Raw genomic sequence first — 53391 nt, forward strand, 5'->3', positions numbered from 1 at the left:
GGAGCTCAACTGGCCTGCCTGTAGTTCTGACCTTTCCCCAAATGAGGATGTGTGATACATTTTGAAACACACAAAAACCCTGTACCTTAAGACTTGTTTGCAAGAAGAATGGGAAAAAATGTCACCATAAACAATCAATGAATTGGTGTCTTCAGTACCTAAATGTTTATTAAATGTTGTGAGAAGGAAAGGCAGTGTTACAAAGTGCTAAACTCTTTTTTGGAATACATTGTAAGTATCAAAACCTAAATAAATGTTTATTTTTGAAAATCAATAAAATTAATTTGTTGCAACATTAAATAAAGGGGTGTTAAGAAGTCGGGAGTGGCAGAGAATTATATAAGAGTTGTACAGGATATGTACGAGGGAAGTGTGACAGTGGTGAGGTCTGCATTCAAGGTGGAGGTGGGATTACATCAGGGATCGGTTCTGAGCCCTTTCTTATTTGCAATGGTGATGGACAGGTTGGCAGACGAGATTAGACAGGAGTCCCTGTGGACTATGATGTGTGCTGATGATATTGTGATCTGTAGCGATAGTAGGGAGCAGGTTGAGGAGAACCTGGAGAGGTGGAGATATGCTCTAGAGGGGAGAGGAACAAAGGTCAGTAGGAACAAGACAGAATACATGTGTGTGAATGAGAGGGAGGTCAGTGGAATGGTGAGAATGCAGGGAGTAGAGTTGGTGAAGGTGGATGAGTTTAAATATTTGGGATCAACAGTACAGAGTAATGGAGATTGTGGAAGAGAGGTGGAAAAGAGAGTGCAGGCAGGGTGGAATGGGTGGAGAAGAATGTCAGGAGTGATTTGTGACAGACGGGTATCAGCAAGAGTGAAAGGGAAGGTCTACAGGACGGTAGTGAGACCAGCTATGTTATATGGGTTGGAGACGGTGGCACTGACCAGAAAGCAGGAAGACAGAGCTGGAGGTGGCAGAGTTAAAGATGCTACGATTTGCACTGGGTGTGACAAGGATGGATAGGATTAGAAATGAGGACATTAGAGGGTCAGCTCAAGTTGGACAGATGAGAGACAAAGTCAGAGAGGCGAGATTGCGTTGGTTTGGACATGTGCAGAGGAGAGATGAGAGGTATACTGGGAGAAGGATGCTAAAGATAGAGCTGCCAGGGAAGAGGAAAAGAGGAAGGCCTAAGAGAAAATTTATGGATGTGGTGAGAGAGGACATGCAGGTGATGGGTTTAACAGAACAAGATGCAGAGGACAGAAAGATATGGAAGAAGATGATCCGCTGTAGCAACTCCTAACGGGAGTAGCCGAAAGAAGAAGAAGATATTGTTATCAGGTCAAAGACCATTTCATTAACTAATCACTGCTTTCTGTTGTTATTTTTATTAACTATATCGTTCCTACTGTTTTTTGAGTTGGGGGTTTATTATTATACAATATTGAGTCGCAGTGGATTTAATTTGGCTTTTTTGATGTTGATGAATGGAAAAAGATTCTTTAATATTAGAGAAAATAGCTTTGTACATCTGAACATTATATTTTTCAGCCTTTCTTGTTTGCAAAGGCTGCTCAAGCTCTGTCAAGTCACATGGAGGTTGTGCTATATGCACAGGGTAGTGCTGATATACTTCTAGTGAAATCTCAGCACAGTCAGTCATTTCCGTTATCCATACTGCAGTTGTGATTTTTGTTTAGTGGCAAGAATGTCAGAGAAAAAGACGTTTCAGCATACAGCTAGATCTACAGCTGAACACTGTTGTGTAACTTTCTGCCGAGCTTCCAGGTGCTTAGCTATCATACATTTACCTCCAATGTGAAAACCCAATCTAAATGGTACATCTCTATATGTAGAGAGAGAGCTTTATAGTTAGCCCCCATACCCAAGTCTGCAGCCATAATTTTAAAAAAGAGGATTTTCATGAGCCAGGGTCTGAGATGGGTTGACGATCATTGAAGAAGGGAGCAGTTCCTGCATTGTTTGAGTGGAACAATTTCTCCATTCCACATGCAAGACCTGGGGGTTTGGGTGAGGAGAAAGCAACCAATGCAGGATGACAGACTGGGCAAGGAGGAAGAGGATCCAGCAGTTGTCGACCTAGTGCTTGAAGGAAATGCGTCTCTAAGAAAGGCGATCCTCCAGCTGAGGAAACAAAATCAGATGCTTATGATGAAGCCGCGGTTTGGCATTCACCATTTTGCTGGCTCATACAGAGACATTTGCTTTTTTACAAAGTAAAATGTCCAGAAAACTCATGTTATTATGCATTAAGCTTACATACATATTCACCTGTCCCTGACTAAAGTTTAATGACTATTTATTGAAATTCTGCCTTTTTCAAGAAGCCTAACGTAATTACACATTTGCTCCATGTTAAGTTCATAGTAGACACAAGTTTTTAATACATTCGGATCTTACCTTTGTAATTGTGGATGTAGCTTGAAACATATAGTTTGAAGCCCTTCTCCTTCTTAGCTCTTGACATTTGGCACAATGTTTGAATCATGCAACTTGCAGTTGTTACTGTAAGTCTGGGCACGTCTTGAAGCGATCAGGTGAAAAATGCCATAGCTAGCCCATTTTGATATCAGCCCGGGAGTGAAGGAGCAGGCCAACACAGAATCCAGAAGAGAGTGTGCATATAGCCTAATGGGTGGAGGAGGTATTGCAGGTAGGCCTCAGATGACCCCAGACAAAGATGTGAAGGATGTTACTTCCCATATTAAAGGAATGTAGTCTCCTAAGGTTGGTTTTGCTGATGTTCAGTTACAGACCATTCTTTCTGCACCAATAAACAAATTTCTCCTTCTCCTCGGTCTCATCCCTCTTATCAATACAGCCAGTAAAAGCAGAATCATCTGTAAATTTCTGCAGGTGACATGACCTGGTGTTATATTTGTAGTCGGACGTGTACAGATTGAATAGAAAAAGGAGACAGAACTGTTCCTTACATCATTATCAGAAACACAGTCCTTGAGTCTGACAAACTGCAGTCTGCCTGACAGATAGTCCATCATCATGACACCATATGCTCATCCACCTTTATATCTCCGAGTTTACTTCTTTACAGAGAATTTTGGATGGTACTGAAGCACTGGAAAAATAATCCTCATAGTGCTGCCAGATATGCATGTCCAGGTGAGAATTAATCTTTGTGGAGCAGAAAGAGAAGTGCATTCTCCACTCCAATCTTATTCTGATTGGCAAACCGCAGAGTATCCAGGTGGCCTACCACAAGAGCACTTCTATAGTCTCGGACTGGTTTCTCAATGGTCTCCATGATGTAAGATGTAAGTGCCATCACTCTAAGTATTAGGTGAAGAGACACTGGACTTATTTGGAACATGAACAATGCAGAATGTTTTTCCACAGCAGCATAATTTAGGTTAGCTTAACCTATGTCTGCCACTAAAGTGGCTTCATACCCATCCCTCACCCTTTGTCTTGCAGGTGGTGAGCACACATAATGGCTAATTGTCTAGCAAACAAGGAGCTGGCTGGTAAACACCTCCCCCACCCCCAGGTCTGGCTCCAGAAATGGGTCCTGGTCATCCTATCCTGGGTGAGTTACACCGTTTATAAATTTGTACTGTCATGAGGGTTGAAATGAGGTTTCTTCAAATCATGGCTGGGCGGACCCTCAGTAGTTGGGTGAGACGCTTATGAGATTCAGGAGAAGCCTAGGAGTAGAGTCGCTACTTCTCTAGATCAAGAGAAGCTAGGTGAGGTGGTGACTCTACTTTTAGATCCTAGATTATCTTGAATCACCTAAGCATCTCACCCTACTACTGAGGGTCAGCCCAGCCATGCTGGTGAGACGCTTGGGTGATTCAGGAGAACCCCAGGAGTAGAGTCGCTACTTTTCTAGATCAAGAGGAGTCAGGTGAGGTGGTTTGGGCATGTTCTAAGAATGCCACCCATGGTGACTCCCCACCTACAGCTGCTTCCAGGAATGTCCCAACAGGTGGAGATCTTGCAGAAGATCCAGAATGCACTGGACTGATTACATCTCACAAAAGCTGGAATCTGTAGCAGGGGACAGAGAAATCTGGGCTGGCCTGCTACCACCGCAACCCTCACCAGGACAAGTGGTTTCAGAAAATGAGAATGAGAGTATGTTATGTATATTTGGAACACCCAAGTATGCACGTTTAATTGTACAAATATCTAAACTTACAGTAAAATACTTAATGAGCTGAAGCAAACGGATATCTCATCAGCAGCATACATGGCTGCGAAAGCAACCTGCAAACTGTTGTCATGTACTGTATGTGATATGTAACTCGATGCTTAAAAGATCCTGGGCACAAGAACTCACTTTGTAACCTTCAAGGTGACTTTCAGACTCAAATTAAGAAACACTGCTATAAATAACTGATGAAAGTCACATGATCCACATTTAATTGCGCTTCAAATAATACAACACAACAACATAAATAATTGGAAGTTTATTCATGTACCATGTGTAAAAGAACATTGCCTATTAAAAATAAATCACTCCAAATATTCTTCCTATGGGGTTATACAAAACAGGTAAAATGCAGGAAACTACATTATAAAAAGTATTTTAGGTGTAAAAATAAAACAATACTCAAAACATTACAGACAGGAAGCAAGGCTTTACTGCTACACTTGACTGTTCTGATGTTGATCCCTCGAGCAGGTTAACATCATTAAAAGCCTTAGCATGATATAATCTGTCTGATAGCTGGTACAGAATTCACTTAAAAGGAAATTGATTATATATATATATATATATATATATATAATCTATCAGGGGTGGGCAAAGTCATTCCTGGAGGGCCGCAGTGGCTGCAGGTTTTTGTTCCAACCCAATTGCTTAATAAGAAGCACTTATTGTTCTAGAAACACTTCTGCTTCATTTTAGTTGTCTCCCTCATTAAGATTTTGAACCCTTATTGCTTATTTAAGTCTTAAACAGCTGTATTCTCGGTTTTTAATTGCTCCTTATTAGCAATAAGATGCAAATGACAAAAGAAACCAGCAGTTATCCATTTTGCTTGTTACCCTTTACACCTGTGTGTATTTATCATGCACTATTTGGTTTAATTAAATACTTGGAAGGAAAGAGAAGAGAAAAAAAGTGAAGGATTGAGAATTACCCATCCATTTTACAATTCAAAGTATTTGGATGATATCCTTAGAATGGAAAATAAATCTAGGATATGAGAATGACTTGACATAGCAGAGTTAAAGCACTAATAAGCCATGAAATGTAATTATTGGCAAGGATTATTTTCTAATTAAGCAACTGGGTTGGAACAAAAACCCGCAGCCACTGCAGCCCTCCAGGAATGACACTGCCCACCCCTGATAGATATATATATAGATATCTATATATATATATATATATATATATATATATATATATATATATATATATATATATATATATATATATATATATATATAGATATATATATAGATATAATATCAAGGATCATGAAATAACATTGTACAGGCCTACAACAGCAGTTATAATTAACAAGGCCAAACTGGTGACGAGGACAGAGTTCTGCTCCAGACTTTCAGCATATGCAAGAATCATAATCCTTGGAGGATGAGTCCTAGCAAAGTCCAGTTACCCCTCAGCCAGTCTCAGAGACATGAAACATCTCAGTAAGCAATTACAAAATCTGCAAAGACTTGTATTGAAGCTCAAGCCGATACCACTAGGCTATTCAAAACCACATTATGTATGTCTGCAAGGCTGTTACAATTCCAATTCACTAGAAACACAGCTGAACACAGGGACAGGTCAGAAAAAATCTTGAACACTTAAAAGTATGTATATTTATACATATATACGAATATATATATATATATATCATATAGACAGAGTGAAGGAAAAAGATAAAAGATATCTACTCTGTCTTTCGCTTAAATGCATCAATACATTACATAACTTTTTAAAAACAGAAAAAAATATCAGTGCAGTGCTGGTGCCAACAGCAGTTTGCTTAGGCAAAGAGGAAAGGAAAAGATTAAATATTTTAAAAAAAACAGGGAAAGAAAATGCCACCATGATCATTTAACAGAAGTAGTCTCTAGTTTGCCTTCGTGGAAGACCAAAGAGCCCAACATTTAACACTGCTCTAGTTGCCAGCGGCTGTAGTAGAACATCAGCAGATTAGAAATCAGTTAGTTTTTTTTAATCTGCTCAAAGATGGATATTTGTCATCAGAATGAGCATCATGGAGTGTCAGTGCAAGCTGAGAATGTGTTCAGAAACCAGAATAATCCTCTTTTGAAATATCCAATACGTCAGTGGAATATTTTTACATACATGCACAAATGAATGCTTTTCTCTACATGAAAAGGATCTTTAAATAGGACAAACTGTAAGCCCTCAGTATTTAACTCAACTAATCCAAAAACCACCTAATAGTACTGTCTCTAATATACAAATACAAACACATTTATCTCCTGTCTCATCTGGAGAATTCATGATGCAAGGGGGAAAAAAATGAATAGTCTGAACATGTTTCCCCTCAGCAACAGAGGTACCCAGCACACTGGAGAGGAGAAGCATGGCCTTGCTTCTTTGGTTCGGTGTCTCTCTTCTTCAAGACTACAGCATATGGAGGGTCAAACACCAGCAGTCCCAGTCTGGATGGCCAGCAGAGAAGGACAAAAAAATATATATATATATATATATATCAGAGCAAAAGAAATGCTGTAATAAGAGGACAGGGATCCATATCCAGTTCAAAGCAATTCCAGACTCATTTCCAAAAAGCTGTTTCCACAAATTCATGCAAAACAAAGGAGATCACGAATCACCATATCCTGATAAATCAAAACATTCATAGCGTGTCTGCAAAAGATTCAGCCCAAGGTAAAGCAAGAATGCTATGGAACAGATATGCCTGAGATTCAGAAGAGTGGCAGAAAGAAAAAGAAAAAAAGACATGTTCTGCCCTTGTTGCAAAAAAAAAAAAAATACTCCCCACTGCATTCCCTTCACAGTAGAAGGATGGAGCCATTGAGTTAGACACACACGGCTTGCTGATACCTAGAGGGAAAAAGAATAAGAAATAAAAACTTTCATCAGCATCACTCTACTGCTGCACTATAATTCAAAAGATCAAAAAGGAAACATTAACATAGCAAAAAACTACAGACCTGTCCTCTTCAAAATTGTCCAGATCCTCCTCATCCTCATCCATTGCATCTCCAAGCTCCATATCTAGCTCATTGTCTAGTTCATTACGACCATATCCACTCAGAAAACTGTCAGAAAAGATAAATATGCACCAAAAAGTGTAATAAAGACCTACTGCATTTATTACTACATCACAAAAGCTCATAACTTATTAGAACAATAGAACAATTTACAGGATAACAGGGCACTCAGCCCAATAAAGCTTGCCAGTTCTATCCACTTAACTTTTCTAAAATAACATCAAGTCGAAGTCTGAAAGTCTCTAAAATCTCTAAAGTCCTACCGTCTGCCGCACTACTTGGTAGCTTATTCTATGTATCTATGGTTCTTGGCATAAAGAAAAACTTCCTAATGCTTGTGTGAAACTTACTCTATAACAAGTTTTCAACTGTGTCACTGTGTTCTTGATGAACTCATTTTAAAGTAGTAGTCTCAATCCACTGGACTAATTCCCTTTAAAATTTAAAACAGTTCAATCATGCCTCCTTTTAATCTTCTTTTGCTTAAACTGAAATGGCTCAGATTTTTAAAATTTTCCTCATAATTTATTCCCTGTAGCCTTGGAATCAGACACAGTCGCTATTCTCTGGACTTTTCCTAGTGCAGCTATGTACTTTTGTAGCCTGGAGACCAAAACTGCACACAGTACTCCAGATGAGGTCTCACCAGTGCGTCATAAAGCTTGCGCAGAACCTCCTTGGACTTGTACTCCACACATCAGGGTACTATATATCCTGACATACTGTTAGCCTTCTTAATGCTTCTGAACATTGTCTGGTAGTTGATAGTGTAAAGTCCACTATGACTCCTGTATACTTCTCATAAGGTGTACTTTCAATTTTCAGACCTCGTATTTTTACTTCCTACATGTAATACTTAATATATTTTCTTACATTAAATTTCATCTGCCAAAGCCTATATGCTGTCCAGGTCCCTCTGTAATGATTCAATGGGTCTAGATTATCTGCCATTCATCCTTGCTTGGTATCATTCACAAACTTAACTAGCTTGTTACATATATTCCTATCCAAATCATTTATATAAATTGAAAACAGCAGCAGCCATAGCACTGACCCCTGTGGGGCACCACTCTTAATTTCACCCTGAACTCCTGCTTTTTTTAGTTTGATACCCAACCTCTCATGTGGCACCTTATCAAACACTTCCTGAAAGTCAAGATAAATAATATCATATGCTCTTCTTTCATTATATCCTTTAGACGCTTCCTCATAGAATTCCAGCATGTTGGTAAAACACAACTTCCCTCTTTCTGAACCCATTACTGACTGCTCACTAAAACTCATTTTCTTGCTATGTGTTGCTCAATGTTTCCCTTAATAATTCCTTCCATTAAATATAATAAAAAATATATTATAGAATAATCCTGCCTGAAAGGTACCTCACCTGACAGAACGACACGTAAAGAAGACTATTCTTTTGAGCTTCTTGTTGTAGAAAAAATAGTTAAAAGACCAGAGGCTTCCTTCTTCTCCAAAAGGGTCAGAGTCTAGATCAGGGTTATAACTGCAGGAAGAAAAAAAAAATGACATGAAAAGAATTAAACTACAGATACAGACAAAAATACAATTTTAAGGAATAACTTGATTGTGCATGAAATATTATTACATTAAGGCTTTTATCAAGTCATAGAAGATAAAAAATAAGCAGTTGCGCAATCAAATCAGCTGAAAAAACATTTTCAAATATTCAAACTAAAGATAAGCAAATATTCGAATATATTCAAACTTAGGTTAACAACTCTGGCTGTTACATGTACATTTATATTTGTTTTTGTATACTTTATTCTCATGGTAACAGCAGTGCCAGTAGCAACAAAAGCAAGCCCATTTAAAAAGGAAAACAATCATAACGAAAAGTGTTATGTATAGTGGATTTAAATTCAGTATTCACTCTCTGCACACTTGCTGACACTGAAAGGTCTCCTGGAAGTAAGGGAATAAATCATGGAGTTATTTTCCATTTGCATTATTGAGAAAAGAAAAATAAAGGATCTTAGGTTTAAGACTGAATGGTAGCAGGATCATGTACAGAGCGCTTCTTGAAGGCTTAGTAGTATGGATATTGCCTTAATTTACAAATGCAGACATTAGGCACCATTTTGCCTTTTGTCCAAACTACCCTGCCATTTTTAACCCCCAAAAACAGACTTTTGAAAATGCAATCCAGAGCTTATGAAAACGGAGGCTTTGAATTGCAGAGAGGATGGGTGAAAACATACAGTTTTAAAAAAGTAGACTGTAATTGCGGTCCGATTGGATCATACTTACTATGGCCTTTCCCTGATTGGATCCTGCTCATTACAATGTCTCATTCCCTGACTGGTCTCCCTTCATGGAAGAAAACCGTATTCCAACATAGTGAGCACAGAGGAGTTGCTTCCCATGGTGCTTGTTGTGTTGCTTAGTTGTATACAGTACATCTAAATTGTGTTTTATATAGCTTGAATGCTGCATACAACAGCAAGAGACAGATTTACAGGTTGCTACAATTTTTGATAAATTCCACTGCCAGCAGTGTAAGCACCCCTTTCAAGGAGGACACTTCGTCCTGTTTCCACCAATACACGCATGTCTAATGTTGTATATATTTTCAGTCGTTGTAATGTGTGCAGATACTTGTGTAAATGTGTAAATAATGTGACAGAGACAATTTTTGTTTAAAAATGCTGTTTTTAGATAGAAAAGTGTGTGGGTAGCCTTAATATACTGGAGAAGCGTTTAAAAATGTGCTTATCAAAACAACAGATGTGGGGTAGCAAAATCTGCCCCAACCTACATTATGAATTGATGCAGCTGTAAGTTTTACTACCGGTAATTAAAAGCAAACCATTTATAATTATGGAAAGGTTGATCAAGGAAGAGACATGCAAAAACAGATCTGTAAAATATGGCAATGTTGCATAGTGTGGAGTAACAGGAAGCCAAAGTTTGTGTGAGGTAACAAACAACAGTTGTTTTACAATCAAATGTTGCCAATGTTGGTGTTTTTGCCTTCAAATAACACCTTTTCCAAATAATGACATTCAATGTAACAGCGCCAGTAAGCAGGTAAAATTGACAGTTAAAATTGGTGAAGTGCACTTACCTGTAGATGTCACAATCTTGCAAGCAGATTTCTTGGTCAACAGCTGTCCAGAGCTCTGGTTTCAGGTTGTTAAACTTCTCTCCTATAGCTGAGAATAAACTGCTGTTCACTGCATTTAGGACCTAAAAAGAAACGCTGCAAGTCAGTCAACAAATTCATAATGCTATACCTACAACCTGAAAGGTACATTAAAAGGGCTCATAAAAATGACAGATTGATCTTTTATTCAGCTCTAACCATCATGCCAAAAGAACAGGGAAAACAAAAATATGCTTACTAAAATTGTCTTTATAAAATTATTAAATAAAATTATAAAAAAAAAAAAAAAGCGAAATTTGCAAATGACACTAAAATTGGTCAGAGAACAGATACTAAGAAGGCAGCAAAGACAATTTCAATATGACCTGGAAATTCTTCAGAATTGGACAAATGTTGAAAAATGCAGTTTAACATACAGAAGAGAAAAATGCTACATGCAGGCAAAAAAATATTACTAAATAATACAAGATGTGCAACTTCTGAAAGAAAAAAAAATAAAAGTGTTTACATTGAGTTAACATTCTCATTGTTCAGGCAATGTGCAAAAATGCAAATGAAGTGCTAGACTGGATTGTAAAAATTGTTGTATGTAAATTAAGGGAGGATATGCTCAAGCTTTACAAAGCATTACTGATACCACATCTGGAGTGCTGTGTGATGTTCTGGTCAAATGCTCAACATGGTACAAAAGTTGCTACATCTTTCTTCAATATGTGCAAAGAACAATAACCCAGTGCTTCCCTGGATTAAAAGACATGTCCCATTCTTACAGGCTAAGTGAATTCTACCTCTATAGTCTTGAGTGAACAAGACTGCATCAACATTCTCAGGCACTGATAATGTGGATGGTCAATTTTAAGTTAAATAGTGAATTATGTACGAGGAGACAGGTAGAGTTTAAGAGGTAGTGCATTTAAGATTCAAAGCAGGAAGCACTCCTTCACTCAAAGGGCCATAGGAATCTGGAACAAATTACTAGTTCATATAGCTTAAGGTGAAACCTTGACAACTTTTTAAAAGAACCTAGGTAAGATGAGACAACTGGCTATTAGCTAACCAAGCGGGTTTGATGGATTTAATGGTCTCTTCTCATCTGATGATTTCTTATTCTCTTTTGTGGCTTTGGATACTAGGGCACCATGCGTGTTATGTTTGTCTGAAAGGACAATGTACATACACAGTGTCAAAGTCTTACATGACTTATTTTCTGCGTGATTGTAGCTTTGTGTGTTTATTTTAAAAAAAGTATCTGGATGAGATTTTGGGACATCTTAGATATTAGCCAACTAAATGAGCTTAACAGACTAAACGGTCATGAGTTTTACAAAATATTTAGGTTCTGTACATACTGGGATGCATTTAACCACTGCTGATTATATGGTTTCATATTGCCATTTAAAAGAATGGACTCAAAAATTCCAGGAATCTATCAATAGCATGGAAGTAGGGTGAAGCTATCGACTATGCAGCCAAGCATCGTATGCCTACAGTCTTTGTTAAAAAGTCCACCTAGTGGTATCATGCTGTCATGTCCCGGACTGCCCACAGCTGGCGTACTCCCTTGAACCTGGGACACTAGCTAAGTTTCCATCCAGTTTTTTGCGACGTTTTGTTATCGACAAACAGAATATACGTAAAAAAAATGTGCGAAATTTGCTGTCTCCAGCCTGTTTCCATCAAACTGGCTTTTTATCGATAAAATGGTGTGCGTGATGACGTCATCCCCCCCCAAAACGAACTGTCGCATAACTTTTGTTGTATCGCGAAAAAAATCTGCCCTTGAGCCGTTTCCATACATAATTTTGTGTATGTCGCAAATTATCTACCTTTTGTTTTCCACGTTACGCCCCCTCCACTAAACAAAGAAACAAAGAAATGGAGAGATTATTCAGAGTTTTTTGAAATTTGCCAGCTTACTGTTATTTCAGTTTCACAAATAATTGGAATTGTACATAATATCCGAAGACGACAGCAGAATGAAGCAGTTGCTTGTCTGATAGCCCTAGAGCTCGAAGAAAGTACCCCAGTGCGACAAAACCCACGGGTATGGGAGAGACGACGGAATAAGACCTTCTGGGAGGAGGTGGTGGAGAGACACTTAACAGAAAATCTCTGGCTGCAACATTTTATAATGACACGGCCAACGTTTGAGATGTTTTGTGGATTCATCAGTCCTGATGTTGCGCCCATCACAGGTTGCCACCGACCACCGGTTCCAACCCAAAAGCGGATTGCCATCGCCCTTTACAAGCTGGCAACCTGCGCCGAGTATAGAGTAGTTGGAGAAACTTTCAGGATTAGTAAAACTACCGTCTATCGATGTGTATATGCTGTGTGTACCGCTATTAAACAAAAATTAATGCGCCGTTATATCAGACTTCCGACTGTAGCGGAGGCCAATGAAATTGCATACCGCAATTCCTTGGTGCATCTTGTGCCACAGATTTACGGTGCGCTGGATGGCACGCATGTGCCTATTCTTCCCCCGACGGAAGGCTACCGCGATTACATTAATCGCAAAGGGTGGCCATCTATTGTTCTCCAGGCCCTTGTTGATGACAGGTGCATGATACGAGACATTTGCGTTGGCACTCCTGGAAGTGCCGATGATGCAGCTGTGTTTGCAGCATCGGATCTGTACAGGTGAGCCTACCTTTCAACATCCCTTCTCAGTGCGATAACAACTGAATTAACCTGCTTCCCTTAAGGTTTTTAATTAAAACTGAAATTTGAATTAATACAAAATAACGACGTTTAATCAAAAAAAAAAAACTCTCTTCATCAGACCATGCGAACCGCTCCGCCATTCTCGTTTTGATTGCACGTGATGAAAATGTGACACATTTATTTGCGTTAAAGCCCTTTTTTCCGACAAAAACTGTTTCCAATGTAGTTTTTGCGACATCTGAAGTATCGATATGGAATTTATGCGCTAAAGTTAAACGGAAAAATATTATGTCGACATGTACAACATTTTATCGATAATTAGCATTTCCATCAGCTATATCGGTAAAAAATTTGAAGCGCTAAATATTTTTTCGCAAAAACTCCTTGGATGGAAACCTGGCTACTGATAGTCATGAAATCAAGGGTGCATGGAGGACACATAACAGCAAAGGTAGAGGCAAAATAGTGCTTTGTGCTTTTATTCACAATAGAATAGCATCTCAAAACAAAGTGCAGTGCAAATTCTTTAGTCAATAAATAATCCAGAATTAAAACACATATTCCCAGGGGAGGTTGAAATAAATAAATAATCTAAAATGACTAAAATCAAGGTTAAAACAAAGTCAGGACCTTCCTTTTAAAACAAATCACAAGCCTCAATGCTTCTTCCTAAACCATGTCTCTGCTGCTCACCCCTACAGTCTGCTCTACAGCAGGAGATGCCTTCCGACAAATGCCACCATCCTCCTTTCTCCCAGCACCATACATCAGCCATGTGTCTCGTGCTTCTTGGGTGCTCAGCAGGAGCAACCCTGTGAGCGCTGTCTGGTCTCCTCTCGGGGCCTCTTCCAGGACAAATGCCTCAACACGATCACAGCAGCTCAGCCATGATCCTGTCTCTTCACCTTCCAATTCCTTCCTTTAACCTCTGTCTTTTTCCTTTTTCTTTTCTCCTGATCGCTCCCTACTCTCTGTCCTACTCAGGTGCCTTAATTACAAACCCCAGAGCGCTAATGAGGAAACTGGCCAAACTGTGCGCATCTGCTCATGAACATTGGCACCACCACCACTTTCCAATCAACATCCCATGGCCACTCATCCACGGTATGCTCACCCGGTGCCTAAGCACACTGTTTTTTTATAAAGCTCCAGCACTGCCACGGACCCAAATATGTGTTTTATCAAACATGCCAATTTAATAAAGTGCATATTTCTGACATTTATTCCACAATTATACGTGCAAATTTGGAGAATTTGTTTTTCAACATCAAGGCAATGATGATCACATTTTTCAAGATTAAAGGACTTGTTAATACATTTTTTTGTTCCTCATGAACAGACTGCTAATCAGTAACATTACACTGAACTACAGAGGCATCTGTGGAAAAGCAACACAAAAAAATGTCTGGAGCACTGCTGTACCATGAGTGCATGTGCACATACCTCATTTTCAGTCAAAAAGTTTATGACCGAAAACAATGTGGTTGTTGCTTTGTACCCCTGTATAACATATAAGTGAGAAAGCAGATACACTTTAACAGTAAGCACAGTGTTAAACATTTAAAGATTTGGTCCATGATACTAATGTATTTTAAGAAACCAGCACAGGAATTTCTCTTATGTCTTAGATGATTTTATTTTGCATCATTGCTATCACAATGCTTTTTCAGGACAACATCACAATACTGAAATTAAAATGTCATCTGAATGACATCATAATGAAAGGTAAATGTAAAACCAGAAGTACAAGGAAATAGAACCATTTTAAAGAGACACAAAAAGACTGGAAAATTATCCCATAAATAATAGTGATGTTCAAATTGATCAGATGCAAAATTAAATTGGCTGATTTTAACTGCATAGGTGATCAGTAAATTGTCCATTCTTTAAAATAATCAAAAAGAGCAAGATGGTATGCAGGAGTTCCTTGTAAAAAATAAAATTAAAAAGATAACAAAAAATAATAATAATCTGAATCGAAATAGATCTCTTCCAGTAACATGATACCGTATATGTGGATCTGCATCAGCCCTGAAAAAACCTGGTCAGAGAATCCCAAACAAATAACCCCACTTCTTTTTCTTCTTCTTTCAGCTGCTCCTGTTAAGTGTTGCCACAGCGAATCATCTTTTTCCAGATCTTCCTGTCCTAGGCATCTTGCTCTGTTACACCCATCACCTTCATGTTCTCTCTCACCCATCCACCTTCTCTTAGGCCTTCCTCTTCCCTGGCAGCTCTATCCTTAACATACTTCTCCCAATATACCCAACATCTCTCCTCTACACATGTCCAAACCAACGCAATCTAGCCTCTCTGACTTTGTATCCCAACCGTCCAACCTGAGACAACCTTGTAATGTACTCATTTCTAATCCTGTCCATTCTCGTCACACCCAATGTAAATCTTAGCATCTTTAACTCTGCCACCTCCAGCTCTATCTCCTGCTTTCTGGTCAGTGCCACCGTCTCAAAACCTAACCCCACTTCTAAAGTATGAAATTCCATCAAGACTTTAGGAGGAAAAAAAAAAGGGGTGATTTGGGGTGGGCCATCTGCATAAACCTAGATGCCTTCCCAACTGGTAAATAGGTAAAACATTTGTTGTACATCTAAGTAATGTGGTGGCTTGTTTAACACCCGCAAGTGACTCACTAGTGTGGCTATGAAGAAGTTACTTAACTTGATAGTACTATAATTATAGAAAAGAGTAAACCACTGCTCCATACTGTATATTTAAAGTACCTATTAATGGTGTACATCCTGAAAACCAATATTTAAAATAAAACCTGGGTGACATTTGTCATGTTAGTGCAGTGAGTACTACAGATCCAAGTACTGGGAGATTCATGAAAATGAGAACCTTAAGAGTCTAAGCATCTGTGAATGTAGAGAATCCATGATCAATAAAAGGTAGTGCAATAGATAAGGAAAAGATTTGCTGGGCATGCTAGATTTCAGCTTTTTTTATTATTCCAAAGTAATGAATCTACTGTACTCACCCAGTTGAGACTTGGCTCTCTACTAAATTCATGACTCTTTGCAGCACTGAAGTCATAGTCAGGGCGGAAGGATTCATTAAGAGTAGCAATCAGGTAGAAAAGGGTCTTCCGGCAACATTTATCACTGAGAGGACTCTCTACTTCATCACCACTCTGACTTCTGCTGAGCCTGTAGAGAAAGATTAAAGCGAACTTAGGGTGTATTCCTCATTCTGATGGTTAGAGAGTGATGTAGGCAAACATACAAAGCATATGTCTGAATTTTAAATATATTTTTGTATTGTTTGAGAATTCCAAACTAAATAGAATGTTTCAAATCCCTCCACTCCCCTACACATTGTTAATTAGGATTCTAGCTGCAGGCAGGTTGCTGTGTACACAAAAGACAATGCCGTATACTCATGAAAGGCAATGACCCTTGTAAAAGAAATCTTTTTTCAACACTAGCATCTTGGATTTTTGGGCACACAAGGTCTTTTAATTGTCATAACAAGCTATTAATTGTCCAAAAGGATGCAGCTGTGCTAAACACATCCTTGAATGTGTGCCAAAAAGATTACAATTTAGCAACAATACTTTACTGTGGCTTTTGCCCATTTACTTTAATGTAGGCTGATGCCTCTCTGGAAAATAGCCTCTGACCTTGAGTGTAAGAACCATGATCATATCAAATAATTAAATGTTACCATCCTAACTTACTTTTTAAGAGTGTGTATGTTATCATTTAAATGTGATGGTATCATCCATGTAATTAGAATTATCCTATAAAGCTATTGTTTAACAAAGAAACTTTAGCATAATGGCAATCTGCTACAAGTGTTAGACATTTTACTCTTGCGTTGCATTCTTAAGGTATCTTAGATAATGAAATTTTTTACGTGCATATTGCTGGAGTCTGAAGAGCCTTTGTGAACAAGAATAGTGCTGAACTACGGATCAAAGATTTTCTCTTGCATCTACCAAACACCCATCCTGGTACCAGACATGTATTCATTTTGGAATATGGAATTCAGTTGCATCTCTGATATACTCTCAGCCCCTTACCTTTCTGCGCCAGTGAATCTTGCCCTGATTGTAGGGTATACTGATACACAACTTGAAAGGAAGACAGATTTATTCCCATGTAAACAGTTTTCTTCCTACTTGTATCTTCTTAACATCAATCATCCCTTCACTACATATACTATTTTATGTTAATTTTTCATAACGCAATACATGAAATATGAGGTTCACGTGCAACCAATTAACTATGCCATGGAAGAAGAAAGCAAGACATCACTACATAAATATGTTGAACTTAACGTCCGAGATCATGTGTCTCAGGTCCTCCCTGCATGGAAAACGCTTTTGAGCTTTAAGAAAAGTGCTATATAAAGGTAAAGAATTATTAATCTTCTGTCAGCTGTCTGAGACTCATCCCAACTATAAGAAATTTCCTAACATGTTGGTTGTCCTGTTTCAGCCAGGCTTAGGTTTAATTTTCTTTTCTGTGGTTTCTCTGTTTTGTATTGGATTTTGTGATTTGTTTTTTTTTTTGCTTATGTCTTAGGTTTACAATTGCTGGATTATGAATAGGATTTGTTTGTGTTATGTCATCTCTGTAGGCAAAACCTTTGCCTTTTTTGCTCTTTTTGATTATTTAAAAATATTTTGTGTAATAAATATTCTTTATGAAGAGGTTTCTTGAGTCAAAGGTTTTTAATTTGTTTCTTTTGAGGGACATTTTGAGTAAAGTAATTAGAACTTAAAAGCATGTTCTGCATTTATGGGGCCTGAACAGGCAAAAGTCTGCCAGTAGAGTTTGGAGCCAGGCTTCCTGGGATGAGGCCTATCTCTGGGCAAGTTGGGCAAACCAAACATGTGTGAAGCCTCTAAACTCCAAAAGCCAGGCCATTTTGAGAACTTACCAATCATAACACAGGCAAGTAACACCCATGCTCTACTGCAGTCTGCAACCACATACAAGAGAAAGCAGCTCTAAAAAAGTATAAATATAGAACATACTCACCTGCCTGGACTTACAGCACCACTCTGTGGAGGAGACAGGGCCTCCAGGACATGTGGCTGGCCTTCTTGACAGAATTGCTTAAACATGTGTTTGTCATCACCAGCCATCTTGCAGGAATAACTCTCAATCCTTTAGAGAAAACGGAGTAAAAGTTAACAACATACCCATCTCGAACAAAAAGCTTTTAGACATGATAAACAAAAGGTCTATCATACGCCATTGCTTTTGCAGTTTGCAAATTTTTGTTCATAATAGCTGTGAAGAAATATGAGAAAGAAAAAAAAAAGTCTGAATCACACAGAGCAGTATACAATTTTATTACATTTCTTTCTATTTATATGGCGCCATTATTTCATTTGTCCATTTACAATCCCAACCTGACAGCACTAGACACAATGCAGAAATCTACCCTGGAAAGGACACTAGTGAAACATAGGGAGCATGTGTGCATACATACACAGCTAAATTGGTTTATTATGGGCATAGACAAGCAGTGTAACATATCTACTATGACACTGGACTTCAAAAGGTGGTGGTTATTGGCTCAGGTCCCATCTCCGACTCACTACATGACATAAGTAGGTTATGTAAAGTCTGGAAACCTATACCCAGGCTGTACAAAATATATACACAGACAAACATCCATACACATTTATATAGATACAGACACACACACACACACACACACACACACACACATATTATAATAAAAAAAAACTTGGGTCGAGACACGATTTTCTTGGATGACACTAAGACGTCCCGCAAGAGACACTTTAACATCCCGCAAAACAAAGCAGTGAGACAAAAGGACAGCTGCTGTACAGGATATTAAATGATCGATGCACAGCGCGACAAGCAAAAAACGCAGCTCAGCAGGAGGAGGAGCAGCAGAAGCAGCTGATCCATTCGCATCTCCTTAGTTTGCGTCCAAGCTTATAAGCTGGTGCCCAAACCATTGTCTCCAGGAACAGTCAGGAGAAGGGAATTAATCTCCCACTAGCTTCCCCCCAGAACCCAACAGGGCAACCCTATGAGACCTAAACTCTCATGCTGCCCTGCTGGTATTCATACACAGGCTGCTACAAGGGATGTTGCCACACAGTGTATGGGGGAAATGATCTACATACGGGAGGCAGACTCCCAACTGTCTCACATGGCATCCCAACATGGAAATGGAATGCTAACCATCCCAGTCAGGATGCTTCTCCATCCAGGTGGTCCATCTACTATGCTGGCCTAATACCCAAGTGAGGGATCCCACCCATTGTTGCTGGGATGCCAGTACTGGTGCACCATCTGCCTCAATGCCCCTCCATGCCCACCTCCTGGCCGGGAAAGGAATTAATGCTTGATTATTTAATTTCTTACCCACTTTAAACGAGGAGACTTTGCTTTTAGGTGCAGGCTCAATTGTACATCTTAAATAATGGCAAAATCCATCCATCCATCCATTAGCCAAACCGCTATATCCTAACTACAGGGTCACGGGGGGTCTGCTGGAGCTAATCACAGCCAAACCAGGGTGCAAGGCAGGAAACAAACCCTGGGCAGGGTGCCAGCCCATAGCAGGGCACGCACACACACACACACACACACACACACACACATACCAAGCACACACTAGGGACAATTTAGGATCGCCAATGCACCTAACCTGCATGTCTTTGGACTGTGGGAGGAAACCGGAGCACCTGGAGGAAACCCACGCAGACACAGGGAGAACAAGCAAACTCCACGCAGGGAGGACCTGGGAAGCGACTGCGAGGCAGCAGCAGCGCTACCCACTGCGCCACTGTGCCGCCCTAATGGCAAAATCCCTAACACCAAATCACTCTCCTATCAGCAATCACCCAAACCCCAAATATGCTAGCCATTTTTTTAAAATAGTTGCATAATCTGTCACAGATAGTACAGTTTGAGCAGTACTGCATCCTAACAAGGCCACTGGGGTTCAAGACTTGGGTGCTCCCTGTGTGGACTTTGCATGTTCTCCCTGTATCTCTGTGGGTTTCCCCCAGGTGATCTAATTTCCTCCCTTAGTTCAGGTGGCCTGTCAATGCTAAAAATTGTCCCCTAACGTACGCGTGTGTGTGTGAGAGAGTGTGTGTGTATGCGTATGTGTTCACCCTGGAATGTGCTGGCACCTTGTTCAGGGATTGTTCCTGCTTGCTGAGATGGCTCCAGCTTCCCCACAATCCTCTTTGGATAAGCACGACAAAAATAAATGGATGGGTGGCTAATTTCTCACTATGTAACATTTTCTAAACTTAAACTGAAAATACCACAGTGTACTTCACAAAAATGTGGCAATGTTGATTGCATGAAAGTCAACCTGCTATATTTTTAAGGAATTGTGCAGCAGGGGACTTTAGTGCAATTAAAACCAACTCTGCAATTTCACTTTTGGTACAAAGTTTTCTGTGGCTAGAGTACAAATGAGAATTGTGAAACCTGCTCTGGGATCAATAATTTAAGATAATATTCAATAATATAAAATTGACCAGGTATTAAAAAAAATAAATTAAAAAAAAAATGTAAAAAAGCCATGATATGGTGTCAGGTATACAACATTTACAATAATTTTTTTTGGCTAAAAAGTAAAAATGCCAGATACAGTATACTGTATTCATAATCATTTTTAGCTCTCTTCATAAAGTAGGTCACTGTAACAAACCGAATGCTTATCTCTGTCACGTTCACCTAAAATCTTGAATAATGGTGCAGCAGCACAGCAAGTCGGGGCCAAGTTATGGACAGGCCCATGACTCAGCATACACACAAGAGTTTGTTTTGGAGTCTTACAGAACTAGAGTCAGCAGCCATGAGGCACAGAGCATGCCAAAGTGCACTAGGGCTTCAGACAGTATTTAAAACGAGAGCGCTCCCTTCCCCCTTTCACAACAACAGCTGGCTCCACTCCAGGGCACAGCCCTTCCCCAGCAACAACATCACATGACGCACCCAAATAAAGTCTCCTCCACCAATAGGATAGAACTGGTCTGCTGTAATCACACTCTAGCAGCCTGAAAGAGCTGCTTCTGAAGCCTGTTTATCTAAAGGTCACAGACAGTAAGCCAAAATGCTTATCTCCCCTCTGCACCAGAAAGATGTCAGCAGACAACCTTCTATTTCAATAGAAACTAAGGCCTTACTAAGAAAGCAATGTCCAGCATTTGAGAAATTAGGCTTCTTCTCGTGTCTAAAATAAGTATGTAGACTAGGGGTCTGCAACCTTTTTTCCCCACCCGAGAGCTACTTTTACAAAATGAAAATGTCTGAGAGCTATTCATGTTTTCTAACATTTATTCTCATAGCTTATTTCAACCCAAACAAACTGAATAAGCTTGTTTTGCCTAAACATTTACAAAATGTTGGTGTCTACAACTCACATTTTGCATTACTACATCACAAAAAAATATTTAGTTCACCTGCAAGTGCATTTTGACATCCGTGGCAGAGCGACGGGCGCTCAGCAGGCTCCTATCAATTATGGAGAATCCACTGCATCTACTAAACAGTGTCATCTCCAGACAGAAGAGCAGCTTCAGCGACAGACTGCTGTCACTGTCCTGCTCCACTGACAGACTGAGGAGATCATTCCTCCCCCAAACTATGCGACTCTTCAATTCCACCCTGGGGTAAACGTTAACATTATTCAAAGTTGCTGTCTGTTTTTACCTACATTTTTATTACTCTTTAATATTGTTTTTTTGTATCAGTATGCTGCTGCTGGAGTATGTGAATTTCCCCTTGGGATTAATAAAGTATCTATCTATCTATTTTGTATGTCTTTATGCATTTTCTAGTGTATCTCACATTATTGAATCAAAACATGAATGCTGTCAAAACCAAACAATGCAATTCCAAATACACAGATATTACTCATTCGTCATTTTGTTACATGTCTGTTTCACTTTACAAGAGTATTCACATGTCCAGTTGTATGTGTGATTTCTTTTTTTTAATTAATTTTATTGTAATCATACGGTACATATAAATAAATTTTTACAAAAAATAGGATTGAAAACAAATCAAACCCCACCCCTGAGAAGGAGAAAATGGCCAAAGGAGTAAAACTTAAGGCTTGTAAACATGCCTAAATTATTGAGTTTAATAGGGCAAAAAAGGATAAGTGGAGAAGGAAAAGAAATGCGGAAATAATTATCTCTTCTTATTCTAAAATATTATTGACTAGATCCTGCCAGGTTTTGAAAAAATTCTGTACAGATCCCCTAACTGAGAATTTGATTTTTTCCAATTTCAAATAATATAAAACATTGGTTTCCCACTGACTTATTAGAGGAGAGTTAGGATTCTTCCAATTTAACAAGATCAGTCTGCGTGCCAAAAGTGTAGTGAATGCAATCACAGTTTGCTTGTCCTTATCCATTTCAAATCCATCTGGAAGAACACCAAACGCAGCTATTAATGGGTTAGGAGGGATTGTGACACCAAGGCTGTCTGAAAGGCACTTAAAAATTTTGGTCCTAAATGTTGTTAATTTGTTGCATGCCCAAAACATGTGACCCAGTGAGGCAGGAGCTTGGTTGCAGCGTTCGCAGGTTGGATCTTGCCCTGGGAACATTTTGGACAGTCTTTAGCGAGACAGATGAGCTTGATATATAATTTTGAGTTGAATAATTCTATGCTTTGCGCATATGGAGCTCAAGTGAATTCTCTGCATTGTTACCTTCCATTCATTTTTCTGATATATTAATTAAGATATCTTTTTCCCATTGTCCTCTTGGATCTTTGAAAGGTAGGGACTCTAATAAAATTTTATATATTGCAGAAATGGTGTCTAAGTCCTCGAAGTTGAGCAGTATTTTCTCCAGCATGGTGGAGGGTACAAGATGAGGAAAATCAGGCAGGTTCTGTTTGACAAAGTTTCCAATTTGAAGATAGTGAAAGAAATGTGTAGCTGGAAGGTTAAATTTGGAATGTAATTGTTCAAAGGATGCAAAGATATTGTCTATATAAAGATCTCTGAGCAATTTAATCCCAAATCTTTTCCAGATATTAAATGTTTGATGTGTTTTTTAGTTAGTCAGATGCCTGGCACTGCATGGAGTCAACAAGAAAGGCAGGTGTCTGGTGGAGTGGAGCCCCTTAGGTTCACTCTTATGGAATCATTTAAAATGTCAGTCTGTCAGTCTTGTTCTGAACTTTGTGAGTCTGACGTGAATGTCATGAAATCAGAGGTATGGAGACCCAAACAAAGCAGACATTTTCAGAGCCCATGAGTCTATGCCCTTATAGTTATCTGGCTCTGCTAAGCTCCAGAAATGTTGAGAATGCTGTTGAGACTTTAACTGCAAATTATTTTGAAGGTTTACTAATATATAATATATAAAATCCAATGTCTCTCCGCTTTCAAGAGAGAACTACTTAACGGATTTAGATCGGGTTTTTTTCTATAATTTGCTTGAACATTTCGCGACTTCTCTCATTTCACTATGTATCATAGTTTGCTTGCGGTACCGATTTATTAGCACGAATTCGAGACCCATGCAACGGGCACAAGGGAGAGGCCTTCCTCACTCACTCGCCGGCTTTGGGGCGTGTTCCTTAACTCCGCTTAGCTAGCGAACGAGAGAACAATTGAGTTCACCTCTGTTTGATATTTAAAATAAAGTGTTACTTTATTTTAAAGGGTCTTGAAGAGTCCGAGTCCGGATATTCTCTTAAATGTATGCCACACTGAAAAGATAGATTGCAATTCAGATCGTGGATCGTGATTTTGTGTTAAAAGGATCGCAATATGATTTTTTGGAAAGATCGCCCACTCCTAATTTGACTAATCAAGTTTTCAAAAGTTATATAGGATTCATTAACCCTTTGGCGAGCTACTTGGAAACGGGATGCGAGCTACTGGTAGATTGCGAGTGATAGACTGACACAGAAGTATGCATGCAAGTAAAGCTAATCAAATAGTTTATCCTGTGCATGCAGCTTAAGATTCTTAATAAGGATTTATGACATCCATCTATCCCTCCATCCATCAAACAGGTTTTAAAAATGAATGATCAAGAGTAGGGCAATAGAGAAGCTGGATTCTATCCCAGCAACCATTGGAAGCAGGGCAGAAAAATCTCAGACTTAATACAAATACACACACATCTAGACATCAAGGCTCAATTTAGCAATCACCAATCCACATAACCTGCAAGTCTTTGGACTATAGGGAGAAACCAGATCACCCAGGGGAAATGCATCACATGGGGGTGTGGGGATAACATGCAAACTCCACGCTAAGAACATTCAGTATGTTAACTCTAGTCTCCTTGTTGCAAGGCTACAGTGTTACCACAGAGCCACCATGCCACCCATAACTTTTAGACATTCAATATGTAATTATTTCTGTCAAAATTCAACAGCCACAATGCACATTGCACATGAGCAGTGTGATCTAGCAACTTATTAGACAGACTGAAAACTACAAGGAATCTGGGATCCCCACCCCATAGCTCACACACTACACCCAGAATTTTGGTACACTGCAGACAATTTAGAATAAGTGAACACTGTCCATCATTCAATTTGTAACTCAAACTTATTTGTAGATATGGGTTTATACAGAACATTACACGAGTCAGGTTTTGAGAAAAAAATTTGGGCCAACAATTTTACCAGTACAGGAATATTTTGTTCTTCAAAAGCTTTTCCCACTTTCTTCTGGGGTCCCTACATTAGGGCAGCCTCCCCTATTCACTTCTGTTGTACACTTCTTTGCCTTATACCCCTTTCTCCCTTAGATCCTCCTTCACATAATCCATCCACTTACTCTTTGGTCATCCTCTTCTCCTCCATTCCTACATCATCATATCTAAAATACTTCTCCCTACATCACTTACCTCTCTTCTCATCACCAACCTGTACCACCTTAACATTCTTTCCTGTATGCTCTGAGAACTGGTATAATTTAGCGCTTTGAGTACTGAGAAAAGCGCTATATAAATGTAATGAATTATTATTATTATTATTATAATTTGCAAAAATTGTACTTTCTGTATGAGTGAATAAAGCTGCTGGGTCATACATAAAAAAAATATCACAACATCTTTAGATAATAAATGTCGACAATTATTTGAGTGAATCGTTTATAGGCAATACCCAGGCAATAACTGTATGACTAGCTAATAGGAAAAAGTTTATTAGTTTACATTGCCAGGAAAGCCATTTGAAAATATATATATATATATAAAAAAAAAAAAAACACAAAAAAAAAACAGGCAGCTTCCAAAATAATGGAGCTACTCTTTATCCAATCAAATGCCAATCAGACTGTGGCAGCATGGTAGTGCAATGTTTAAGCACTGCATTTCCATAGCTCCAAGGTACAAAGTTTTACTCTTTGGGCCTTTCATGGTCTGTGCAAACGTTTGCCCATGTCAGAATGGGTTTTTCTACAGGTACTCCAGGTTTATTTTTTACCCCTTAAAACTGTGAAAGTCAGATTAAATGTTAACACTAAATGCATCTGGTTCAAGTAACAATGGGAGAGTGGAGTAGTACCCTGTCCAGGCTTGGTTCCTGCCTTGCACTTTATGCTACCAGGAAACAACATTTATTACTATAGCACATTTTCACACAAAGCATGTTGCTCACAGTGATTTAAAGAAAAACTTACAAGAAAAAACAAATCAGAAATAGGAATAAGAATGAATAAATACCAAATATTGTACATAAAATGAAATGAATAGTCCACCCAAAAATATTTGTTTGTTTTTAAATATGTTAGTTACTGCATGTGCTTTGTAGTGGTCACCGAGAAAATGTTTTAACCTCATGTTTTCTTGGAGAAAGTACATAAAAAAAAAGAGATTCTCAAACAGGATCGATAAGTGACCAACACTGGATAGTGAAAAACGTGAGAAAACGTTCATGTTAAAAAAGGAAGAAGAAAAAAAAAAATCTTACTTTACTCATGTCGCATAATCCACACATCTTTTATGTGGTTGCTAGCTCAAAGCAGGCAAAACTAACACGTTTTTGCTAAAATGTTGTTAAATAGTTACTTTCTGAATTACCAGCCCATACGGCAACAGGAAATTCTTAACCAACGAGCATCAGGGAGAAACGGGTCTTCAGGTCAAAAAGCTTTTCCCAGGAGTCTTTGACTGTGTTTACATAGTCCCTGATAATTCAGGAAGTAACTTATCTAATAACGTGAGCAAAAATGCATCAGTCTTGCAGGTTATTAGCTAGTGATTGAATAAAATACATGTGGATTAGGAAACCACAACACAATTTTTTTTTCTTATTTACATGGAGGTTTTTCACAATGTTTGCCACTGTCCAGCGTTCGTCTCCTATCGATCCTGTTTATAAGAACCTCTCTTATGTAGTTTCTCCAAGTAAACAGGAAATTAAATATTTTTATTTTTCTTTAACACCACCACAAAGAACATGGGGTAAGTGGCTGTCAGTCATTGTCCACCCGCTATATCCTAACACATTTAAATAATAAAAAAACAAAAGGGTGGGGTATTTTTTTAAAGTACAGTCCTTATATATAGATTTGTTTATAGGTCCATAATTATATGTCCAATGCTATGTTCAGATGGCATGGGAGACCCATTTGGGGTTATGGGACGGGACACAACACTCCAGGGGCTGGAGAGGGAGAGAAAAAGGGAGAAAAAAAAAAAAACAAAAAAAACAAAACACAACAACAACATCTGCAGGGATTCCGAGGCCAAAAGACCACCCATTCCGCACTGGGTAGTTCCTTACTGTTTTTCTAAGTTTCGTCCGAGAAGACACAATGCAGCACGTCTCATCGATAGACAGAAGTATCAACTATGAGTCTAATGAAATCCTCTTAACATACTCAAACATTTACCATGACTCTGGATTGTAAAGAGAACTAACAGATTAGTGGGCACTGTTCCCTGCCTCGTCTCCGACTCAACTGCTTCTGTCTCAGCATGTAAAAGAACCATTTTATTGTATGATGGATGAGCTTGTTGGCCTAAATGGACTGTTCCTGTTACAGTTTAGCTAATGTTTTAATGTATTCAACAAAGCAATCTTTATTTTATAGAATAAGTTTTATAATGAATAAAAATATAGTGAATAAAAAGCATGAGGAGTAAAATGAGGCAAGAAGAGTCACTAGTAACATGAAGAATTTAGCAAATCAATTAGGACGAATGACACATGTAGGGCCCATCCTGTGAACCTGTTGTTATTGTTCTAAGGATGGCCTTATTCTTCAAAGGGTGCCAAAAGATTACCATATCACAAGGTGCTTTAGACAAGCTTTTGTCTGTCTGCCTTAGAGTAAGCTGGTGCCTTTCTGGAATGCAACCCTGTGCCTGCAGCCTCTGACTTTTCATCCACATCATGAATGTCTCATATTACCAAAGATTTAGACCATCCTGTTTTATCTTTTAAGGAATGTACTTTCCTAAGATTTGTAGGTTACCCGCTTTATATAAATGTTGCCTCTGTGTAAATTACAATAATTCTATAAAGAAAACATTTATATCTTGTGTTATGCTCCTAAGGTATCTCAGGTAAATAAAAGGTCTCATATGTGTATTGCTGGAACCTGAAGAGTATTTGTAAACAACAGCACTGCTAACCTGGAGACTGTATTCTCCCTTACAGTACCCACTACACTAAGGTTTAAGAAAATCTTCTTAACATACTCAAATCTGCCATAGAATACCCTGGCAGTACTGGGCTCCACCATTAGAAATCAAATGGAAACCCAATTCAAAAAATTTGGGTCACCTGAAGATACTTTATTTGGTGAATTATAACATTTAGACAGGCACTTACTTATAACTGTGCATAAAATACTGTATTCTGTGGTGTTCAGGCTATTTATATACCAAATTCATTCTGAAGATGTGAAAGGATTTACCCACTTTCTCAATGACACTACAGGTATTATGGTTTTCCAGAGGCTTAGTTTGATTATGAAGCCAGTTTTAAACCTTGCTAACTTCCCTGAACAATTATTTAACACAATGGGAAGACCATAGCATGTTAAATTGTGAGAAAAAAGAAGCCAAAAGAAAAGTACAAAACAGGTGAAACGTTACCACTGGAGTTAGTATATGATGTTGCAACCGTTCTAATCAAGTATTATGATAAAATGTCAATACTGCGCCAGTCAACATCTTCCCTGAAGAGTGGTATGGGAGAAGCAAGTGTGTAGCTTTTTTTAAGACAACTGCCTGGAGGCAAATGGAACAGCAAAACACTTAAAAAAACAAAAAAAAAAAAAAAAAAAAAAACACAACAGTTGCTTCGTCATTACTCCTACAGTTCTGATCCTGTGTGGTTGTAGTAATTGCTCCCTCTATTTTAATACTTCTTCAAACTCACAGTCTCTCTACCATTCAACCTCCTTCATTACACGACTTTTTACACACATACACACATATATATATACATATATATACATATACATATATATATATATATATATATATATATATATATATATATATATATATATATACATATATATATACATATATAAAAAAAAATTTTAGTTCACCTTGACGTCCACCTTAAAAGCCAAACACCAGCAACAAAAATTATTTAATTCCATGTGGATGCTGACACATGTTATTTCTGAAGTATTTTGTTTTTCTACATCTGCATGCTGTAACACCGTCTTCCAAGCTTTGTTATGAATCATTCGCTAAAATCTGGAACTCTGAAATATAAACCTATTTGTGTTTGAATGTTAATCCTGTAATGTGGACTTTCCTTCCAAGTGGGCGGGGTTGAGCACCTGGTAGCAAGAAACTGAATTAGGAACAGTGTGTGCCACCTAGAGACAAGCGTAGATACCAGGTGAAAGGCAGAGACCTATGGGTAAAACTAACAAAAAAGGAGTTAGCACAGTAGCACATAGATTAGCAGGACAAGAAGTAACTTGCAACACAGAAAGATGCTAAGGTAGCAATGCAAAGTTTGACAGAGTTCCATTTGTGCTGGGTATTTGTGATCTTTCTAGGTACCTTCCAAAGACATAACAGAGGAAGAAGTACAGGCACTTAAATTAAGGGGGTGCTTTTCAATTAACAGCCCTGTTCAGGTCTACTAACTTTGAGTGCATGTGTCAACCCCCCTTCTTTGAACCTTGGGTCATTATTTTATTTTTCACAAGTACATGCAGAAAAAAAAAATCTTTTGAGAATTGCAACATGAAATTTACAGTTACTTGTGGCTGTTGGGCTTAGGTGCTCCTTCATACATTTGATTTTGAGAAAATGGTCCATCGTCCAAAACAGTAAGAAACACTGCTCTAGATCACAAGACCTACAAATCCAATTTAGGCCAATCAATATAATGAAATTAGCTCTTTATCACAAAATTCGGAGAAGGCGCATTTTCCTGTTAGTTAGCCTGCTACAGATAATATTTATTCCTCTTCTCTACTGCCATTTTCAGTAACTGACTTTTGCAATATTAGAAATATTATTGAAAAGAATTATATAACCAAGGTAAGTTTGTGAATATTCTTATACTATTATATTAATAGTTTTAGATAACCTGTTTTTTATATTCAATGTTAGCTCACGGTTTCGACAGATGTACAGTATGTACAGTATATTGCAATATAGAATAAATAAGGCAAATTGTCCGTAAAGATACTTGATCTAGGTTTACCTGGAGACTATTTCTTTTTTCTTCATTTTCAAATATTTTTTCTTCTGTGTTTAATAACAATTAAATTACATTTATATTGCTCTTTTCCAACCTACTCAAAGTGCTTTATATAGACAGCGGGTGGCACATCAACAGACACTAATGTTTAGCATCCATCTGGATTATGCAAAGACAGCCATTCTTGTACCAGTATGCTCTCTACACATTAGCTACAAGATGGTGAAGGGGTAAGAGACATAAATAATTAGAGACCGGGGATGATTCGTGTGCCATATTGACCAGGCTGTGTTGGGCAATTTACCCCCTACTTTTTTTTTTTCCTTCAAAAGATGCCCCAGGATTTTTTATGATCACAGGGAGTCAGGATCTTGGTTTTATATCTCACCTAAAGGACGGGTCCATTTCTTATAGTACAGTTGCCCCATCATTACACTGGGCATTGGGATTCACACACAGAGCATAGGGCAAGTGCTCTCTGATGGCCTCACCAAAACCTCTTCCAACCCAAGCTTCTACTAGGTTGTCTCTCATCCAAGTACTGGCTAGGACCAAAAACGATCAGCTTCAGGTGGATTACAAGTTATGGAATACAGGTGTTATGGCTGCTGGTATGTGTGTTATTACGTTCCTGACATGAATCATGCAGACATGCAGCATGTAAATCTATGATTCATACTGCTAGTCAGAAGACAAATATGAACTACATTGCAGGTACATTAAACTGTGTGTCTTGACCAGGGGCAGGTACCGTTGCATACTTGTTTTCTACCGAGAAGGGACCTGCTATATCGTTTTCCAATCAACAGACTCTTACACAAGACCAGAATTTTCCCTTTGAAAACTTGATTCCCATGCCTGTATGACACCCAGGTTGTTTCAGTTAAAGATGGCACCTCCCAGAAGGAAAAATATGAAAGTACAGAATAAAATTACCATACTTTCATTTTGTGCTTATATTAACATGGAGGTTACAATAATAGACAGCTTGTCAATGTGATAGATTACAAAAAAGGTGCTTAGTAGGAATTCAGTGTTCCCCAGTACAGGAGCACAAGGCTAGGGGTGGGAAGAACATCTAACAAGGTATGATGAGCCAAGAATGAAAAGACATGGTATATCTAATTTCAACCATGGTTCACTGCTACTCATTTTTACATTAATAATAGCACTTTCCATTCGATCTGCAGGTCTGGTGCAAGTTATCGAAGTATGTAAAAGCTGGAGGACTTGTTTCACTCTCCTACTGCCTTAGGCTAGAAGTCCTTGCAAGCCTAGACTGATCGCTTACTGTGGCCTCATTCAACTATGCAAAAAACAATTATAATTTTGAACAACCACCATGTACCCCAAACATAAACTTAGCTTATTTGTCAGTAAAATGCATTCCAAGCCAAGCATCTGTCTGGCAGTAAGGTGTACCCTGCCCTACAGGTTCTATAACCTTGAGTTACAATTAATGGTTTCTTACCTGGTGACACTCACACCTACAGAACTTATTTTCCTTTTTAAAAGTAATTTACAACTAAAAAAACTGTATAAAATATTAACAGAAAGAAAGCATGCAAGCATAAAAAAAAAAAAATCACTCAGCATGGCATTAGCCTAATAGATAGATACATTATTAATCCCAAGGGGAAATTCACATACTCCAGCAGCAGCATACTGATAAAGAACAATATTAAAGAGTGATAACAATGCAGGTATACAGACAGACAATAACTTTTTATAATTTTAACGTTTACCCCCCTGGGTGGAATTGAAGAGTCGCATAGTGTGGGGAAGGAATGATCTCCTCAGTCTGTCAGTGGAGCAGGACATTGACAGCAGTCTGTCTCTGAAGCTGCTCCTCTGTCTGGAAATTATACTGTTTAGTCGCTCTGCCACAGATGTCAAACTGTCCAGCTCCATGCCTACAATAGATCCTGCCTTCCTCACCAGTTTGTCCAGGCGTGAGGCGTCCCTTTTCTTTATGCTGCTTCCCCAGCACAACACTGCGTAGAAGAGGGCGCTCGCCACAACTGTCTAATAGAACATGTGCAGCATCTTATTGCAGATGTTGAAGGATGCCACCCTTCTAAGGAAGTATAGTCGGCTCTGTCCTTTCTTACACAGAGCATCAGTATTGGCAGTCCAGTCCAATTTATCATCCAGCTGCACTCCCAGGTATTTATAGGTTTGCACCCTCTGCACACAGTCACCTCTGATGATCACGGGTCCATGAGGGGCCTGGTCCTCCTAAAATCCACCACCAGCTCCTTGTTTTTGCTGGTGTTCAGTTGTAGGTGGTTTGAGTCGCACCATTTAACAAAGTCCGTGATTAAGTTCCTATACTCCTCTTCCTGCCCATTCCTGATGCAGCCCACAATAGCAGTGTCGTCAGCGAACTTTTGCACGTGGCAGGACTCCAAGTTGTATTGGAAGTCTGATGTATATAGGCTGAACAGGACCGGAGAAAGTACAGTCACCTGCGGCGCTCCTGTGTTGCTGACCACAATGTCAGACCTGCAGTTCCCGAGACGCACATACTGCCATGCCACCAGGTATGAATCTACTCCCATCTCTGTCAGCTTGTCCCTAAGGAGCATAGGTTGGATGGTGTTGAAGGCGCTAGAGAAGTCTAGAAACATAATTCTTACAGCACCACTGCCTCTGTCCAAGTGGGAGAGGGACTGGTGTAGCATGTAGATGATGGTAAACCGAGATGCCAGGAGTTTTCAAAAGAATTACCTCCCCGACAAACACAGAGATTTACTTTTGGCCCAATTATTTTTTTTAGTCGTTTTCAGTAATTCTTTCAGAAAGAAAGAAAATAAATCAGCATTCAGGAAAATGCCAGGAAAAAAGTACTGTACTCACCCTCTTCCTGACCCTGAATTGGACAAAGGTGGGATTAAAAGAATATTTTGGAAATAAATTTCAAGAAAAACCAAAAAGAGGGGGATTGCACGTCTCAACAACAGACAAGATCCTTAAGCCATTGGTATTGGGCCTAGTGGACTTTCAAGCTATAATGCTGCATTCACGTGCTTTCAAAGTTTTGCTACTTGCTCAGCAAATAAAAAGTGATTAAAGATAAACTTATTTTTTTCATGAGCAAACTAAACTCCTTAAAGATATATCACGCTGTTCCAATATACAATGAAATGCTATATCTGACTGACCAGGTTACATTTTTTACTTTATACAACTGACTGATGTGAAAGGTCAGAATATTACAACACAACTCACAGAAAATTTGGGCAGCATTGTTTGCTGCGAATTGACAAGCAAAGCCACAGATTTCACAAGGCATTAATGAACTGGCACCTAGGCAGCGCGAGTGAAAACTTGGGTTTCCCACCTGGCCGGCAGTGCATAAATGCAGTATAACTTTCAAAGGTGAGTGGAATAAAATCGGTGATTGTTGTGCCAGCAAGAATAACTTGGGAGTGAGATGGTTTCCAAGTTTTCATATGCCAATCCAGTCCAACCAAACAGATTTTCATGAAAAAGTGAAACTTTTAAAAGGTGTGGCAATGTTAATGGGTAAACACACTTCTGTTAACCCCCCCACCCACCACAATGCAGTATTAGCCAAAAATATGCCAAATCAAACTTGCATCAAGTCTCTTTCAATGGCTCAAGATTCTATCAAGCCTGTACAAGTAGCAAGTTGTGTGTTGTGCTTTACTTGACCTCAAAGATGAAGATTTACCCAAGTTTGGAAACTTCTTGGAGACGTGATTTATAAATCTCATTGTACAACATCACACATTTAACCAGAATCTTATAATAAATGATATAAAAAGCTGAAAGAGATGCTCTCATGCATATATGAGGTGAATGAGCAACAGCAGAGCTCCAAGTACTCATTACGAGTCAGAAGTCTTAATGTTATCTAACAATTTTCAAGAATATCACTTACCTGCCAATGATATTAGAGTCCCCTGTTTCAATGCAGAGTTGCGAGTTGATTGCCTCAAAGCTGGAGTTCTCGAGTAGCTTCATATTGAGGATTCGGTCTCAACACAGTAGCTGCAAGAGAAGTCATCACATGTCAGCTGGAAGAAATGCACAGCAAACAGAACTGTAGATGCCTCTTCTTTGCCCTCATGTGTCCTTGTCATTCTGGAAACTCAACTGAATACCACAATCCCATGAGGTTCTTTAAAAACATTCCCAAAACAAACCAAATATGACATGGGACAGATCCTTGCTAAATTCATATGCTATGGGAATTCTCAAGATTACTAATTGCCATGTCTACCCTTCCTCTCATATCAGTTTTCAACTGGCATTTTACAGAAACACGAGACTGCTATTGATTTCCTGCTCAATCCATATAAAAATCAGAAGAATTCACCAATTATTTTTGCAATAAATAAATAAATAAATAAATAAATAAAGCAAGCTAAATGTACTGAGCATGTATCACAATACGACTAAAATATGACACTTCTGGCCGATTGAATTATTTATTTTATATATTGAAATTAGGTAAGAGGTCAACATTACATAAGAAACTGGCTAATTTGGGTAACAAAAGTTATATCCATGCTACTATGTTTTCATTTTGAAAAGCAGACAATAGTCTCATTTTTGCCTTTCTTCAACAATACCCTGGTAATCTTAAATCCCCAAAACACTCTCCAGAGCCTTAAATTTCTGAAAACGCAGTATGGATGGGTGAAAACAAGAAGTTTTAAATGTGCAGACTCTTATCATGCTCCAATTGGTTCATGGTAATTACAGTATATGGCCATTCTCCGATTGGATTGTGTTTATTACAATGAGCAATCCCCTGATCGTTCGCCCTTCACAGAAGAAAACCATAGTTTATCATAGTGGACAAAGAGGATTTGCTTTTAAAATGGCGCTTGTCCTGTTGCATACCTGTATGTATCTAAAATGTGTTTTGTATAGTATGTAAGCTGCATACATGTGGAAACGGCAAATAATTTACCTGTTGTTAAAAACATTCAATGGGTGATATAAATGTTCTTGTCATGAAAATATTTTTTGATCTTAATCTTCCCGTTTCCAGTGTGGGTGTACAGCCATGTCATATGCATTTTAGGCCATTTTAGTGTAGACCAAGATACTTTCGTAAGTGATGTTAAAACGCTAGTGTTGACATTAATTGCTTTAGTTTCAAAACATAAATTTAGGAATGGGAATATATGGACGCAGCCAAAAAGCTCGCCGAAGTTCTCCCACTTAGTAGGGCACTTCTATAAGATTTCTTATTGTTTCATTTGACCTGTAGAACTAGAGGGCTACACCTGACCTCAATAAAACAAGTGATACACAGAGCAAAGTGATTAGGGGGAGTCATGCTGGACAGTGGTTATCGAGTCTTGTGTTTCAGGCTGCATCCACACTACTACAGTTTCTTGTAAAAAAAACACAGACATTAGTTTCCACTTTTGTCATTTGTTCACAAACAGTTTTGAAGACGCAGACTCTAATCAGGCTTTGATTTGTTTGTGCTTATTATGTGGCCCTTCTCAGATTGGATCTTGATCATTACGTCTCACTCTCTGGTCAGCCTTCACAGAAGATACATATATTCCAGCGTAGCAACATGGAGCACTTGCTTTCCATTGTGTTGCTGTGAGGCACAGAAACTTGGGGAAAAGTGTGTTTTTGAACAAAAGGAAGACATTGGTGCAGAAAGTGCTTTGTCTGCTCCAACCTCAACCTCCTGTTTTGAGAGACAATGAATTCTATTAGCATACAAAGTACAGCATAGTGAGAGCTCACCAGCATACACCCAAAGAACTGCTAAAAAGGCCATTTTTTTCTAGAAAAGTCAAAGCCTTAGAGAGAAGAGCATTCACACTTATTTACTCATCCTTCTCACTAAGTTGCCATAAATAGTTGAGTAAGAAAAGGTCAGCTTACAGTCAGTCACTCAGTAAAGAAGCTTGAAAATGAAGGGCATTTCAAAAAGAGGAAAATGAGCTTTGAAAGATTATGCAAGCTCAATTTAAAGAGTAGCCTATAAATAGCCCATACGACCACACTGTTGAGCTAAAGTAAAATTCACACTAGCAGCTGCAGCTGAATACAAACACAAGGAAGAGAAAACTTTCATTGGTAAACAGAGGTAGAGTGTTTCTGTTCCCTTGAAATACAGGGGTGCAAGTGAAGTTGTGTGTCACGGGTAAGCTTCTTCAGGAAATCTAAAGAAAAATTATACATCACTTAAAATACTTTTATAAAGGACTTTCCCCAAAAGGACTGTTTATAACAAATATAATCCTGCACAAAGATCTGTCTTATGTATGCAAAAACGTCTATAAAATTCAATCATGTCTATTGGGTACTGAGGGTGAAAACCAGAACAAAAAGCATTGAATGAGTGACATAAAAGTTCTTAGTCATGAAAAAGTTTTTGGATCTTACTAATATTTTCAAATCCATTTACTTAAATCACTAAATCCATTTTTAGAGTTGTTTAAACAAAAATGATCTATGTCTACGCTAGCACTTTTACATAGTTAACGAAATATCTGTCATTACTAAAACAGCCAAAAACACGTATGACATAGTCGTTCGCCTACATTAGGCATGTGTGCAATGCCAGATAAATCTGTGAAGGGATGGTAACGCAGCCAGCCACAACATTTATTGCAAAACTGTAGAAACCAGTCATTTTGTGCTAAATCCTGTGGCAGCATAGCCATCCCTTCATGAAGAACATTCCTCTTCTTCCTGTTTCTACAAATGCACACATTCCCAGTGTAGGTAAACAACTATGTTATATGCATCTGAGGTCATTTAAGTGTGGGCGGAGATACTTTTGTAAACAATGTAAAAATGCTAGAGTGGATGGAGATTGTCTTCATTTAAAAACATCATTTTTACATAAAAACTTAGTAATGTGTATGTAGCCTAAAATATTACAGAGCAAAGAAACTGGACTATAGCCAGGTGTTGGGCTGTGGCACTACTAGGCAAAACAAATGTAAGTGTTTTATTCATAAGATCAGCAGCCACCTGCAACATATAAGAATCTGCAAATATACACGTTTCTACATCGCAGCATCTTCTCAGCAACTGAGAAACACTTAGATACCAGCTGAGCTGAATTCCCAAAGAAGCTTCTGCACATACAAGGGCCCGCTGGGGTCAGAAAGGGAAACAAAACAGCAACAAGGAAAGATAGGAATAACACACAGGATTATCACTCCTGAGCTAAACAAGCAGTTGGCAGTCATAAAACATATCAAATGAAACTTTTTAAAAAACAAAGATTTTGAAAGCTGGTGTGTTTATAAGGGAAAGCTTGTGACTAACCACATTTTTATTTTAAAGTCTAAGTTGGTTCTTGGAACACACTGCTTTTCCAAAAGCACAGCGGTGAAGAGGAAACTATAATTTAGGGCAACATGGTCTAAAAACACACAACACTCCAATAAGCACAAAAGAGCATTGGAAAAAGAAAAAAAAAAAAAAAAAAAAAAAAAAAGAAAAGGCCAGCTGCCTTGATTCTGATTTTCATTTTCATTTTCAAAAGAGTATACCTCTGGAAGAGCTACATGAAGAAACAGTACTCTGAAGACATCATTCTGCTGTCGCTAACAGAAATGCACATAGATGAACCACAATAGGAAAACCAGATCAGCTGCTGCAAAACACTTAGAGCCAAGGCATGAGAAACAAAAAGCATTCTGGGTTTCACAATTAGATAGTCGGGGCCGCAGAAAAACAAGAAAGAGGAAATTGAACATGCAGAAGCAGAGCAAACTTAAGAGCATTTCATTATGTACACAGTCTCTCTTTAAGGTTAACACTGTGCGATTCTCTCAAGTAAATGTAAAATTACCAACAACATAAGGCTATCAAACTCACTTAATCCAGTGGATTTAAACGAGAGTTCTGAGAGAACATCAGGCACGAATTAGGAGCTAACTTTGGACAGAGGACTCATTCAATGCAGAGCTCACTCACATTGGAAAATTTTTAATTCAATATTTAATCTAACATGCATCTTTTGGGTTTAAAAGCAAATGACTTATTTTTTGTGATCATAGGCTTTGGCTACTGATGCTACCATTCATTTAGATGGGCAGTGGATATAAAAAGGATTATATTTATACTCTTGATTCTAAAAGTGAACTGAACCTGTACTTTTTGATGGATGACAAGGTTGAAAACATTTATATAAAGATTATGTCACTAAAAAGGAATGCCAGAAGAAATTAGGCAAACACAAAACACCCAATGTATTTTCAAAACTGCCAACCAAAAATGCCAAAATCGTAATAAATGACAAAATTACCAATATACAGTATATACAACTATTAACAAGAGTACAAACACACAATAATGCTACACACACAGTCCAGAAAGTCTTTTACTGTATTTTACTGAATCCAGATACAAAATAAAATGGTTTTCCATTGTTTAAGATCTTAATTCTCCCCTGCCAAATATCTTCCCAAAAACAGGATTGCTGCATTGGGAGTTTTCAGAGCTCCAACCTGTGACATTTCAACCCCATCCTTCCATTATCCAACCTGCTATATTCTAACTACAGGGTCACGGGGGTCTGCTGGAGTCAATCCCAGACAATACAGGGTGCAAGGCACCAGCCCACCACTGGGCACGCACACACACACACACACACACACACACACACACACACCAAGCACACACTAGGGGCATTTTTTTTTAGAATCACCAATGCACCTAATCTGTATGTCTTTGGACTGTGTGAGGAAACCCAAGAAGACACGGGGAGAACATGCAAACTCCACACAGGGAGGACCCAGGAAGCGAACCTGGGTTTCCTAACTGCGAGACAGCAACGCTACCCACTGAGCCACCATGCCGCCCTCAACAGTTATGGTGCCTTGAAATGCAGGAATCATGTATAAAAAGTGTTGTCATTTCTACATGGTGTGACTGAAACGTATACAAATCCCCTTAAGTTAAAGTCTGCAAAGTGCACTTTAATCACGTCTGAATTGTTTGATTTGTAAATTTAAATTAAGGGGCAGAGGAGTAAATCAAGGATAAAATGTGGTCTTTGTCCTAAACATTATGGGGGACACTGTAATAATAATACATTTTATTTATATAGCGCCTTTCCATGCTCAAGGCGCATCACAGAGTCTCAAAGAAACAGCAGGTATATGTAACATTGTATACACAGGTTTCCTGAACAGAACACTAAAACAGAGAGATACAGGATATACATGAGCATTAAACAGAATAAAAGACAACAAGCCAGAGTAAAATACTAAATTTAAATATTAAAAGAAAAGACCAGCAAATAACTTAATTTGTGATCTAACACACACACACACACAAACTACACAGAGTATCTGGACAGAGAGGGAGACTGAAAGAGGCGGTAGTATGTCAGGTTAAGTTAAAATCCTTCCTGAACAGATGAGTTTGAAGTTGTTTTTTTAAAAGAATGAATGGAGTCAGCTGATCTAATTAATTCAGGGAGGTCATTTCAAACTCTGGGCGCTATACAGCTGAACGCTCCATCACCCATAGAGTGCAGGTTAAGCTGGGGCACAACAATATTGTCAGAATCGGAGGACCTTAGCGGGTGAACACGAGCACAGCAATGGAGAAGGTCATTAATGTAGTCTGGTGCAAGACCATTTAAAACTTTGTAGGTTAATAACAGAATTTTACATGAAACCATACAAGTAAATGCAACTGTACAAGTTAAGTTACTTATGAGTGAGAGTGCCCTGTGAGGGACAGCCTCAGCCATTATTAGTCTTTGGTACTAGTTTGATGATGCTAGCATTGACTCTAGATTCCTGTGACTCTGTAATATAACAAGTAGTTTAAACAAATTAATCAATGGAAGGAAGACAAATTAAAAATTGGCACAAATTAACAATGTACTTCTCCCCACCCCCACAAGAGTCAGGTGTGGTGGATAAGTCAGTTCAAAGATACAATTTTGTTGTGAAGAAGTACTCGGACCTTGTAAAAAAAAGTTTTCTAATAATATTAAATTAGAAATAACATTCAAAACTGTATTTTTGTTGCAAAAAAAAAAAAATCTCATACTCAAGCACAAAGAAATAAACAAAATTAGATACTTGTCAGCAGATTTGCTAAAGTCAAACACTGATTCCTGCTGCTTGCACAAGTGTTCACATATTGATATCTGGTTGAGTCAGCTTTTGGGGCTTGCATCTGCCAACTTTGCACAATAGGTAAGTAAGTTACCACAAACTTCCTACTAAGACAACATCACCTTTCCAGATTGATTTTTTTTTTTTTTTTAAATCACTTTTTATTTGAAGAGGGGGTGCATCTAGTTGAATATGTAAAAATAAAATCAATAAAGCATGCAGACATTAACTAAGGGGACAAATAAAAATTCAGTTGTTGAAACCATCAGGTATGCATGGAGACGAATATGCAGAGAGGATAAGAACAAAGTCACAGCAGATGAAAGCATGATAGGCAAAGAGTAGGTGTGAAAGATGGCAATCTGTTAAGATAAAAAGGCAAGAAAAGGTGCTGTGGGAATGCAAAGACTTCACTGAAAAAAATCTGTTTAGCTTCTGCTGCTTTCTCTGATGGGTGCCTTTTGAATACTTATGAAAGGACACAGTCAGAGAGATCATATGATCAAGATAAATGTCATTTTGTGGTCTTTGATCCTGATGGCTCCTTTCTTAGACGAGATCTGAAACCTGTCTCCCTGTTTTAGCTTTAGTAAATTACAGGGCACTTTCTATGAGAAATACAGCAAACAAGATTTTCTGGACAGGCAGTTTTGTCTGCGGTATAACTAACATGTCAAGAGGAAGCAGATAAAATCACATTGTAGCATATTTAGTTATATGTAATGCAATGTTTATGCTAGCTCATAGTTATCATAGGAGCAGAATGATGGAAAGATAATATAAATATTCTATTTTACCTCCCACCCATTTAAGTATTCATTCGCAATATCTACTTTTTCCAAACCAATTCCTGGCATATGGCAGAAATTGTCAGCAGACAGGTTCTGAGAGCATCACATAGTAAACTTGCACACACCAGAGTACTTTAGAATAACCATTTAGTCTCTGGGGAAGTTTCTCTTAAAATCCATGTCACATCGCACAACTTTTCAGTTAAACAATATTTAAAGTTAAAAAGTAATATAAAATAATATATCATAAAAGTTTATTACCAATGAAATGTTGCATACAGTAATAGCTATTATTAGTATTGGAAAGTTACTTTGTATATGAGATTCTTATTTTATCTTTCTGGTACAAAGAACCCCAAATTCATTAAATAACTTGGAGACAATATGGCCCTACCCAGGGCAGCCTGCGTCATGACAAAAATGAGGGACACGCCTGATTAAATAAAACCTTAAATAGTGAGGAATTAACACCAGATTTCTTGACTGAAATGGACGTATGCGAACCATCAAACAATAAACACAAACTGTTGTGGAACTGCTTCTTCATGATCAGATCACAATGTAGCACTTTTCCTGATGCCCCCTTTGACCCTAAGCCATCACTACCACAACACACAAAATGACATTCAAAAACCTAAGGTAAGAAGTCTGTGGCTAGAAACAAAAAGCTTTGCACAAAGAACAAACAGAGACTACACTTTACAGACAGAGGGATAACAGCTAATATGTGTTTGTTCTGTTTATCTATATAATGGTTAATTAATATTTGTATTTCCTTGTTTGAGTTTAGTCTACACATATACCTATCTGTGTCGGAATGATGTACAACTGCATACTAAAGCCAACAAACTGGAGCTTGAATGCCCATTTGTAGTCATAAAACATTTCTGCCATAACTAGGCAGTGTGGTGTAGTGAATAAGGCTTTAGATTTCAAAACCAGGAACTGCAAGTTAAATCCTGCTACTGACACTGTAACCATGAGACAAGTCACTTCACTTGTCTGTGCTCCAATTGGAAAAAACAGAGTCTATCGTTCTGTGTGTAAAGAAAAATTTTATGTATTAAAGTTATCAAGCATTGATCTGCATCTTTACATTAAGCACACATACACATTGTAAAATAGCTAATACAGGTCATTTTTAAACAAAATGAAACATCATTTAGTGCTCGTCTTCTGCAACAAAATCACAGTTAAAGTATGTTGATTTACTTCTGTTTTATGTGATAACACCCCCTCTGATCACACAAGGAAATAGAAAAGGTATTCCTGGTACTGCCAGGAATAGGCAGTAAAATGATTTTTTCTAAATACTTTTTGTTGTCATAAACATGTATTGGAAACACAGAAGCTTGTTTTCTTGTATCAAAACTTTGCAGCTTCAATGTGGACATATTCAAGAAGTTTTTTTTTGTTTTTTTTTTTTTTTTTTTTTTTTTTTTAAACGGTGGTTCTCAATGCCCCATAGCCTCAATTATAAAATGCTAAAATGGCAGGCAAGATATTTTTCAAAGTTTATAGAACACGTTTAACCTTAGAACACAATTTTCCATTCAAAATCTATATAAATATTTCTATATGTATATGAAGAAATAACTTTGTCTTGAAAAATACTGATCTTTTACAAAGATTTGCAAGTTACAAAATAGATGAATGGACGAAAGTTTCCACCAATCCCTACCCCCCATAACCCCCAACTCACGTGTGTCTGTTGAGCTCATTTTAAAGTAACTTACTGGATCTATTATAATAATTCCTTTCAGAATTTTAAAAACTTCAACCACATCACCTTAAACTAAAACGGTTCAGATCATTTCATCTTTCTTCACAACTGATAACACTGCAATGGTAGAATCAGCTTAGAATCTCCCCTCTGAACTTTCTCTAGAACAGCCATGTCTTTTTTGTAGCAAAACAGCTACACAATATTCCAAGTGAGGCCTCACCAGTGTGTTATAAAACTCAAAGTCAAATGAGACTTGTATTTTAAACATCATGCTATATAACCTTGATATATAACTTAAAAAGGAGGTTAAAAAAGTTTCTTGTCATCACTTGAAACGATACAGGGAAGGCAACATAAAAAAAACAAAAAAAAAAAAAAACACCTTTTTGGGTGGACAATTCCTTTAAGTAATACTGTTGAAACATTGAACAGATTTTAAGATAATGGTGCTTTAATGTTCAGTTTCACCATTTGTTCAACCACAGAAACCGATGAATGTGCAAGCAAAAAAGTCGGGTGACATATGCACACAGTCAAATGGAAATACACCCAAAGAGTTCATCCCATAGGCTTGAGTGACACCTAAATACCTTGTCACATTATTGGACAACATTTTTTAGTTGTAGCCGCCATGTACATAATCTTCGCGAGACAGAAGCAATTGGCAGTGCACTGCCATAAATCCAATCGTGTAGTCTTAACATACCCAGTGAATCACTCCCAACTATTTAGAGATTCAGTTTGATTTGGTCTTTAGCCTTAGGGATGGGCTTCCATGCATAAGAGCCGACAACCAAAGAATGCTCATGTGGAGATATAATTCATATAATACCACAATGCTGAATAAGGAGCACTGAATTTGGACCCTACAAACAGAAGAGAAGCTTATCCCAGGTTTTACAAACCATGACAGAAAGGGAAAAGGAAAAAAATGACTGAACTCACGGTACCCATTAACCCCTCATACAGCGCACCAGCTCCACCAGGGACAATGTTATTGGCTGTCAGTCGCTAAATTGAACATGTTCAACGATTTCCAGTTGTGTAACCTGACATGCTCCAGTGACAAAATCAGAAACTGCAGTCAGCAAGACTGACATACTGCACAACCAGAAGTTGCATCCACTGTCAATCAGGATCAAACAGGTATCTGAACTTTGAAAAACCAAAATCTAGCTATACTATCCAATTGTGTTCTGCATTAATGTTATGTTTATTGGACAGAATCAAAATAGACTGTGGAAAAGTAAATAAATCAGTAGATAATAATAATAATACATTTTATTTATATAGCGCCTTTCCCATGCTCAAGGCACTTACAGAATATAATCAAGAACGGCAGAATATACAGTATATAGCATTGTACAAACCAGATAAATAAATAAAGAAGATTAAGACAGTAAATTCTGAAAAAAAAAAACAGACAACATAATTGATGGTCTAGCACACACATACAGGTTACATTAGCATCTTGACAGAGAAGTAAACTGAGAGAAAGGTAATAAAGTCAAGTAGAGCTAAAAGCCTTCCTGAGCAGATGAGTTTTGAGTTGTTTTTTAAAAGAATTCATGGAGACAGCTGACCTGATTAATTTTGGTAGGTCATTCCAGAGTCTGGGCGCTATACAGCTGAAGGCCCTGTCACCCATGGAGTGTAGATTAGTGAGGGGCACAACAAGATTACCAGAATCAGAGGACCTTAGTGGGCGGGCAGGCACATAGTGATGGAGAAGGTCACTGATGTAGTTTGGTGCGAGGTTATTTAAAGCTTTGTAGGTTATTAGTAGGATTTTATATTCGATTCTGTAGATACAAAAGAATAACAATCCGTTTTTATATGTGGTGTAATGAAAGCGTACAAAGGTTTCATTTTATGTGTAGGTCTTCAACTGGGACCTAAACATATAATGAAACAGACCTGCTAGCAATGCTGTTCCATTTTCATCTATAGTAGTATTTGTCTAAGAGTTTGAAAACAATGGCTCACTGTTACAATAATAATTCTGAAACAGCAGCTTGAAATAATACAAAGACAAAAAGGCCAGAAGCAGAACTTCAGGACAAATACGCAAACTCAAAAACAAGGCCGTCAGCTCAGGCTTCTCTCACAGATGTTTCTGGAAGGCTAAACACTACCTCAGGCTGAACAAGAGCTGCCAAGGTTTACTGCTGCATGTCACTGCTGGGTAAATATCCCTAAAAGGATCGAAAGATACTGCGTAATTTTCAGGAGCCAAAAAATTGCCATGCCCCTTGCACACAAATCCTCATTTAAGACCTTAGGAAGACAGATAAGAATTGGAGGGTTGAAACAATTATGAAAGAGAAAGAAAAAGAATTATAAGTCAGTAAGACAACTTCTCTGTGATAAAAGTGCTTTGCCAAGAATACATCTTTTTTAATTTTTTTAATACAGCACTTTTTGAATTGCTGTGAAACACATTTTATACAGGGGTAAGTGGTTATTCCAACACAGATTAGGAGACAGACGGACTCCATGCAATGTTTCTCAAATACACAGTTAATGAGTGGATCTCCGCTGCAATGTGACACTTAACTAAGTACTCTCTCTTCAGATTGTATAGTTGACAGACTGAGGAGATCGTTCCTCCCCCAAACTATGCAACTCCTCAATTCCACGGTGGGGGGGGGGGGGGGGGGGGGGTGGGTAAACGTTAACATTATTCAAAGTTATTGTCTGTTTTTACCTGCATTTTTATTACTCTTTAATTTAATATTGTTTTTTGTATCAGTATGCTGCTTCTGGAGTATGTGAATTTCCCCTTGGGATTAACAAAGTATCTATCTATCTAGTTTTGCAGTTGTCTTTAAACTTGTCTAATCTAATCTTCTTTGTCTGGCATTGAAACACTCAAACAAACAAATATTTATTTATTTATTTAAAGAAATAAATAAATACTAGACTTCCATTCCATTATATGTCGATCATTATAAATTCTTGCATGTTAAAGGATCCCACATACTGTTTTAATGACACAGCAACTCTCAACATAATCATCCGTTTCTTAATCTGCTTATTCAACGGACAGTCACAGAAAGACTCTATTCTGGTGGTACTAAGTTGGAGCACCAATTTAATCACACAGCAAAAAAGTCACACTTACTGGCAAGGGGCCACTTCAGAGTGTTCAATCATTATAGCATGCACAACTTTGAGATGTGCATCTTTGAGAAAAAAGGTTTGCATAGATTTTGCACCAGTCAATGCAGAAAGAACATTTACAATCCACACTCGAATTTAAACCATGTCACCAGGATCAATTAGGCAACAAACAATCATTATTTCATGATGCTGTGTTCATGATAATAACAATCACAAATAACTTCACAGTTCATGGGGTGGTTTTGTGTGTCTCAAACTTGAAAATCTGTAGTTTTCAGTATAACTCCTAAAATGCTAGATTATGCCCACAGTGTGGTTATAACCAAGATGTCCCACTGTTAAAAGTAAGCATATCAAATTCTGATTATCAATCTCAACTGTCTTTACATTTAGAAAGTAATGTGATAACTTCTATTCAGAAGCATTATTCATCTATCTTCCAAACCAACCATATCATTGCTGCATCAGAGGCAAAGAAACCAACTTGAATGAGTCAACACTTTGAACACACACATACATATTGTATACATACACACACACATACAGTACATATTAGATATACACACACTATATAATCTACTGCAACCTGCAAGAGAACTGAAACTTGGGAGAAGATTTATACTCCAGCAAGATGATGACTCCAAACATAAAGGGAAAGCTACACAGGAATGGCATAAAAACAACAAAAGTGAATGTCCTAGAGCAACCAAGTCAGAGTCAAGACCTCTCCAAATGACTACCTGTGGCTGGACTTGGTTGTTCACTCGATGGTCCCCATACAAACTGACAAGAGTGTGCAGAGTCCAAATGTTGAAAGCTAATAGAGGGCTGAGCACACAGACTAAATGCCGATTTGAATAGGGTCAATCAGTTATTTTGTGTTTAACAACTGTAATAACTTTTAATACATTATTGAAATTTGTTTTCACTTTCACATTTAAGAGTCTTTTTCTGGTGATCAACGTTAAAAAGCCCAATTAAATCCACTGTGATTCAATGTTGTATAACAAAACATTAAAAGGTGTGCATAGGTAGACAGACAGGCATACAGAAAAAATGTAAAATTTTTAGATAATACCAAGAAAACATTTGATCAATCTTTAAAAGCTGTGCAAACTACAAAGAAGGGAAAAATGGCTTAGTTTAGTACAAAGTGCATAAAGAGAAACTGAAAATTACTTATAGAATGGGCTATATTCTTATCTGAAACAATTAAAAAGACAAATGTTGACATACAGATGTGGACAAAAGCATTGCCACCCTTCCACTATCTGTGAAATAAGTTTAAACTAACAAAAGTAATTGGCATTCACCATTATTTATTTCTCATTTCATAGAGCAGACACTTGCTATTGATTTAGGACATGTTAAAATCAATAAAAACAAATTAAGAAATGGCATGGATAAAATTATTGGGACCCTTTAGTAGTTAAAAGACATGACTGGATTGCAGCGATATCTCAAGCAGACTAATTAAATGGAATAACAGGTGCCTTCAGTCTTATTATCAGCACTTAGCCCATTTGAATTGAATTAGGTCTTCAGTCAGCTGTGTTGGGTCCTCATAAGCATTGCACTGAACACAAACGAGAATGAAAAGCAGAGAGTTGTCTCAGGAGGAAAGTAAATAGCTAAGCATGGTCAAGGCAAAGGCTACAAGGCCATCTCCAAAGAACTTCATGTTCCTGTCATCATGGTAGCTAATATTATCAAGAGGTTTGGGGTCCATTGAAACATAGCCAACCTCCATGGACAAGGCTGCAAGAGGAAAATTAATCCCAGATTGAAGATAAGAATAGTTCAAATGGTTGACAAAGAACCAAGGGAAACATTGACAGATTCAGATGACCTCCAAGATCAATATACACAACAGTCGCACCATCCGTTGCTGTTTCAATTAAAGTGGGCTCTATTGTAGAAGACCCAGGAAGATCCCACTTCAGAAAGCATATTGAAAAGCTACAGTCCTTCTGGAAGCAATTCCTTTGGGCACATTAAAGTAAATTAGAGCTTTTTGGTAAGTCATGGCAGCTCTATGATGACAAAAGACAAAACAATGCATACTGAAACAGCACAGCTGGTTAGCTAACCAAACACCTTGATCAAATAAACTTCCAATGTTATGAACATTACAAGGAAATCTAACAAATTTCAAAAGAACAGATCTAGTTTAGTAGTTACAAATCCTATCAATAATTTGATTAAAGGAACTCTTGTTTTGTAATCAGTTAAAACCTGGCTGAGAAAATTACTTCCCTTTGTGCAACTGTCAGTGAAAGTACACTTTTAAATACGATTATGCAATGTCTTCTATTTGTGTACTCATGAAAGAGAAAAGATTTTCTCATTTTGGATCCATTACCTATTTTCAACCACTTTTCCCTACTTAGTTGGATCAATTGAGGTGAAGTCCCCTATGGAATGGCATACCCCTTTCTAGATCATCTCCCACCCCAAGACACACAATAGGCTTACTCGAACATGTTTTATTTTGTAATTGACAACCTTATGATTGTTTTTGATCAGTTGCCATTTAATTATAGACAGCACCTTTCTAAGATGAACCCCATTGTGAAACCTGTATCTCACTGGTTCTTAACCTGGGTTCGATCGAACCTTAGGGGTTCGGTGAGTCAGTCTCAGGGGTTCGGCGCCGGGAGGTCAAGACATGCACCCGACTCATATGATTCGTATGACACACCCCGCTTGGTCATTAGCTGTAGGTAATTACGCTACATTGTTCGGCCAATCGGTGCTGCAGGGAATTTGGTGCACTCAGTAGTCGACTTGTGACTGTCGTGACAGTATGTCATGAGATTTCTTTCTTAATATTTTAATCCATACTAACTATGTCGAACAAAAAATTTAAGTGGTTGAACGAATATGTACAACATGGATTCACATATATAACAGAACGTGATGGGAGTCAGCGTCCTATCTGCATGATTTGTAATGCCAAGTCAAGCAATTCTAGTCTAGTACCGGCAAAACTAAAAGAACACTTCCTTAACCTACATGGAGATGGGGAATACAAGAACACAACACTTGCTGAATTCAAGATAAAGAGAGCCAGATTTGATGAAAAGGCCACTCTGCCTGCTCTCGGTTTTGTACCCATCAACAAACCGGTCCTAACAGCATCGTACAAAGTTGCTTACCTGATCGCAAAGCAGGGCAAACCACACACCATTGGTGAAACACTCATAAAACCAGCTGTGTTGAAGATGGTGAATCTGATGCTGGGAAAAGCAGCCGAAGTTAAATTATCACAAATTCCTCTTTCAAATGACACCATCAACGACAGAATAGAGGATATGAGCAAAGACATCTTAGCTCAAGTAGTTGCAGATCTAATTTCAAGCCCGACAAAATTCAGCCTCCAACTCGACGAGACCACAGACGTTTCTAATCTAAGTCAACTTGCTGTATTTGCGCGCTATATGAAAGATGACATGATAAAGGAAGATTTTTTATTTTGTAAGCTTCAGTGAGCTGTGTAAAGAAATGGGTTCTGAATTCGAGGTACTTCTGTACCATTCTAACGTTCGGTGGTTATCCAGGGGATGGGTGCTGAATCGTGTTTTTGCTACGCGTGTGGAATTAACTCAGTTTTTACAAGAGCACCAACATCGTCATGCAGATTGTTTTAAAAATTCTAGGTTCATTCTCATTTTAGCATACATGGCCGATATATTTGCAGCTCTTAATCATCTCAATCAGCAGATGCAGGGTGGGGAAGTCAACATCATCGAAGTGGAAGAAAACCTGAAGGCTTTTCAAAAAAAGCTGCCGCTATGGAAACGACGAACAAAGAATGATAACTTCGCAAATTTTCCCCTGCTGGACGACTGTGTAAGTAAGATCGAAGATGTGTCTGGAATCTGAGATATTTCTGCACATACGGAACTGAAGCAAGCAGTTGCCACGCACTTAGATGAGCTTGCAAAGTCTCTCGACGGATACTTCCCTACAAGAGAGTCATATCCAGCATGGGTGAGACAGCCGTTTACGTTTGACATTGAGACAGCAGATGTCAATGATGAATACCTTGACGAAATCATTGAAATTCAGCAGAGCCAGATTCAACAGCAACTCTTCAGAACAGCAACGCTCTCATCGTTTTGGTGTCGACAAATGGTAAGTTATCCTACTATTGCTAGGAAAGCCCTGGAAATTTTTATACCGTTTGTTACAACATATCTTTGCGATCAATCTTTTTCGATGATGCTGGACATAAAAACGAAGAAAAGGAACAGACTTTGTTGTGAAAATGACATGAGAGTGGCAATTGCCAAGGTGAAGCCACGCATTTCTGAACTGGTCTTTCAAAGGCAACAGCAGAAGTCGCACTGATTTGCAGTAAATATTCATTATTATTGTAGCCTGGTGAAAATTAGGTGATGGGTGTGTGTTAAAATGATAAAAATAGCATAATACAATAAGTTTATTATTGGAATACATAAGTTTAAAAATTAACATCATTTCAGTGTGGTAGTATTAAAAAGGTTATGTCCTTGTGAAAAGGTATGTAATTTGTTGTGAATTCATGCATTATATTGGTTTTGTTCTTTGAACTCAGTGATGTTAATACATGATTCATTTTGTAAACCAGTAAAACATATACCTATGTCTTGAATTTGAAAAAAATCGTATTTTATTTTTCAATAAAGAAGGGTTTGGTGAATGTGCATATGAAACTGGTAGGGTTCAGTACCTCCAACAAGGTTAAGAACCACTGCATTAGAGCCTAACACTCTCTCTCTCCCATAGGTCATCAAACAAAATTTCTCCATTTTCAGAATGATCCTTCCACAGGAGCCTTTTTTCACCCTATCGCCTTCTGTCGACAAACAAACCTACACAAACTTCTCATCCTCAGCTCACTTCACAGAGGAGAGCTACCCTCCCAACCAGTCACTTTGAGCTGTAACAGGAGCCACTGTGTCACTTGCAAATATGTCACCAATCCCCTTATGTCTGGTCCCTCTAGTACATTGAATATTAAACAACAGACCTTATGTCAACCTATAAACCATATTTACTGCATTTCTTCTACAAAATGTCCATCCATCTACATAGGTGAAACACAAAGACCAAGACCAAGGTTAGCTACCAGGCCAGTTCTGGGAGTACATTTGAGCAGTTAAAAATCATTGACCTTACAACACCTATTGTAGAACACTTCACATCCCTTGATCATAGCCACACAGATCTCTCAGTTTGTGTTCTTTCACAAAGCTTCAAAAACACTTTTCAAAGAAAAATAGTAAAAGCTAAGCTCACTCTCAGTCTGGGATCACAATTTTTTCTAGGACTTAACGAAGGGAGAGATAAAGTTTGCCTGTCATCTTTTCCAATGGCAGCTTTTGCCTACAGCCAACTCTCTAACCTTTCCTCTTCTACAAACTTTTGTCATCTGTGTAATTTTTTTTTTTTTTTTAAACCTCTGTATGTAAAGCGACCTTGGGTTTGTGAAAGGCGCTCAATAAATGTAACCTATTACAGTATTATTATTATTTTATCGTATCATCTGCCCCAGATATGCTCTCTATGTACTCTTATATATGTTACCTGCTTTATCCTTCTCAGTTGCCCTCCCGATGAAGGCTACACAGCCATAACGTTGCATCTTTAACTTTCTTTTTCAGCATGACATTAACCTTTTTTTTCTCCCTTTGCAGATGCACAATGGAGAAGACCTATACAAACTCCCTTTCAAAAGGTATTACTTACTGTACCAAACTTAATTTAAAAAAAGAAGAGAAAGCAATACCTCAAGATATTGCTGTTCAGACCTCACTTTATAAAATGTATAGAATTAAATATTGAGCTTAAGCATATTGAGCGAATACCGTCCAAATAATGGGTAAGCACTTAATGACAAAGAACCAGAACACACCTCACAAGCTTGGAAATGGCCTAAAAATAACAAAAGTCAGAATATATTAGTAACAAACAAATAATGGGCACATAGCAACTGGGTTAATTGTACGGATTTACTGAGCAATACCGCTGCAGGTCAGAGGTAAGAACAGTTAACCTTTCAAATAGCACCCCACCAATAAAAAACTGTTATAGACTATTTCAGTGATAACTGTCCTATTACCTTAACACAGCAAGGCTAGAGCAAATGAGATTCATTACTGAAGCACTTGATAATGATGAAAAATAGTACATAACTGCTCTACCTAATTTGGAACACGAAGTGCACTGCAGTTATGCAAAAAGGAAGAGAGCTATACAGGAATAAACTGAATCTCTCAACGTTTGGATCCGTTTAGTTACTCGTTTGGAATAGGGTGTTCTTCACCACACACCTCTACCTTACGATGGTAAAGCGGCAAAGTTAACTGACACTCGTTCGTGAGTGGGTGAAAGTGGGTGTGTGCTTCAGTACTCGATGCACTCAATGCCCTTAGCTTTCCTGTACGAACGGTTGTTGTTTATTTACCTGCACTGGATAATTCGGATTCGGTCAATGGTTAAAAATACCAAATCTTACCTTCCTGGGGTCCCCTCGGTAACAGCTGTTGTCTTCCCCGTTGATTTGAAGTTACTTGTTTCGACTCGATTTAACCACGACTCTCTGGCTGTCAGTCTTTAATTCGCACCTAAAATTCTCAGTATTTGGCCTTCCTTGAGTGTATATTCTATACCCTTCGGTCTCTCTTGTCGTCCCACAGATCGACTCGATTGATCCTCTGATGATCGTTAATTATTGGCTCTATTTAGCCTCTGGTAGAGCTTTTTTTCGGCTGGAATCCGCCTCGGTTGGTGAATGCTAGTTTGCCCTTGCCTGTTTAGGCGACTCTCCGCTCTGCTCTGAGCTGTGGAGCTCGTAAATGGCTTGATGTCGGACTGCACCGTAATATCGACCACAGCGACCCCGAAGCAGGACTGCTGACAAACGGGCAGTTTCCTCGCCTCCGCGGCATCCCCTCTCGATTCTCCTTGGAGGTTGGAGATTTCCTAGGGGTGACCAGCTGCTATTGAGGCGCTGGCCTGTTGTTTTGTTCCTCTTGCAAGCGATATACAATTGTTGAAGTGACCTTCTTCGATTGTGAGATCCTACACCTCTGCCTACGCTTTCTCTTCCCCTGCTGCAAAGCAAAAAAAGAAATAATGGGCGGAGCCATGTGTCATCTACTATTATTATTGGATAAAGCATGCGTCAGTAAGAGAATTATGGCCAATGAGGTTTTAGTTTATTTCAGTGATTGGCAAAAACGTTGTAGGGATTCTTCGGCCAACCAATCCACTTATACTGTTGAGTCGTAACCCGCCCCTTATTTATCTGGTGCGTCTTTTCTCTCTTTGTTAATAATTAAAGAAAGCTTTTGATTGTGTTAAAATTTCCTTGTTGGTTTGAATTGCGAGTCTGTTTAAAACAATACAAGTGAATTTCGGTCAATTTTCTTTCTTTTGCCTGTTGCTACCAGGGTAGACACAAGCGCGAATCCATAATCACCGCGACCTGCAATGGGTATGTCAGTGTCAGACAATAGAGTGATATAAATGATCAAAGGAGCACGAACGTTCCAGAATGATATAAGTGTAGTGTTCGAGGAAGAAAATGAAAGAGGCGCGTGCTCATTCACACGCAGTGATTTCTGTTCTCCGTTTCGCTGCGAAGCAATGAAATTTCTGAGGTTGGTTTATCTTGGGAATTGTTCAACGGTTTAAACACTTTTTAAAAGGTTCCCTGCTATCTGGAAAACATCTTATGTGGCGTCAGTCCCCAACATCGTGCAGACGAAAGTCTTAAATGACTACCGACCGATGACTGTGACTTAATTATGCAGACTTTAGAAAGGTTAATATTGTTCACCTGCAACCCCTGCTCAGAACGACACTGGACCCTGTGCAGTGCGTACCAGGACCAAAATAAGAGTGGACTATGCCGTTATCTACTTGTATATGCTAAATAAAGTCTACTACCATCTGGAGAAACAGTGCTGGGAGAGAAGCAACAGTCAATGCAGGTTGATGCTATCCAGTGTTTTGGATAATGGACTACCTAACTGGTAGACCATGTTTTGTGCAGTTTAAGAAC

At 38.3% G+C, this 53391-nt stretch overlaps 1 protein-coding gene across 1 annotated transcript; it reads right to left on the bottom strand.

The window, feature by feature from the left end:
• Nucleotides 1-4397: 4397 nt before the first annotated feature.
• Nucleotides 4398-52440, bottom strand: maf1b (MAF1 homolog, negative regulator of RNA polymerase III b). Its single transcript, XM_028804277.2, has 8 exons — nucleotides 51841-52440; nucleotides 33509-33618; nucleotides 17968-18096; nucleotides 15960-16128; nucleotides 10256-10377; nucleotides 8555-8674; nucleotides 7111-7218; nucleotides 4398-7000 (listed from the first exon to the last, which is right to left on the bottom strand). The coding sequence occupies exons 2-8, from the start codon at nucleotides 33589-33591 to the stop codon at nucleotides 6976-6978; spliced, it is 756 nt and encodes a 251-aa protein (XP_028660110.1). The 5' UTR covers nucleotides 33592-33618; nucleotides 51841-52440; the 3' UTR covers nucleotides 4398-6975.
• Nucleotides 52441-53391: the final 951 nt, after the last annotated feature.

The sequence above is a fragment of the Erpetoichthys calabaricus genome, chromosome 6 (assembly GCF_900747795.2).
Source record: "Erpetoichthys calabaricus chromosome 6, fErpCal1.3, whole genome shotgun sequence".
NCBI classification, from domain to species: Eukaryota; Metazoa; Chordata; class Cladistia; order Polypteriformes; family Polypteridae; genus Erpetoichthys; species Erpetoichthys calabaricus.

What these genes read in the sequence shown, in the direction of transcription:
- maf1b (XM_028804277.2), bottom strand. Translation starts at nt 33,591, where the DNA reads ATGAAGCTACTCGAGAACTCCAGCTTTGAGGCAATCAACTCGCAACTC. An exon ending in CAAGATTGTGACATCTACAG is followed by an intron (nt 8,675 to 10,255) that starts GTAAGTGCACTT and finishes TTCTTCCTGCAG; the next exon opens with TTATAACCCTGATCTAGACT. An exon ending in TTTACGTGTCGTTCTGTCAG is followed by an intron (nt 7,219 to 8,554) that starts GTGAGGTACCTT and finishes CTTTTCTGACAG; the next exon opens with TTTTCTGAGTGGATATGGTC.